At 40.7% G+C, this 72,089-nt stretch overlaps 1 pseudogene; it reads left to right on the top strand.

Moving 5' to 3' along the window:
* The first annotated feature begins 34,509 nt into the window (after positions 1-34,509).
* On the top strand, positions 34,510-43,232 carry LOC138984972 (endogenous retrovirus group K member 6 Gag polyprotein-like; annotated as a pseudogene).
* Positions 43,233-72,089: the final 28,857 nt, after the last annotated feature.

Genomic DNA, 72,089 nt, shown 5'->3' with positions numbered 1-72,089 from the left:
GACCAGGGAATATGGGTCATGAGGGTGTGTTTTCCTGAATTGGTTTGCAGTGGAAGGAAGAAGAAACTTCTGCAATACTGGACCATAGATTAGATAAAAATGGATGTTAGAACACACAGAATTATTTACTGCAGTTACTCCTTACTACACCAAATAAAGTGTTTCTCAGAAAATGTCAAGTTTCTGTGAACTCATTTTTTATGTCCTGAATTGTTGTTTAACAAGTGGGGCTGTACAATAGTCTCAAATATTTCTTTATGTTTTCTTTCCTAATTCAAGCAGATAGCACATGATGTTTTTCCCTTGCCTCAGAAAAGTTAGTTTCAGAGGATTCTGGTTCTGTTTTCAAAAGCATTAACTATCTGGAAGGACAGGATTACCAGAGAGAGGAAGGCTGTAAGGATACTTTCTGCTTTGATCACACTCATGTCATTTCTTAAGCTTTTTTTTTTAATCACTCAAAAATTATTACTTCCAGTTCTTATTGCTTTTTAGTGAACAATGTTCTCCTAATACAGTAGCTTTACATTTCTTTTCCAAAGTACTTTCTTCTGAAAGTTACTGAAAAGCCTATAAAAGGAGTATAACCAAAAGACAAAAGGATATCCTCTATTAACAGGCAATCTTAACTAACATATGGAATGCTTGTTGTTGTTGTTGTTGTTCAGTCGCTAAGTTGTATCTGACACTTTGTCCTGAGACCACAGGGACTCCCAGCACTGGGGAGGCCTCCTGCCACTGGACATCCCTCCTCAGGGTGATTTCTAAATTACCCTGCCCTACCTGTGTGGTCCAACCAGGTTCCCTGTTCTGCTGCTTCCAGGCCACCTAAGGACAGGAAGGGCTTGGACACAGCTTCTGGGGTGCCCCACAAGGCACACTCCCTTTGTCCTGCTGAATCTTGAGTCTGATCAAAGCAGAAAGTATTCCTTCGCCTTCCTCTCTCTGGCAGTCCTGTTCCACACAATAGTTTATGCTTTTGAAAAAGAGAACCAGAATCCTCTGAAACAAAGTGTACTATCTATCAGCTTGAATTAGGAAAGAAAAGATAAAGAAATATTTGAGAATATTGTACAGCCCCACTTGAATCCAAGTCACTAAATAAATAACAGTTCCGGGCATCAAAAAGAGAGAAAGTTTGGTCCCATTAGAAAGAAAGAAAAACTCAGGTTAGCTAGACTGACACTGGTAACAAGATACCGAGACAAGCCTGGCTTCTTTCATGCTGATGTGGAGCAGTCAGGGCTAAGCAAGAGGAAGCAAGGTTCTCTGTGGACATTCTGCCCAAGATCATCAGGAGCAGACCAGGACTTAAACATGAAGAAGGGAAAACCACACTGCCCATGTGTCCTTGGTGAGCCATCTCAGAGTAGTCCCTGCCTCCTTGACAGTAAACACACCACCTCCACCCCTGTGCTCCAGAGTAGGCTGGTCTGCATCCTGGCAAGGATGGAAGAAGAGTTGGTCCATATTAGATGATAAAAAGACCCATGGCTGGAAAAGAAGTAAAGCTCTTGCTGTTGGCAGATGACATGATACTATATATAGAAAACCCTAAAGATACTATCAGAAAATCACTAGAGCTAATCAGTGAATTTAGCAAAGTTGCAGGATACAAAATCAATATACAGAAATCTCTTACATTTCTATATAATAACAAGGAGAAATCTGAAAGATAAATTAAAGAATCAATCCCATTTACCATAGCAACAAAAAGAATAAAGTATCCCCACCAACAATGTAAGAGAGTTCCCTTTTCTCCACACCCTCTCCAGCATTTATTGCTTGTAGACTTCTGTTTTTTTTTTTTTTTTTTAATTTCATTTTATTTTTAAACTCTACATAATTGTATTAGTTTTGCCAAATATCAAAATGAATCCATCACAGGTATACATGTGCTCCCCATCCTGAACCCTCCTCCCTCCTCCCTCCCCATACCATCCCTCTGGGTCGTCCCAGTGCACCAGCCCCAAGCATCCAGTATCGTGCATCGAACCTGGACTGGCATCTCGTTTCATACATGATATTTTACATGTTTCAATGTCATTCTCCCAAATCTCCCCACCCTCTCCCTCTCCCACAGAGTCTTGATAACTGTGGCTTTGTAGTAGAGCCTGAAGTCAGGTAGGTTGATTCCTCCAGCTCCATTCTTCTTTCTCAAGATTGCTTTGGCTATTTGAGGTTTTTTGTATTTCCATTCAAATTGTGATATTATTTGTTCTAGCTCTGTGAAGAATATTGTTGGTAGCTTGATAGGGATTGCATTGAATCTATAAATTGCTTTGGGTAGTATACTCATTTTCACTATATTGATTCTTCCAATCCATGAACATGGTATATTTCTCCATCTATTAGTTTCCTCTTTGATTTCTTTCACCAGTGTTTTATAGTTTTCTATATATTGGTCTTTAGTTTCTTTAGGTAGATATATTTCTAAGTATTTTATTCTTTCTGTTGCAATGGTGAATGGAATTGTTTCCTTAATTTCTATTTCTGTTTTCTCATTATTAGTGTATAGGAATGCAAGGGATTTCTGTGTGTTGATTTTATATCCTGCAACTTTACTATAGTCATTGATTAGTTCTAGTAATTTTCTGGTGGAGTCTTTAGGGTTTTCTATGTAGAGGATCATGTCATCTGCAAACAGTGAGAGTTTTACTTCTTCTTTTCCAATTTGGATTCCTTTTATTTCTTTTTCTGCTCTGATTGCTGTGGCCAAAACTTCCAAAACTATGTTGAATAGTAATAGTGAAAGTGGGCACCCTTGTCTTGTTCCTGACTTTAGAGGAAATACTTTCAATTTTTCACCATTGAAGATAATGTTTGCTGTGGGTTTGTCATATATAGCTTTTATTATGTTAAGTTATGTTCCTTCTATTCCTGCTTTCTGGAGAGTTTTTTATCATAAATGGGTTTTGAATTTTGTCGAAGGCTTTCTCTGCATCTATTGAGATAATCATATGGTTTTTATTTTTCAATTTGTTAATGTGGTGTATTACATTGATTGATTTGCGGATATTGAAGAATCCTTGCATCCCTGGGATAAAGCCCACTTGGTCGTGGTGTATGATCTTTTTAATGTGTTGTTGGATTCTGATTGCTAGAATTTTGTTAAGGATTTTTGCATCTATGTTCATCAGTGATATTGGCCTGTAGTTTTCTTTTTTTGTGGGATCTTTGTCAGGTTTTGGTATTAGGGTGATGGTGGCCTCATAGAATGAGTTTGGAAGTTTACCTTCCTCTGCAATTTTCTGGAAGAGTTTGAGCAGGATAGGTGTTAGCTCTTCGCTAAATTTTTGGTAGAATTCAGCTGTGAAGCCATCTGGACCTGGGCTTTTGTTTGCTGGAAGATTTTTTATTACAGTTTCAATTTCCATGCTTGTGATGAGTCTGTTAAGATTTTCTATTTCTTCCTGGTCCAGTTTTGGAAAGTTGGACTTTTCTAAGAATTTGTCCATTTCTTCCACGTTGTCCATTTTATTGGCATATAATTGTTGATAGTAGTCTCTTATGATCCTTTGTATTTCTGTGTTGTCTGTTGTGATCTCTCCATTAAATATTAAAAGCAGCAAGGGAAAAACAACAAATAACACACAAGGGAATTCCCATAAGGATAACAGCTGATCTTTCAATAGAAACTCTTCAAGCCAGGAGGGAATGGCAAGACATACTTAAAATGATGAAAGAAAATAACCTACAGCCCAGATTATTGTACCCAGCAAGGATTTCATTCAAGTATGAAGGAGAAATCAAAAGCTTTTCAGACAAGCAAAAGCTGAGAGAATTCTGCACCACCAAACCAGCTCTCCAACAAATACTAAAGGATATTCTCTAGACAGGAAACACAAAAACGGTGTACAAGTTCAAACCCAAAACAATAAAGTAAATGGCAATGGGATCATACTTATCAGTAATTACCTTAAACGTAAATGGGTTGAATGCCCCAACCAAAAGACAAAGACTGGCTGAATGGATACAAAAACAAGACCCCTACATATGTTGTCTACAAGAGACCCACCTCAAAACAGGGGACACATACAGACTGAAAGTGAAGGGCTGGAAAAAGATTTTCCATGCAAATAGGGACCAAAAGAAAGCAGGAGTAGCAATACTCATATCAGATAAAATAGACTTTAAAACAAAGGCTGTGAAAAGAGACAAAGAAGGTCACTATATAATGATCAAAGGATCAATCCAAGAAGAAGATATAACAATTATAAATATATATGCACCCAACACGGGAGCACCGCAATATGTAAGACAAATGCTAACAAGTATGAAAGGAGAAATTAACAATAACACAATAATAGTGGGAGACTTTAATACCCCACTCACACCTATGGATAGATCAACTAAACAGAAAATTAACAAGAAAACACAAACTTTAAATGATACAATAGACCAGTTAGACCTAATTGATATCTATAGGACATTTCATCCCAAAACAATGAATTTCACCTTTTTCTCAAGCGCACATGGAACCTTCTCCAGGATAGATCACATCCTGGGCCATAAAGCTAGCCTTGGTAAATTCAAAAAAATAGAAATCATTCCAAGCATCTTTTCTGACCACAATGCAGTAAGATTAGATCTCAATTACAGGAGAAAAACTATTAAAAATTCCAACATATGGAGGCTGAACAACACGCTGCTGAATAACCAACAAATCACAGAAGAAATCAAAAAAGAAATCAAAATTTGCATAGAAACGAATGAAAATGAAAACACAACAACCCAAAACCTGTGGGACACGGTAAAAGCAGTCCTAAGGGGAAAGTTCATAGCAATACAGGCACACCTCAAGAAACAAGAAAAAAGTCAAATAAATAACCTAACTCTACACCTAAAGCAACTAGAAAAGGAAGAAATGAAGAACCCCAGGGTTAGTAGAAGGAAAGAAATCTTTAAAATTAGAGCAGAAATAAATGCAAAAGAAACAAAAGAGACCATAGCAAAAATCAACAAAACCAAAAGCTGGTTCTTTGAAAGGATAAATAAAATTGACAAACCATTAGCCAGACTCATCAAGAAACAAAGGGAGAAAAATCAAATAAATAAAATTAGAAATGCTTGTAGACTTTTGGATCGCAGCCATTCTGACTGGCGTGAAATGGTACCTCATAGTGGTTTTGATTTGCATTTCTCTGATAATGAGTGATGTTGAGCATCTTTTCATGTGTTTCTTAGCCATCTGTATGTCTTCTTTGGAGAAATAAGTGCAGCCACTATGCAGAACAGTGTGGAGATTCCTTAAAAAACTGGAAATAGAACTGCCTTATGATCCAGCAATCCCACTGCTGGGCATACACACTGAGGAAACCAGAAGGGAAAGAGACACGTGCACCCCAATGTTCATCGCAGCACTGTTTATAATAGCCAGGACATGGAAGCAACCTAGATGCCCATCAGCAGATGAATGGATAAGAAAGCTGTGGTACATATACACAATGGAGTATTACTCAGCCATTAAAAAGAATACATTTGAATCAGTTCTAATGAGATGGATGAAACTGGAACCTATTATACAGAGTGAAGTAAGCCAGAAAGAAAAACACCAATACAGTATACTAATGCATATATATGGAATTTAGAAAGATGATAACAATAACCCCTGTCGTGAGACAGCAAAAAGAGACACTGATGTATAGATCAGTCTTATGGACTCTGTGGGAGAGGGAGAGGGTGGGAGATTTGGGAGAATGGCATTGAAACATGTATAATATCATGTATGAAACGAGTCACCAGTCCAGGTTCGATGCGATACTGGATGCTTGGGGCTGGTGCACTGGGACGACCCAGAGGGAGGGTATGGGAGGAGGAGGGAGGGAGGGTTCAGGATGGGGAACACAGGTATACCTGTGGCAGATTCATTTCAATATTTGGCAAAACTAATACAATATTGTAAAGTTTAAAAATAAAATAAAATTTAAAAAAAGAATAAAGTATCTAGGAATAAACTTATTTAAGAATACAAAAGAACTGTACACAGAAAATTATAAGACACTGATAAAAGAAATCAAAGATGACATAAACAGATGGACTTTATTTCATGTTCCTGGGTAAGAAGAATCAATATTGTGAAAATGACTATACTACCAAATGCAATCTACAGATTCAATGCAATCCCTATCAAATTACCAATGCCATTTTTCACAGAACTAGAACAAAAAATTTCACAATTCATAGGGAAATACAAAAGACCCCGAATAGCCAAAGCAGTTTTGAGAAAGAAGGATGGAGCTGGAGGAATCAACTTTCGTGACTTCAGATTATACTACAAAGCTACAGTCATCAAGATAGTATGGTACTGGCATAAAAACAGAAATATAGACCAAGGGGAAACGACAGAAAGTCCAGAAATAAATTCATGCACCTATGGGTACCTTATTTTTGACAAAAGAGGCAATAAAATATAAGTGGTGCTGGAAAAACTGGAAAGCTACATGTAAAAAAATGAAACTAGAACACTTCCTAACACCATCAGTTCAGTTCAGTTCAGTCACTCAGTTGTGTCTGACTCTTTGCAACCTCATGGACTGCAGCATGTCAGGCCTCCCTATCCATCACCAACAGCCAGAGTTGACTCAAACTCATGTCCATCAAGTTGGTGATGCCATCCAACATCTCATCCTCTGTCGTCCCCTTCTCCTCCTGCTTTCAATTTTTCCCAGCATCAGGTTCTTTTCAAATGAGTCAACTCTTCATGTCAGGTGGCCAAAGTACTGGATTTTCAGCTTTAGCATCATTCCTTCCAATGAATATTCAGGACTGATTTCCTTTAGGATGGACTGGTTGGATCTCCTTGCAATCCAAAGGACTCTCAGCCTTCTCCAACACCACAGTTCAAAAGCATCAATTCTTCGGTGCTCAGCTTTCTTTATAGTCCAACTCTCACATCCATACAAGACTACTGGAAAAACCATAGCCTTGAAGACCGACCTTTGTTGGCAAAGTAATGTCTCTGCTTTTTAATGTGCTATCTAGGTTGGTCATAACATTCCTGCCAAGGAGTAAGCGTCTTTTAATTTCATGGCTGCAGTCACCATCTGCAGTGATTTCGGAGCCCCCCAAAATAAAATCTGTCACTGTTTCCACTGTTTTCCCATCTACTTGCCATGAAGTGATGGGACCAGATGCCATGATCTGAGTTTTCTGAATGTTGAGCTTTAAGCCAACTTTTTCACTCTCCTCTTTCACTTTCATCAAGAGGCTCTTTACTTCTTCTTTAATTTCTCCCATAAGGGTGGTGTCATCTGCATATCTGAGGTTACTGATAGCTCTCCCAACAATCTTGATTCCATCTTGTGCTTCATTCAGACCAGGATTTCTCATGATGTACTTTGCATGTAAGTTAATTAAGCATGCTGACAATATGCAGCCTTGATGTACTCCTTTTCCTATTTGGAACAAGTCTGTTGCTTTATGTCCAGTTCTAACTGTTGTTTCTTGACCTGCATACAGAGTTCTCAAGAGGTAGGTCAGGTGGTCTGGTATTCCCATCTCTTTCAGAATTTTCCACAGTTTATTGTGATCCATGCAGTCAAAGGCTTTGGCATAGTCAATAAAGCAGAAATAGATGTTTTTCTGGAACTCTCTTGCTTTTTTGATGATCCAATGGATGTTGACAGTTTGATCTCTGGTTCCTCAGCTTTTCTAAAACCAGCTTGAACATCTGGAAGTTCACGGTTTACATATTGTTGAATCCTGGCTTGGAGAACACCATACACAAAAATAAACTCTAAATGGATAATGTAGGCCAGAATCCAGAAAACTCATAGAGAAAAACATAGGCAGAAGACTAGATGACATAAATCAAAGCAAGATCCTCTCTGATCCACCTCCTAGAGTAATGTAAATAAAAACAAAAGTAAACAAATGGGACCTGTTTAAATTTAAAAGCTTTTACACAGCAAAGGAAACTATAAACAAAGTGAAAAGACAACCCTCAGAATGGGAGAAAATAATATCAAATGAAACAACTGACAAAGGATTAATTTCCAAAATTTATAAGCAGCTCATACAACTCAATACCAGAAACATAAACAATCTAATCAAAAAGTGAGTAAAAGACCTAAACATACATTTCTCCAAAGAAGATATGTGGATGGCTAACAAACACATGAAAAGATGCTCAACATTGCTCATTATTAGAGAAATGCAAATCAAAACTACAATGAGATATCACCTCACACCCGTCAGACTGGCCAACATCAAAAAGTCTACAAACAGTAAAAGCTGGAGAGGGTGTGGAGAAAAAGGAACACTCTTGCACTGTTGGTGGGAATGTAAATTGATATAGCCACTATGGAAGACAGTATGGATATTCCTTTAAAAAGTAGGAATAAAAGCATCATATGACCCAGCAATCCTACTCCTAGGCATATACCCTGAGGAAACCGAAATTAAAAAGATACATGTATCCCATTGTTCACTGAAGCACTGTTTGCAGTAGCTTCCCTCATAGCTCAGTTGCTAAAGAATCCGTCTCCAATGCAGGAGACCCCAGTTCGATTCCTGGGTCAGGAAGATCCACTGGAGAAGGGATAAGCTACCCACTCCAGTATTCTTGGGCTTCTCTCATGTCTCACCTGGTAAAGAATCTGCCTGCAATGCAGGAGACCTGGGTTTGATCCCTGGGTTGGGAAGATCCCCTGGAGAAGGGAAAGGCTACCCACTCCAGTATTCTGGCCTGGAGAATTACATGGACTGTATAGTCCATGGGGTTGCGAAGAGTCGGACACAACTGAGCGACTTTCACTTCTTCTTCACTTCACTTTGCAATAGCTAGAACATGGAAGCAACCTAGATGCCCATCGACAAATGAATGGATAAAGAAGCTATGGTACATAAACTTAATGGAATATAACTCAGCCATAAAAACAAATGCATTTGAATCAGTTCTAATGATGTGGATGAACCTGGAGCCTATTATACAGAATGAAATAAGTCAGAAAGGGAAAATAAATGTTGTATACTAGCGCATATACACAGAATCTAGAAAAATGGTACTGAAGAATTTATCTGCAGGGCAGCAGAGGAGAAGCAGACATAGAGAACAGACTTATAGACACAAGGAGAGAGGAAAAGAGGGTAAGATGTATGAAAAGAATAACATGGAAACTTATTACCATAGGTAAAATAGATAGGCAACGGGAATTTGCTGTATGGCTCAGGAAACTCAAACACAGGCTCTGTATCAACCTAGAGGGGTAGGATGGGGAGGGAGATGGGATAGGGGTTCAAAAGGGAGGGGATATGTATATATGTATACCTATGGCTGATTCATGTTGAGGTTTGACAGTAAACAACAACATTCTGTAAAGTAATAATCCTTCAAGTTAAAAAATAAATAAATTTAAAATGAAATGAAAAAGACCTATGGCCTATCATTCAAGCTTCCTCTTAACCTATGATGACAAAATTTCTGACCATAAAACATAAAAAAGAGCTACTTTTACTTGTCTTCACAAACATTAAAAGCTAAAGAAATTATCTGTGTTAACTGTAAGTCTCACCACTAAATTCACCCTAAAACCAAAAAGATCTTGAGATTGAAATAACAACCAGAAACATGACTGTTCTAGCAGTCCCTCTTTGCTCTCCTTTCTGAAACAAGAGAAATCATTTCAAATACAACCCACTTCAGCTGCTTAATCTACTGATGAACCCCAAGTACCTGGACAGTGCCTGCTCCACAGTGCATAACAGAAAAATATCTGTGGTCTGAATAAATGAGTGAAGAAGCCAGATAAGGTGCTGGGACTCTGGCCTGCACCTGGGTGTGGACAGGCATAGAAGGACTCTTCCAGACTCTACAGTGCTAAAGTCTGGTCCTTGCATTGGGCTGTCAAGTCTCAGAGGAAAACAGGAGTCAGAACCCGTATTTGCCAGGGCTTGGAAAGAAGATAAGGACATTCTTGTTCCTTCCATGTCATACAGAACTGTATCACCTACAATTCAGTTTTGGCTGCAAATAAAGCCTCCTATGATGGTGGCTTGAGCAAAGCAGAAGTTTGTTTCTCCCTGATTTAAAAACTGGGAGGGAGAAAGATCAGAGTCACGTGATGGCTCTGCTCTACAGAGCAAGTCTCTGACTCCAAAGGCCTTGGGAACCCAGGCTCTGCCCTGTAGCTATGCCTCACAGGATCTCCATGCCCAGTCACATCATAGTTACAGAGGGCAGCTCTGGGTCCAGTCAGCATTCCAGCTAGAAAGGGAAATAGTAAAAAAGGGTGGGGGTATACACCAGCTGTCTCTTGAAGAATGTCCTCAGAACTGCCACAGACATTACCCCACTGAACAGAAATTAGTCAAACAGACACATCAGATGCAACAGATACTAGTAAGCACGGACTTTATTCTGGGCTGTGTGGGTCCTTAAAATTTTTTATTACAATAGAGGAGAGGATGAATATTGGACAACAGCAATGGTCTCTGTTCCCAGGGAAAATCCTCCTGCATGGAAGTGGAGTACAGAATACTAAGAAGGACACTTGGGCTTTCTAAAGGCTTTCTCCCCCAAGGGACACTTCATTCACATATGACTCACTGACAGCAGTAAAGACCAGAGCTGCTACTTAAGTGTGTAGACAGAAGCTCTGCTAAATGGTCATGATGTATTGCTATCATTTTGACTAGCACTTACTGTTTACCACATTCCAGTCGCTATGCTGAGTGGTTTGTGTCAATGTTCCATTTATTCCTTATAATAGCCTGTTGATATTGGTGCCAAAACTGAAGAATTCAGAGGATGAATAATTTGCTAATAATTAGAGGAGATGGATTGGCTTCATAGATACATGCATTTTAAGATCCGGAGCTCTCAGACACCATCAGCATATATGGCCAACCCAGACTGAATAAGTAAGTGCAGACCCACTCCATAGGACCCAGTCCATTTGTTCAAATGATGCATTTTTTAAATGTCATTTTATGTTCTTGTTACCCATGATGTATACTGGCCTCTGCAGCTAAAAAAGGATGAGCAAAAATCTTCCTTACAAAACAGAAACAAACTCATAGATGTAGAAAACAAACTTATGTTACCAAAGGGGGAAGGATGGGGAAGGGATAAATTAGCAGTCTGGTATTAACAAATACACACTATTATATATAAAGTACATCTACTATGATGAAAAGCTATGACAAACCTACACAGCATATTAAAAAACAGAGACATCACTTGTTGCCGACAAAAGTCCATATAGTCAAAGCTATGCTTTCTCCAGTATTTCCAGTAGTCAAGTAAGGATGTGAGAGATGGACCATAAAGAACGCTGAGCACCAAAGAATTAATGCTTTTGAACTGTGTTGCTGGAGAACTCTTGACAGTCCCTTGAATAGCAAGATCAAACCAGTCAATCCTAAAGGAAATTTAGTCCTGAATATTCATTGGAAGGACTGGTGCTGAAGCTGAAGCTCCAATACTTCAAACACCCAATGCAAAGAGTTGACTCATTGGAAAAGACCCTGATATGGGGAAAAACTGAGGGCAAAAGGAGAAGTGGGCAGCAGAGGATGAGATAGTTGGATGGCCTCACTGACTCAGTGAACATGAGTTTGAGCAAACTCAGGGAGACAGAGAAGGACAGGGAGGCCTGGCATGCTGCAGTTAGTGGGGTCACAAAGTGTCAGACACAACTTAATGACTGAACAACTATATGTGTATATTACGATATATATATTAATGTAAAATATATCTACTACAGTGGCTCAGGTGGTAAAGAGTCTGCCTGCATTGTGGGAGACCTGAGTTCAAACCTTGGGTCAGGAATATCCCCTAGAGAAAGAAATGGCAACCCACTCCAGTATTCTTGCCTGGAAAATCCCATGGATGGAGGAGCCTTGCGGGCTACAGTCCATAGGGTCGAAAAGAGTTGGACACGACTGAGAGATTTCACTTTCACTTTCACTGTACAAAATAGATAACCAACAAGGATCTACTGTATAGCACAGGGAACTCTACTCAAACTTCTGGAATGACCTCTATGGAATACATATATATACATACACATATATACGTGTGTGTGTGTGTATAAAGTGAGTCACTTTGCCATACACCTGAAACTAATACAACATTGTAAATCAACTCTTCTTCAATTTTTTAAAAATTCATGGAGCTTAAAGACTTGTGGAGGTCAAGTCGTTAATTAATCCTAAGAATAACTGTGATGACTACCACAACAGTTCTTATGTTACTATGAAAGCATAGAATTCAAGGATGCAGCCTAGTCTGGTGGACCCAGAAAGTCTTCCGTTTCGAAGGCTGAATGTATTCTGGACAAGAAGGGCAACACGTGCAAAGGCCCGAGAATTGCAAGTGGTTGGCATAATTAAGGAACAGCAACAGGCAGAGAGGTTAGAATGAAGTGAATGTTGATAAAAGTGAGGCTGAAGGGATGGGGACATGATTTTGAATTCCCCTGGAAAGATATTGGGTTTTCACCTGAGAACACCTAGAAATCTATGGAAGTGTTTCAAGACATGTTTCAAGGTGTGATGATGGGGGTAGGGGAGGACCAGTTGGGAATCTAACACAATTCCTTGTGCATTTTAATGAGGGAAGAGCTTTATTTTACTCCCCACTGTATTCCTTACACACAGTAGGCACTAAACATATATTTATGAGTTGTGCCAATGCATTCATAACTTGAGAACATCACTCTGGCCATGGTGTAGAGAATATTGATGAGAAGGAGCACCAAGAGGGTGCCAGGGAGGCTGCTGAGGGTTATTTCAGGACTAAAGGAAAGGACATGGTTATGGGTTGAGTACAGCCAAAGGGGCAGAAGGCCTAGGATGGCTCCTAGGTTCTGGCATGAATGGCTAGGAAGATGACAGCCCCATTCATTGAGATTGGGGAAAGGGTCAGCTCTGAGGAGGAAGGTCACATCCTGTCACCAGAAGTAGTTCCCATTTATATAACTGCAGGCTGTGAATTCTGTCTGCAACGGGAGCAGGAAATAATGGAAATTCATTCAAATGAGCACAAACTGCAAATCTGGAACAAGAAGTAGCCCTGGGTCTCCTGACCCGTCGAGTCCCCTCAGCTTTTAGAGTCATCACTAGACATTAAAATAAAACCTCACCGTGGACACTGTCCCTCAACATTTGTGACGTAGGACACAAATGAAACTGAAAATAAATCATCAACTAGAAGATTCACCACCCCACTAAACTAGTGTCCTTTCTAAGAAACTACTGGATGACCAGCCAGGTTCTGGCTCATCCTACCCCTGTTCACCACTGCCCACTCTCTGCCACAACCACAATGACCAAAGCCAGACACTCACAGAGTGACCAAAGAGCTGATTTGAGCAATTTATTTATCCCAGAGACACTGTGGTTTTATTTGGCCTGCGAACCTTGACTGTCAGACTTGATAAGACAGTGTCCTAGGAAGGAGGACATTCGAGCCAGTGATCCGTTAGGCATAAAATAAACTGCTTTCAGAGGCTGGGAGATTATTCACGTACTTTAAAATTCTAAGTTTACGATCCATATATCTAGGAAAGTAAGACATGTTATTAAAATATCTTTACCACTGACATTCTGCTTTATCCTTCTGCAGGACAGTAATTTTCCTAAACTGAAATTGCACTGTGTCCCTAAGGTAAGAATGATTGACATCTCACATTACAGATGGCTGAGCAGATGCACAGCCAGGTATGAGACCTCACTGCAAACTGGCTGGCCAGTCAAAGAGGAGCTGAGGGCTGCATTCTGAAGCCATAATGAGTTCTATCCTGAGAGATTAGAGATCTAACTTGCATAGAATGGGCCCCCTGTAGACCATGCTGGAATGCAGAATTACACTATGGTGGCTCAGACAGTAAAGAATCTGCCTGCAGTGCAGGAGACTTGAGTTCCATCCCTGGGTTGGAAAGAGCTCCTGGAGGAGAAAATGGCAGCTCACTCCAGTATTCTTGCTTGGAGAATTCCATGAACAGAGGAGCCTGGCAAGATCCATGGCGTCGCAAAGAGAAGGACACAACTGAGCAACTAATTCTTTCACTGAGCTAATCAAGTATTGCCCACATCTAAAACTAACATTTCCACCCCGATGCATCTTACAAGGAGCTCCAGTTCAAGAATTCTTTTGCTTAAGCAATATTAGGGATTAGGAGCAGAGTCCTTGGAAACAAACAGACCTAACGCTGGATCCCTGCTCTGTCTGTGAAAATGTAGGCAAATTGCTTAGCCTGAGACTCAGGGGCTTCACCTAAAATAGGATATAATGTTGTCTACTTTGTAGGAAGGTAGTAAATACAAGTGAGGAAGAATGATAAGCATCGTGTTTGGCATGTACTGACAACCAAAACTGTATTAGTAATTTCAGAATTGTGCAATGGGTGCCCTGCAAAGCATGCATGGCACAGTGCATTTCACTTTTTCTCCTGGATCAGAAATATCTTTAAAACTCCTACCAAAGCAGAAGAGGTAAATTGATAATTTTGGAGTTATAGTCCAAAATAAGAAGCTGCAAGGATGATATTTCTTTGAAATCTCTGGTTTTGTCTTTTTAAAAGATGGTAAGTTGTTTGTTATACTCCATAATATATCATGTATAGTTTAATATTTAAAATACTCAAATAAAATGTCCTCCAGGAAGATATGACATATTAATCCTACTCTCTTTGCCATAGTGAGGAAGGACCAGAACATTGGAGCCAGATACGGCCTGGGGGCTTCATTTGTGGGTCTGCTTTTACACGAGCAAGTAATTTACCCTCTCTGGGTCTTTGTTTTCCCAGTGTTGAATTATGATAGAAATATTTCCTTCACAAAGTTTTCTCCCACTCCCATCCCCAACCCATAACTTCCAACTTTGTCAAGTCCCTAGAGGTAGAACAAGTTACTATTTTAAAAATTATTTTAAATATATTTAGAATCTGGTTCCAGGCACCAGGGTAAAGGCTGAATCACAAAAGATAATATAATGTAAGAGAATATAATGAATGCAAGAGAATATCCTTAATGAGATCTGGCTTTCTCAGAAATAGCCTGAAAAGCCACATAGCATCAGCTGCTGCACTCCATTCTCATAACCAAGTCACTAAGACCAACCAAAATTCAAGAGAAGGGGGCTTGAAACTACTTCTGATGGAAGGAGTGCTAAAAACAGGTGGACATATTTTAAAACGAGTATGTAGGCAATCTAGTCTTAAAGAGTTCAAACAAAAAAAGAAAGAGAGAAGAGGGAGGGAAGGAAAGAGGGAGAGGAAGAAATATGTGCCAGACCTCTACACAGAAAACTGCAAAACATTGTCAAGTTTCATAAATTTCCTAACTCATTATTGGAAAGATATCAGCCCTTCTTTTTAATATTTAATAAAATACCAATCAAAATCCCAGCAGGCAAAAATCAATCAGTGTAACTGACCATATCAACACACTAAATAAGAATATGATTATTTCAATGGACACAGCAAAAACATTTGACAAAATTCAACATCCATTCCTGATTTTTAAAAAATTCTCAGAAAATTAGGAAGAAAGGAGAATCTATAAATACTTATTGATAACATCATACTTAATGGTGAAAGACTAGATACTTTTCTTCTAACACTGTGAATAAGAAAGGATATTTCATTCTCACTACTTCTATTCAAAGCTGTAGTAGAGAATCCAGCCAGTGCAATACGGCAAGGAAAAGTCATCTAGACTGTAAAAGAAGTAAAACTCTTTGTATTTGCAGACTACTTACATGAGTATCTATGTAGGTAATTCCAAGGAAACTATAGAAAAGTAATAAAAACTAATAAATGTTTAGCACTGTTATAGGAAAAAAATAGCAAATAAAAAATCAATTATATTTATATTATACTAGCGACAAACAAATTTAAATTGTAATTAACAAAAAATACCGTTTAGAGTTCATTGGAAGGACTGATATTGAAGCTGAAACTCCAGTACTTTGGCCACCTGATGTGAAGAGCTGACTCGTTTGAAAAGACCCTGATGCTGGGAAAGATTGAAGGCGGGAGGAGAAGGGGACAGCAGAGGATGAGATAGTTGGATAGCATCACCAACTCAACAGACATGAGCTTGGGTAAACCCCAGGAGCTGGTGTTGGACAGGGAGGCCTGGCATGCTGCAGTCCATGACGTCGCAAAGAGTTGGACATGACTGAGCAACTGAACTGAACTGAACTGAACCATTTAGAGTAACATCAAAATATGAAATAATTGGAGATAAACCAGTCAAAATGTAAATAAAACTTGTACTCTGAAAATGAAAAAAATATTGCTAAAATACATTAAAAGATAAATAAATGGGGAGATAAACCATGTTTATAAATCAAAAGTTTCAATTTTTTCAGATGCCAGTTCTTCCAAAATTGATCTTTAGGTTCAATGTAATCACAATTAAAATTCCAACAAGCTTTTTTTGCTGAAAATTCACCAGTTTATTCTAAAATCTATGTGAGAACGTAAAAGAATAGCCAAAATGAATTTGAGAAAGAACAAAGTCAGAAGACTAACATAACTTCAGAATTTTTTTAAATCCACAGTAATCAAGGGAGCCTGATATTGGTGTCCAGGTAGATGAATTGGATAAGCATCTTCACAGAAAACCAAAATACCAATGGGAAGGTAATCACAACTACAGAGGTTCTCCCCAAAGAGCAAGGAATCCAAGCCCCACTTTGACTCCCAGGCTGGGGCTCTTGCCTAGGAAACTGAGTCCCCAGAACATCTGGCTTTGAAGGCCAGTGAAATCTATGCATGAGAGAGCCAGAGGCACTGGGAAACAGAAACTCTGCTCTCAAAGGCACACACAGAATTTCACAAGTTCCAAGTCCCAGCACAGAAGCAGTAATGTAAAAAGAGTCTGGGTCAGACACATTTGCTGCTCTTGGAGAGCCTCCCAAGCGTCAGGAGGCAGCTCAGACTCTCCCTGGGAAAGAAGGCATTTCTGAGAGCTCAATATGCCCTGAGACCCTCTGGTGCTGGGGAACTCCACTTCAGAGTCCTCCCTCTAGCTATTCATGCCAGGGGCTTACCCATCCACCATCAGGCTGGCATCCCCAGGATGTGCACCCACTCATCTGGGCATGCAGCCCAGCCCATCAGGAGGCCCACACCAGCCTGAGGATACTCCACACTCCACAGGCAGGAGCCCCAGGACCCAGACCCAGATACCAGCAGGCCAGCATCAGCTCTAGGGCCTCCAGAGCCACACAGGAAGTTGTGTCATGAATCGGCCCTACCCACTGGCAGACTGGCAGCTACCACAGGAGGCAGACCTGTAAGGCAACTGCTCGGGGGCCAGCCCTGATCACAGCACATCCACAGTAATCAGGCTGGCAATAACAGAAAGGCACAAGCAGCCCACACTGGGGGTACCCCTAACAAACTCAGTTCTGCTGACCGCAGTGTGCTGAAGGGTCCCATTGGATGCCTCCTACAGAAGTCTTCTTCTCCAAGATCAGGAAACATAATCAACACATCCAAAACATAAATAAACCAAAATGATGAAGAAAATGGGTACACAGAGAAATATACTCCAAGTGAAGAAACAAGACAAAACTCCAGAAGAAAAGCTAGCAAAGTAGAGACAGGTAAATACCCAATAAAGAACTCAAAGTAAGGACAATGAATATGCTCGACGAACTCCAGAGAAAAACAGATGAAAACAGGGAGTTTAACAAAGAGTTAGAAAATATAAAGAACCAAACAGACCTGGAGAACACAAAATCTGAAATTAAAAACACACTTGAAGGAATCAACAGTAAATTTGATTACAGAGGAATGGATAACTGATCCAGAAGAGAGAGTAGTGGAAATTACCCAGTTCAGTTCAGTCACTCAGTTGTTTTCAACACTGAGACCCCATGGACTGCAGCACGCCAGGCTTCCCTGTCCATCAACAACACCTGGAGCTTCCTCAAACTCATGTCCATCGAGTCAGTGATGCCATCCAACCATCGCATCATCTGTCATCCCCTTCTCATCCTGCCTTCAATCTTTCCCAGCATCAGGGTTTTTCCAATAAGTCAGTTCTTTGCATCAGGTGGCCAAAATGTTGGAGTTTCAGCTTCAGCATCAGTCCTTCCAATGAACATTCAGGACTGATCTCCTTTAGGATTGCCTTGATCTCCTTGCAGTCCAAGGGACTCTCAAGAGTCTTCTCCAACACCACAGTTCAAAAGAATCAATTTCTCGGCGCTCAGCTTTCTTTACAGTCCAACTGTCACATCCATACATGACTACTAGAAAAACCATAGCCTTGACTAGCCGGACCTTTGTTGGTAAAGCAATGTCTCTGTTTTTTAATGTGCTGTCTAGGTTTGTCATAGCTTTTCTTCCAAGGAGCAAGCATCTTTAATTTCAAGGCTACAGTCACCACCTGCAGTGATTTTGGAGCCAAAAAAATAAAGTCTCTCACTGTCCCATTGTTTCCCTCTCTTTGCTATGGAGTGATGGGACTGGATGCCAGGATCTTAGTTTTCAGAATGTTGAGTCTTGGGCCAACTTCTTCACTATTTCAATTTTATCAAGAGGCTCTTTAGTTCTTCCTCGCTTTCTGCCATAAGGGTAGTGTCATCTGCATATCCGAGGTTATTGATATTTCTCCTAGCAATCTTGATTCCAACTTGTGCTTCATCCAGCTCAGCATTTCTCATGATGTACTCTGCATATAAATTAAATAAGCAGGGTGACAGTATACAGCCTTCATGTACTCCTTTCCCGATTTGGAACCAGTCCTTGTTCCATGTCTGGCTTCTTGATGTGCATACAGATTTCTCAGGAGGCAGGTAAGGTGGTCTGGTAGTCCCATCTCTTGAAGAATTTTCCACAGCTTGTTATGATCTACATAGTTAAAGGCTTTGGTGTAGTCAATAAAGCAGAAATAAATGTTTTTCTGGAACTCTCTTGCTTTTTCGATAATCCAACAGATGTTGGTAAAGTGATCTGTGGTTCCTCTGCCTTTTCTAAACCCAGCTTGAACATTGAGACGTTCATAGTTCACATACTATTGAAGCCTGTTTTGAAGAATTTTGAGCATTACTTTGATAGTATGAGTGCAACTGTGTGGTAGTTTGAACATTCTTTGTCATTGCCTTTCTTTGGGATTGGAATGAAAACTGACCTTTTCCAGTCAAGTAGTCACAGCTGAGTTTTCCAAATTTACTGGCATATTGAGTGCAGAACTTTAACAGAATCATTTTTTAGTACTTGAAATAGCTCAACTGGAATTCCATCACCTCCACTACCTTTGTTCGTAGTAATGCTTCCTAAGGTGGACTTGACTTCGCATTCCAGGATGTCTGGCTCCAGGTGAGTGACCACACCATCATGATTGTCTGGGTCATGAATATCTTTTTTGTATAGTTCTTCTGTGTAAAAAAAAAAAAAAAAAGTAACCTGTGGCTCAGACGGTAAAGCATTTGCCTGCAATGCGGGAGACCCGGGTTCAGTCCCTGGGTCAGGAAGATCCCCTGGAGAAGGAAATGGCAACCCACTCCAGTATTCTTGCCTGGAAAATTCCATGGATGGAGGAGCCTGGTGGAACTCACAGAGTCGGACACGACTGAGTGACTTCACTTTCACTTTCACTTTCTGGGTATTCTTGACACCTCTTCTTAATATCTTCTGCTTCTGTTAGGTCATACCATTTCTGTCCTTTATTGAGCCCGTCTTTGCATAAAATATTCCCTTGGTATATCCAATTTTCTTGAAGAGATCTCTAGTCTGTCCCATTCTATTGTTTCCTCTATTTCTTTGCATTGATCACTGAGGAAGGCTTTCATATCACTCCTTGCCATTCTTTGGAACTCTGCATTCAAATGGGTATATCTTTCCTTTTCTCCTTTGCCTTTATGCCAGGGTCCAGCCCCGGCTGATCCAGGGTATTCAAAAGAGAGAAGGCCTAGGCGACTATTTATTTATTTATTCATCAAAGATATAAAGAATAATAGAATGAGGATAGCTCAGTAGGAAAATTCAGTGGATAAAAGAAGCTGAGAAGCTTGGTTTACGCGGAAAATCAATATAACCCATGACACCAGGTTAGCTCTGACCACGGAGGCCGCAGGCGCCCTCTCGAATAGCGGAAGGTGCCCCACCTTCGACACCTTCTCGAGTGGGTCTTGAAGCCCAGGCGAATAAATGGTTGCAGAGGATATCCACGCTCCAGATGGAGACTCAGCTGGAAGTTGAAGGGAAGAATGACATGGGGAGACCAAGCGTTGGTGAGCAAGGCCCGTAGCTTTATTTTCAACAGGGGTTTATATACCCTAAGTTACACATAGAGGATAATAGGGGATGCAAAGTCAGCAGTCTTTGACCCTCATCAAAAACCAGGGTTTCTTTCCTGCAAATTTATCGTATACAAATGGTTTAGGTGATTTACATCATCTTCTGGCCAGAAGGCCTATTAACATTTTATGACTCTTGACAAAGACTTATCAACCGTAAGACTTATTTTCTCTAAGAGTAATTATTTTAAGGTTTGGCGCCATCTTCCGAAGATAAAATTGCATTCCTATAGGGCGGATGTGTAATGGGTTTACAACAAAGGAAAGAATTTATTATCTTAAGGGTCTAAAGTTACTAACACCAAGGACACTACTTATTTTTTCTACATACCAACTATATTAATTAATACACATTCAAGGATACAATACAGGGGATGTGGAAACTTGGCAACAAACATTGGCTCATCAATGAAATCCTTTACTAGTTTATTCTGACAGTTTCTAACTCTCTGAGAGGTTCTAAGCTATTTGAATATCTTAAGCTTCCCGTGCCTCTCGAGGCTGGGAGACTGTAAACAATCGTATGCATAGCTGTAGGAGTCCGGGGAGTTAGAGAGCCATCTGAGGGGTTTGGATTTAAACACTCGTAATTGCCCAGGAACTTTATTAATTGGAGCTGTAAGTTAACTCTTTGACAGAGCGAGATGGTGGCTGGGGACAGCCCCCAGTAAAGTCAGAGGTGAGAGCACAAAGCAATAAAGTAGGCAGACTCTGGTTTTTTGGGGGGTAGATGCTCGAGAATATCCAGGGGGACTCCTGAGGCTCGATCCCGCCTTTGCGTATGCCGAGCCTCCTTCCTCATGACCTCTGTCACGAGTGGAATGCCTCACCGGCTCCTGGCATCCTTAGCCTCTCTTCTTTTCACAGTCATTTGCAAGGCCTCCTCAGACAACCATTTTGCCTTTTTGTATTCCTTTTTCTTGGGGATGGTCTTGATCACTTCCTTCTGTACAATGTCATGAACCTCTGTCCATAGTTCTTCAGGCACTCTGTCTATCAGATCTAATCTCTTAAATGTATTTGTCACTTCCACTATTTAATCCTAAGGGATTTGATTTAGGTCATACCTGAATGGTCTAGTGGTTTTCCCCACTTTCTTAAATTTAAGTCTGAATTTTCCAATAAGGAGTTCATGATCTGAGCCACAATCAGCTCCCAGTCTTGTTTTTGCTAACTGTATAGAGCTTCTCCATATTTGGTGGCAAAGAATATAATCAATCTGATTTCGATATCAATAGTCTGGTGATGTTCATGTGTAGAGTCTCTTGTGTTTTTGAAAAGGGTGTTTGCTATGACCAAGTGTTCTCTTGGGAAAATGTTAGCCTTTGCCCTGCTTCATTTTGCACTCCAAGGCAAAACTTGCCTGTCACTCCAAGTATCTCTTTACTTCCTACTTTGGCATTCCAGTCCCCTATGATGAAAAGATCTTTTTTGGGTGTTAGTTCTAGAACATCTAGTAGATCTTCATAGAAACGTTCAATTTCAGCTTCTTCAGCATTAGTGGTTGGGGCATAGATTTGGATTACTGTGACATTGAATAGTTTGCCTTGGAATCAAACAGAGATCGTTCTGTCGTTTTTGAGATTGCATCCAAGTACTGCATTTCGGACTCTTTTGTTTACTATTAGGGCTACTCCATTTCTTCTAAGGGATTCTTGCCCACAGTAGTAGAAATAATGGTCACCTGAATTAAGTTTGCCCATTCCCATCCATTTTAGTTCACTGATTCCTAAAATGTTGACATTCACTCTTGCCGTCTCCTGTTTACCACTTCCAATTTACCTTGATTCATGTACCTAACATTCCAGGTTCATCCAAGGAAATTCCAGGTTCATTCCAGGAAATTATCCAAGATAAAGAGAAAAAAGAATTTTTTTTAACACTGAAAATAGTTTGAGACTTCTGACAACATGAAGTGTTACAGGGATCCCAGAGGAAAAGAGAGAGAGAAAGAGGCACAAAACTTATTTGAAGAAATAATAGCAGAAAAATTCCCTAACCCAGGAAAGGAAAAAGACATCCAGATCCAGGAATCACATAGTTTCTAAAGAATGTTAAGTCTATATGTACTGGACAGATATCCTAGACAAACTGCTAAATAAAAAATTTGCAGAGCAATACACATAGCATAATTGTTTGCTAACATAATATACAATTTTAGTGCAAAATTTTTAAAGTATCCATGTTAACAAATGCAAAGGAAGATTCAGAAAGATGGACACAAATGCTGAACAGTAGTTCCCTTAGAGAATAGAATAGGATGAGAGGGAGACTTGTTGCTACATTATTTAAACAACAAAAAAAAATTTCAGAATTGCTGGCATATGTTTTGTAAAGACTAGCTTTGTTCTCACAGGGAGAGCCTCAGAGGAAGGATCAGTGAACTGAAAGCTACGAGTTGCAGAAGGAGATCAGCAGTGGCATGAGCCCTGAGCTCACCTCGGAGAAAACACAGTAGGAACGGTGGACCCACCTACCACCCAGGGGAAAAAGCCCTTCCTGAGGAACCAGGAACAAGTCCAGCCCTTGCGGCATCTGAACTGAAGTAACTCTTTTTTAAGAAAAATTATACAAAGTATAGTAACAAAATTAGAACTGAATCTTAGAAGAGATAGTACAGGTGGAAGTCCTAGAGCTTAAATTTTATTAACCTCATGGCAAACTTACTGGTATGTGGAACATAATTAACCTCACAGAGATTTCTTGCAATAATGCAAGAATTCCCAGATGGAGAAGACAGAGAGACAGAACCAATAAATAATCAAGTGTCATCTGTCAGAGTATTTTATCATCTTCCAGAGACTATATTTTAACTTATAGTGGTAAAGAATCACCTGCCAGTTTCTTGCAGGAGATGCAAGAAGTGCAGGTTTGATCCCTGGGTCAGGAAGATGCCCTGGAGGAGGAAATGGCACACACTTCAGTATTCTCCCCTGGAAAATCCCATGGACAGAGGAGCCTGTCCTGTGGGCTTTAGCCTGTGGGCTATAGTCCATGGAGCCACAAAGAGTTGGACACAACTGAGCATGTACACAACTAAAAATTTATATATATATATATATATATATATATATATATATATTCAAACCATAAACTTAAAGCTCAACATTTAGAAAACTAAGATCATGGCATCTGGTCCCATCACTTCATGGCAAATAGATGGGGAAACAGTCGAAACAATGACAGATTCTATTTTGGCAGGCTCCAAAATCACTGCAGATGGTGACTGCAGCCATGAAATTAAAAGATGCTTACTCCTTGGAATGAAAGTTATGATCCACCTAGACAGCATGTTAAAAAGCAGAGACATTACTTTCCCAATAAAGGTCTGTCTAGTCAAGGCTATGGTAGTTATCTATGGATGTAAGAGTTGGACCATAAAGAAAGCTGAGCACCAAAGTATTGATGCTTTTGAACTGTGGTGTTGGAGAAGACTCTTGAGAGTCCCTTGGACTGCAAGGAGATCCAAACAGTCCATCCTAAAGGAAATCAGTCCTGAATGTTCATAGAAAGAACTGATGTTGAAGCTGAAACGCCAATACTTTGGCCACCTGATGCAAAGAACTGACTCGTTTGAAAAGACCCTGATGTTGGGAAAGATTGAAGGCAGGAGGAGAAGGGGACGACAGAGGATGAGATGGTTGGATGGCATCACTGACTCAATGGACAAGAGTTTGAGTAAACTCCAGGAGTTGGTGATGGACAGGGAGGCCGGGCAAGCTGCAGTCCATGGGGTCACAAAGAGTCGGACACAACTGAGCGACTGAACTGAACTGAACTGAACTGAAACGACAAACTATTTAAAGTTTACATCCATGTGTTATTAACTTCAAGAACAACAAAAATCACAGCTAATATTTTTTAACTGATATTTTTTCAATTGAAAATTCCCTCCTACTTTTAATAAAAGTGCTTATGATAGACTTGTTCTTACTTAAGCCTTTAAAAATAACTTGTCATTCTTGGGAGACACTATGGTAAGAGTATAAGAATATGTTCACTGAGAAATGAGTGGATGAGGGCCCAGCTGGCAGCCACATGGGACCAGGGACTCAGGGTCAAGCTGGAAGCCAAGGGCATGATGAGATCAGGAAGCCAGCTTGTTTACCACAAGTGAGTGACACTGAGTCCCAGTGTCAGGACACGACGAGCCTGGGGACCACCATGCACGGAGCCAGAGTCATGATAACTGCTTCACAGAGAGCATTCCTCTCAACAGTCCTCTTGGAAAGCTGCTCTTATTCTCTTTCTTAATGAGGTTTAGTTGACAGAGCTTGACTCCTGTTTCCCCGGCAGACCTCAACACATACTTGTTTGGGGCTTACTTCATTAAAGGGAAGGAGGAAAGGACAGGAGGGGAAATTGGGAGGAGATGGACAGGAGCAGATGAGGCCCATGCATTCACTTTGAGGAGGAGGGCCATTTCCCTGAGGGGTGATGGATACCAAGCTAGCAATCTATTTCAAGAAGCCTGTGTGCTGAGCAGATCAGCAGGGCAGGCCTGTGGACAGAGAGGTTCTCTGTCCATGTACTTTGCCTCACCCTCCACCATGCTCTCCCTTGACCACAGGGGCCCTTCTCCAGGGCTGTTTCCAGCAATCTTCCTCCTGGTTCAACAGCCTGCATCTGCACAGTTACCACGGCTCTGTACGTGATGCTCGTCTTCGTCATCTATTGGCCTCTGAACTGAAGTCGTTCAGTCATGTCCGACTTTGTGACCCCATAGACTGTAGCCTACCAGGCTCCTCTGTCCATGGGATTTTCCAGGCAATCGTGCTGGAGTGGATTGCCATTTCCTTCTCCAGGGGATCTTCCCAACCCAGGGCTCAAACCCGGGTCTCCCGCATTGTAGACAGACGCTTTACCGTCTGAGCCATACTACTCCCAGGTCACAGAAACCTCTGGTGGGGCTAAATCCAGCTTCTCGGGGACAAGAACTCTTTCCCCTGAGGGATACCACCTCCTGGGGACACAGCTTGCAAGTGCCACTCAGGTACCCTGTACAGATCCTCACAGGATTCTCCCCTCCCTTCCTCTCTGCTGGTCCTCAAAACCTTTCCCCTCCTCAGCTCCTCCCTCTGCAACTGGCTGAAGCCTTTCCAAAGGCCAGCCTTGGACCTCAGACACTGCTTCAGCCCAGCCGGGATCCCTGAGGCTGGGAGTCACCCTGAGACACTCTCACTACATGAAGAAGTCACACCTTTTTTAAGTGATCTGGAAAGGAGAAGCATGAGGAGAAAAGGTACAATTCAACCATTCAATACATTATTCTGCCACTTGCCACTGGGTGAAGGGTTGCACCACTCACCATGTGAGGAATGTAATAAGATGAGACAGGAGACCCCAAGTCTGGTTTCTGGTTGCCTTTGAGACATCCAACAGGAGACACTGAAAAGACAATTAAATGTACAAGTCTTGTGCTCTCTAGTTAATTTTCTGCAGAGCTCAGTGCAAAAGTGCATCATTTTCCCTCTCAGCCATTTCCATATGAACAAACAGCTTACAGGACAAAGATGGTTTATTTCCAGAATTCTATTTGGTCTTTTAGCTTCACCAATATTCTGAAAACCACTTACAAGTTCATGGTGGAAGAAAAAGACAAGAATAGAAGTTCAACAAAATATTTTCTCCTAGGAGTAGTTAAGGTGAACTGATTTAAAAGCTCTCTGACTTTAAAACAAGTTATTACAGGTGAAGAAAATTATGTCCTTGGAGATCATTGTCTCATTTTCTATCAACTACAGTCTGTCTCACCTGATTCCTATAATACATTGCTGGACAAAAATCGTGGCTTATAAAATATTTAAGAAATTCTAAGAAACTTTCACTCGAAAAACTGCTGAGTTAATCCCTAGATACTGCCAGCTGGTAAATCTAGTCCCCAGATTCCATGGCTAATACCTACTGCGGAAGGGATAGTGTTCCAAAGCAGAGGGAGGGACCCAAAATATAGATTATTGTGTAAAAAATGTTTACATTTTAAACATTTGAGATATTACAGAACCATGCCATGGATATTCTGTACATGCATTTTTTTCTGTGATATTAATGGATTTTCATCCATGTCATTTATATCACAGCAGGATAAGTTATAAAACCAGGTCACAGCTCTAGCAAAAGGAAATAAAAGTAAGTCATCTAGAAATGCCACAGTAAGCCTGCAGCTGCCAGTTGCAAAACTGGACACAGCAGTTCAGCTCTAGGACTCTGCCTATTGCCTCATCTGGGAAAGCAAGCCCACCCTGGTAAACCCATCTTCTCTCCTCATTATGACACAAGAAGTGCCACCATGAAAAGCCCACACCATCTGGATCTCCTTTCACTGTACGAATCTACAAATCTGTCCCAAACCTGCCGTGAGTGTCCAGAGCTTGCAAACAGAACTTCATACCATTCATATTATGAAACTGGGTGATTTTTTTCATGATGTTCTAAAATCCAAAATAAACAGAACACAGTGCTGCCTGTGAAACCAACAGAATGTGGTCAACTTCCTGTTGTAGTTCTCCTCCGTGATGTTTAGGTTAGAGATGAGATTTTGACAAAATTCTGATGACGTCATGGACAGAGACCCAGAAATTACCAGCTCCTGGCTTGTTCTTTTGTTGACCATGATGGCTACTTCATTTCTTCTAAGGGATTCCTGCACACAGTAGTAGATACAATGGTCACCTGACTTAAAGTCACCTATTCCAGTCCATTTTAGTTCTCTGATTCCTAGAATGTCAATGTTCACTCTTGCCATCTCCTGTTTGACCACTTCCAATGTGCCTTGATACATGGACCTGACATTCCAGGTTCCTATGCAATATTGCTCTTTACAGCATCAGACCTTGCTTCTATCACCAGTCACATCCACACTGGGTATTGTTCCTACTTTGGCTCCAGCCCTTCATTCTTTATATATATATATATATATATATATATATATATATAATTTTATTTTTAAACTTTACAATATTGTATTGGTTTTGCCAAATATCGAAATGAATCCACCACAGGTATACATGTGTTCCCCATCCTGAACCCTCCTCCCTCCTCCCTCCCCATACCCTCCCTCTGGGTCATCCCAGTGCACCAGCCCCAAGCCCTTCATTCTTTCTGGAGTTATTTCTCCACTGATCTCCTGTAGCATATTGGGCACCTACCAACCTGGGGAGCTCCTCTTTCAGTATCCTATCATTTTACCTTTTCATACTGTTCATGGGGTCCTCAAGGCAAGAATACTGAAGTGGTTTGCCATTCCCTTCTCCAGTGAACCACATTCTGTCAGACCTCTCCACCATGACCTGCCCGTCCTGGGTGGTCCCACAGGGCATGGCTTAATTTCATTGAGTTAGACAAGGCTGTGGTCTGTGTGACCAGATTGGCTAGTTTTCTGTGATTATGGTTTCAGTGTGTCTGCCCTCTGATCCCCTCTCACAACACCTACCATCTTACTTGGGTTTCTCTTAGCTTGGATGTGGCTTATCTCTTCACGGCTGCTCCAGCAAAGCACAGTCACTGCTCCTTACCTTGGACGAGGTTGCCCCCCTTGAACTTGAACATGGAGTAGCTCCTCTCAGCCCTCCTGCACCCGTGCAGCTACCGCTCCTTGGATGTGCAGTTGCTCCTCTCGGCCGCAGCCCCTGACCAAAATGCAGTACTTGGATGCAATCTCAAAAATGACAGAATGATCTCTGTTCATTTCCAAGGAAAACTGTTCAATATCACGGTGATCCAAGCCTATGCCCCAACCAGTAACACTGAAGAAGTTGAAGTTGAATGATTCTGTGAAGACCTACAAGACCTTTTAGAACTAACACCCGAAAAGATGTTCTTTTCATTATAGGGGACTGGAATGCAAAAGTAGGAAGTCAAGAAACACCTGGGGTAACAGGCAAATTTGGCCTTGGAATATGGAATGAAGCAAGACAAAGTTTAATAGAGTTTTGCCAAGAGAATGCAAACACCCTCTTCCAACAACACAAGAGAAGACTCTACACATGGGCATCACCAGATGGTCAACACTGAAATCAGATTGATTATATTCTTTGCAGCCAAAGATGGAAAGGCTCTATACAGTCAGCAAAAGCAAGATCTGGAGCTGACTGTGGCTCAGATCATGAACTCCTAATTGCCAAATTCAGACTGAAATTGAAGAAAGTGGTGAAAACCACTAGACCATTCAGTTATGACCTAAATCAAATCCCTTATGACTATACAGTGGAAGTGAGAAATAGATAAGGGACTAGATCTGATAGATAGAGTGCCTGATGAACTATGGACAGAGGTTCATGACATTGTACAGGAGACAGGGATCAAGACCATCCCCATGGAGAAGAAATGCAAAAAAGCAAAATGGCTGCCTGGGGAGGCCTTACAAATAGCTATGAAAAGAAGAGAAGCAAAAAGCAAAGGAGAAAAAGAAAGATATTCCCATTTGAATGCAGAGTTCCAAAGAATAGCAAGGAGAGATAAAAAGGCCTTCCTCAGTGATCAATGTAAAGAAATAGAGTAAAACAACAGAATGGGAAAGACTAGAAATCTCTTCAAGAAAATCAGAGATACCAAAGGAACATTTCATGCAAAGATGGGCTCGATAAAGGACAGAAATGGTATGGACCTAACAGAAGCAGAAGATATTAAGAAGAGATGGCAAGAATACACAGAAGAACTGTACAAAAAAGATCTTCATGACCCAGATAATCACGATGGTGTGACCACTCACCTAGAGCCAGACATCCTGGAATGTGAAATCATGTGGGCCTTAGAAAGCATCACTACGAACAAAGCTAGTGGAGGTGATGGAATTCCAGTTGAGCTATTTCAAATCCTGGAAGATTATGCTGTGAAAGTCCTGCACTCAATATCCCAGCAAGTTTGGAAAACTCAGCAGTGGCCATAGGACTGGAAAAGGTCAGTTTTCATTCCAATCCCAAAGAAATGCAATGCCAAAGAATGCTCAAACTACTGCACAATTGCACTCATCTCACATGCTAGTAAAGTAATGCTCAAAATTCTCCAAGCCAGGCTTCAGTAATACGTGAACTGTGAACTTCCAGATGTTCAAGCTGGTTTTAGAAAAGGCAGAGGAACCAGAGATCAAATTGCCAACATCCGTTGGATCATCAAAAAAGCAAGAGAGTTCCAGAAAAACATCTATTTCTGCTTTATTGACTATGCCAAAGCCTTTGACTGTGTGGATCACAATAAACTGTGGAAAATTCTGAAAGAGATGGAAATACCAGACCACCTGACCTGCCTCTTGAGAAACCCATATGCAGGTCAGGAAGCAACAGTTAGAACTGGACATGGAACAACAGACTGGTTCCAAATAGGAAAAGTAGTACGTCAAGGCTGTATATTGTCACCCTGCTTATTTAACTTATATGCAGAGTACATCATGAGAAATGCTGGGCTGGAAGAAGCACAAGCTGGAATCAAGATTGCCAGGAGAAATATCAATAAGCTCAGATATGCAGATGACACAAGCCTTACGGCAGAAAGTGAAAAGGAACTAAAAAGCCTCTTGATGAAAGTGAAAGAGGAGAGTGAAAACGTTGGCTTAGAGCTCAACATTCAGAAAATGAAGATCATGGCATCTGGTCCCATCACTTCATGGGAAATAGATGGGGAAACAGTGGAAACAGTGTCAGACTTTATTTCTGGGGGGCTCCAAAATCACTGCAGATGGTGACTGCAGCCATGAAATTAAAAGACGCTTACTCCTTGGAAAGAAAGTTATGACCAACCTAGATAGCATATTAAAAAGCAAAGATATTACTTTGCCAACAAAGGTCTGTCTAGTCATTGCTATGGCTTTTCCAGTGATCATGTATGGATGCAAGGGTTGAACTGTGAAGAAAGCTAAGCGCCGAAGAATTGATGCTTTTGAACTGCGGTGCTGGAGAAGACTCTTGCGAATCCCTTGGATGGCAAGGAAATCCAACCAGTCCATCCTAAAGGAGATCAGTCCTGGGTGTTCATTGGAAGGACTGATGCTGAGGCTGAAACTCCAGTACTTTGGCCACCTCATGCAAATAGTTGAGTCATTGGAAAAGACCGATTCTGAGAGGGGTTGGGGGCAGGAGGAGAGACTACAGAGGATGAGATGGCTGGATGGCATCACTGACTCAATGCACATGAGTTTGGGTGAACTCCAGGAGCTGGTGATGGACAGGGAGGCCTGGTGTGCTGCGACTCATGGGGTCGCAAAGAGTCGGACACGACTGAGCGACTGAACTGAACTGAACTGCCTTGTTCACCCGACCTCCTTGAGAAAATCTGGCCTAAGGGAGTTTTTTTTTTTTTGCAAAATAGACTACAGGAAATCAAAGTAAAACCTAATAATAGTTGGGAAGACATCCAATAGCCCCCATACAATGACTTTTTGGTAGAAGTTAGATGGGAAGCACAGTTTAGGCTCAAAGAGCCAAGAGGGCTCCTACTTTCTTCTCTATCCCCAGTACATCCCCACCACAGACTAGGATGGTTGGTGTCCCCAGAGTAGGGATGGATGACAGCCTCACCTGTATACAGGGAGGAGATGCCTTCCTTCTTAACATGTACCCTAGCAAATAGCCTGACCAATTTAATTAACAAAGAATTCTTTGGTTGTATCAAGTCAGGAGGTCTATGCTTAGGCCAATCTGATGCAGAAAAGTGGGTAGAAATGCCCTCTCCCCAGAAATAACTTATTACAGTGAAGAGTGGATTTTTCAAGAAAATTTTATATTGATTCAACCAAAATGTTATCAATCATTATTTTTAGTCAAAATGTTGCCACAAATGTTTTTTCTTATGTGCTTACCATGTGGCATATTAAATAATTAACTAATGAGAATATAATAAAATAGGATGCTATGTGCAAGATACCAGGCTGGGTACTGGGGAGAATACATCAATAAATACACACCTAAACACTCTCTTCAAAGGCCTTATGATCTGGAAGAAGAGACAAGAGAAGCCATCTATTCACCACAGAATGTGATGACAACAGTGGAGGCCTGAGAACCCAGGTTGAGAGTCCTCTGCATCTTAAATACCAAGGGAGGCACCAAGGAGGTAGTTGGATCTGAACGTGGCTTGGAAAGATTGGTAATAGTCTAAAGTAAATATTACATATATTCCCATAAGTTTAGTGTACACTCACAACATAAACAGTAGCCATTCTTGGGGTCGGGGGGGCAGATATTTTAACCAAGTGAAAGAATAAAGCAAATGACTCACTCTGACAGAGCATGATGGGAGGGATCTCCTTTAAAGGCAAGGATACAGCAAGGCACAGAAGTGGGAAGGCACAAGGAAATGTCCATACAGCCAGATTTGCTGGGATACAGGGATTGCAAAGGGAGGATGGAATGGCCTCTGTCCACCCTGCCCTGAGTTAAGCACCAGGAGGCCCAGGAATCCTCCGAGGGGGCAAGGCTGGGTTAAGAAGCTACCCAAGAGAGAAGAAGTTGTACAGCCCTTCTCCCCTATTCATTCCAAGCCCATCTGTCCTTGAGGGTTGGGTTCTTCTTAGCTCGTCAGCCAAGTAGCACCCCTTTCTAGGTACTAATTAGTATCTTCTGGTTTCCTAAGAGGCTAAAAATTCTGCTTGAACCAGGGGGCCAGAAACACTGATCCCTGCAAGGGCCAAAGATACCACAGCATGTTAAATGGACCACAGGGACCTTGACCAAGACCAAACCACAGAAATGGCCAGGGGAACTCTGCTCAGAGCTCACACATTAACCAGGGATCCATGAACCCCAGATCTGTGAACTTGGTTAGAAAAAATAATTCATATTGATTTTCACTAATCTTTAACTGCAACAAAGCATTTTCTTCTATTACAAACCAGAGCAACGTTATAGCTCCTGCCTTGGCAGGTGGGTTCTTTACCACTAGCATCACCTGGAAAGCCCCAAACAGAGCAATGTTAACAGTACCCATGACTTTGTCACCAAGAGAAAACACAGATGTTTTCACATCATATTAAAATTATTGCTAATTCAAAATATCATTTTATCACCATTTCAAAATTGTTTATTAGACTCATCACTGGATCCTGTTATTAAGTGTTTAAAAAAAGAAGCAAGAAATTTTTAAAAATACTTTGTTAACTGTATTTCATTACATTTAGGCTCTTTTATACTCTCATGTATTTCACGTTATGCATTTAATACGGTAATCCATAAGAAAGGCCCTCAGGCTTCCAAAGAGGTCGATGGCACTAAAAATTCAGAACCATTGGCCATAAAGGAGTAAAGAATTTGGTTCAAAAAATCAGACTCAGAGTACCAAATCTGATAAATAGAAGGGGTACTGTTCTGAATACAATGAAGTAGTCCAGAAGGTAACTGGCATGTGGGCCTTGGGTAAGAAAGGGCAACAGTTTTCTTCTAAGCATTTTCTCCAAGAGCAACACTGTTTTTCAAGGTAACATGATGTAATTCTTTCTAAGACTGTGATGAAGGAATCAATAGAAACACAGGATCTTGAGATACCAAGAGAAGGCAAAGTGAGCATCTTAAACACAGAGCCCTTCCCTCCCCTACCCCTACCTCCTTGGCAGTCCCAAGTCTGCTCTCTGTGTCTGTGATTCTGTTTCCTAGATATTTATTTCCTGCTGATTTGTACTGTATTTGAGATTCCACATACAAGTGACACCATACGATGTTTGTCTTTTTCTGGCTTACTTTTCTTAGTATGATAATCTCTAGGTCTATCCATGTTACTGTAAATAGGATTATCTCATTCTTTTTGACAGCTAAGTAATATTCCATTGAATATATGTACCACATCTTTATCCATTCATCTGTCAAGTTTGGGATTAGCAAAGGCAAACTATTATATTGTTGTTATTGTATAGTTACTAAGTCATATCTGACTCTTTGAGACCCCATGGGCTGTAGCCTGCCAGGCTCCTCTACCCATGGGATTTCCCAGGCAAGAATACTGGATTGGGTTGCCATTTCCTCCTCCAGGGAATCTTCTGGACCCAGGAATTGAACCCACATCTCCTTCTTGGAAGGCAGATTCTTTACTACTTAGCCAACTAGGAAGCCCTGAACTATTGTATACAGGATGGATAAACAACAAGCTCCTATTGTATTGTGCTATTGCTGTGTTCAGTCGCTCAGTCATGTCCAACTCTTTGCAGCCCCATGGACTGCAGCTGCCAGGATCCTCTGAATTTTCTGGGCAAGAATACTGGAGTGGGTTGCCATTTCCTCCTTGAAAGAATCTTCCCAACCCAGGGTTCAAGCCTATGTCTCTTGCACCTCCTGCATTGGCAGGTGGATTCTTTACCACTAGTACCACCTGAGAAGCCCTGCTTTATATAGCACAGGGAACTATATTCAATATCCTGTGACAAACAATAATGGCAAATAACATGAGAAAGAAAATATGTTTGTGTGTATAACTTTGCTGTACAGAAGAAATTAACACTACATTGTCAATCAACTATACTTCAATAAAAAAAATTTTTTAAGCATTTGCTTCCCTCTGAGTCAGAGGTCCTAGCCCTGGTTCTTGGCCCACACCAGCCCCAGGCTTCACCTGGGTATACATCTGATGTAACTAACTTTTCTACTTGCTTCTGCCCAGCTTCTCTGGATATGTGTGAATCCCCTGAATGGGGAGGAGCACTGGGAATGCGAAAGTGGGTAATGTCAGTGCGGGAGCTGCCCGTGAGAACGGGGTCCTTTGTCCGAAGGACACAGCTCTGGGAGCTGCCTCAGTCCTTGAGGGTTTGCTTGCAAACATAGCTCTCTGTCCCGCCACCCAAGAGATTAGGCGCTTATTTACTGCAGGCACCTGGAGTTCTGTGCAAACTTCTCAACAGAGAAATGTTATCTGTGTAAGAAATAATAACAGGAGCCATTCCCATGCTCTCAAGATTTCTTGTGACTGTTTGTAAGATGTATAGGCTAACCAAGAAAAAATGTCAACTGTTTTGTCTCTCTCACGCTTTTCTGTATAAATATGAGATGTTGAATAAAGTTGGTGTCAGACTCGTCGTCCCTTCGTGGTGACGTGTCTGAACCTCTCGACCCCATCTTTGTAGTCTCTTGCTTTAGTTTCTTTCTTAGCCCCCGCCGTGCATTCTCGGGACCTGATCGACTTTGCCGGCTGGCTCCGCAGGTGGCGCCCGAACAGGGACCCGAGAATCGAGTGCGGACGACGGCCGCTGCCCGCCAAGATTGAGGTAAGTAAAAGGAATTCCTAAGTAATTAAAAGTAAAGGGCAGGGAGGGTGATTGTGAGTAATAAATCATGGGACAAGGCAATAGCCGCCAGTTATTTGTACATATGTTGAAAACTATGTTAAAAGGTAGGGAATTCATGTAAATAAGTTACAGCTAGAAAAGTTTTACTTTTTATTGAGGAGGTTTGTCCTTGGTTTCCAGAGGAAGGAACAGTTAGTCTGGAAACTTGGAAAAAAAGTAAGAAAACAATTGCAGACATATTATTCCTTACATGGTCCCAATCGTGTTCCTGTGGATGCTTTTTCTTTGTGGACTCTCATAAGAGACTGCCTGGATCCTGAACATGAGGACATAAAATTCAAACGGCTCTCAGAGATTCCACAGGACCCGAAGTTACAGAGCCTTCTGCCCCATCACCTGAGCCGCTTTATGCTGTGCCTGAGGGAACAGCTTATAAGGCTGGAGGAGTGATGATGTGTTAAGCTCTGATGAACAGAAAGAGTTAAATGAACAAGCGGCTCAGAACCATAGAGAGGATATGCCTTGGGAGATGATGGTTAACATGGAATCCCCCCCTCAGAAAAGGGGAATTAAAGCATTCAGGGCTTACTGAAGAACAGCTGGAGAATTTAATTCAGAAGATTGTTATAGCAGTAAAAAAGGATGCACAGGGAGACTCCCACTCCAGCCAGCCTGCGCCTCCAGCATATCCTCCCTTGCTTCTTGCTGGACTCGATCCACCTCCGCGTTTCGTAGAACCGCGAGAGCTTATATCTATCCCTGCTTCTTTGCCCGGTGAAAACATAAAAATTAAAAGTGAGATATTATTATCTCCTCTTCAACAAGCAATTAAGCGAGCTAATGAAGAAGGAGAACATATTCCCGGGTTTTCAGGAATCTATCCAGTGTTTGAAAATGCTCAACATTAGAGGTATTATGAGCCGCTGCCCTTTAAGCAACTGAAAGAGTTAAAAATGGCTTGTGCACAATATGGCCCGACTGCGCCGTTTACTCAGGCTATTATAGAGGCTTTAGAAATCAAAATCTGCCACCTAATGATTTGAAACAGGTTGCTCGAGCTTGTTTATCTGGATGAGATTATTTCCTATGGAAATCTGAGTTTGCTGAGCAATGTGGGATCACAGCCGATATCAATCGGCGACAGGGACTGAACACCACTTATGAAATGATGGTGGGAGAGGGAGAATATCGAGACACTAATAGTCAACAATTATTTACCTGGAGCCTACCCTCAGATTAGTGCTGCGGCTCTACAAGCATGGAAAAAGCTTCCAAATTCTGATAAAAAGACTGAAGATTTATCTAAAATTCGCCAGGGGCCAGATGAGCCATATCAAGATTTTGTTGCCCGCCTGCTTGAGACAATTGGTAAAATGATAAAAAATGAGCAGGCGGAGATGGTGTTGACTAAACAGCTTGCTTATGAAAATGCCAATTCGGCTTGTCAAGCTGCCCTGAGACCTTACAAGAAAAAGGGAGGCTTATCCGATTATGTACAAATTTGTGCCGATATCAGCCCTTCGTACATTTCAAGGCATAACTTTGGCCACGACATTACAAGGGTTATTGCCTTAGCTGGTTTTAGTGGACGGCTTGATAATCATTATCCCTCAGATAAAATTTTGCAATTTGCTCATTATCACCAATTTCTCTTCCCAAAAATCGTTGTTTCTCAGCCCCTTGCCGCCCCTAACTGTATTTACTGATGGCTCTTCTAATGGAATAGCTAGTATGATTATACAGGACAATACTACCACCTGGCATACTAATTATAAGTCTGCTCAAAAAGTAAAACTATTTGCCGTTTTTCAGGCTTTGTTACAAATTTCTGCTCCATTTAATTTATATTCTGACAGTCAATATATCATAAGAGCCTTAAACACTATTGAGACTGTTCCATTTATTGGTACCCTGAATTCTACTATCCAAACTCTTTTTCGTGATATATAACATTTAATTTGCTCCAGAGTTAATAAATGCTATTTTGGTCATATTCGTGCTCACTCTGGACTTCTGGACCTTTAGCACGAGGCAATGCTTTGGCTGATGAAGCTACACGTATGATATTTCCTTCACTGGAACAAATGGCAAAAACTTCCCACAGCTTACACCATCAAAACAGCAATAGCTTAAGACTTCAATTTAGGGAGAAGCTGCCAGACAGATTGTTAAGCAATGTCAAACGTGTCCTCAGTTTTTTAGCGTCCCCACTATGGAGTTAATCCTCGAGGATTGTTGCCAAACGATATATGGCAAATGGATGTTACCCATATTCCTGAATTTGGTAAACAAAAAATTTGTTCATGTTACTATTGACACCTTCTCCGGCTTTTTACATGCCTCTCTACAATCCGGAGAAGCTAGCAAACATTGTATAGCTCATTGCATTAAATGTTTTGCTGTTATGGGAACCCCTAAAACCATAAAACAGACAATGGTCCAAGATACACTGAAAAAATTTTCAATTATTTTATGCGCAATTGTCTATCTCACATAAAACAGGTATCCCTTATAATCCTCAAGGTCAAAAAATTATTAAATGGGCACATCAAACTCTCAAACATCAATTGCAAAAAAACTAAAGAAGGGGGAATTGTATCCCAATACCCCTCCAACTCTCTAAACCATGCTTTATTTGTTCTAAATTTTTACAATTGGATATAAGTGGCGTTCAGCAGCACAGCGATTTTGGAACTTTGATGCACAAACAATAAGACCTAAAGTCTTTTGGAAAGACCCACTTGTAGGAAAATGGTATGGACCAGATCCAGTACTAATCTGGGGACGAGGCATGTTTGTGTTTTCCCACAGGATGCGGCGCTGGCGCTGGCTGGGGGAGACAGTCTCTAGCAAATCAGATGAGGAGATTGACAATTCAAGAGCATGATGAATTACCATCTCGGCAACAACTTCAGGCATTGATGCAGAGAGGCACAGAATCGTGTTGCGGTGCAGGGCAATCCGATATCGCTTTAAGCTTCCTGATAACCTTATTAATTATCTTAAATCAGATTAACACTGCACACTCTGAAGAATATTCAAATGCTTACTGGGCTTATTTTCCCGATCCTCCCCTTCTCCAACCCGTGGACTGGGAGGGTCGGTCTATTCCCATATACACTAATAAAACTGTTTTATTTCTTGCACCTTGTTTAATTAAAAAACTGATTGATGATCTATGGATCATAAAGGCTTCCATCTATGGAAATGGTCTGCGGTTAAAGGAACATAAGCGTGTGCCTATATAAAAAGAAAGGGGGAGTTGCTGGGAGCTGCCCGTGAGAACGGGGTCCTTTGTCCGAAGGACACAGCTCTGGGAGCTGCCTCAGTCCTTGAGGGTTTGCTTGCAAACATAGCTCTCTGTCCCGCCACCCCAGAGATTAGGCGCTTATTTACTGCAGGCACCTGAGTTCTGTGCAAACTTCTCACGCACAGAGAAATGTTATCTGTGTAAGAAATAATAACAGGGAGCCATTCCCATGCTCTCAAGATTTCTTGTGACTGTTTGTAAGATGTATAGGCTAACCAAGAAAAAATGTCAACTGTTTTGTCTCTCTCACGCTTTTCTGTATAAATATGAGATGTTGAATAAAGTTGGTGTCAGACTGCGTCCCTTCGTGGTGGCGTGTCTGAACCTCTCGACCCCATCTTTGTAGTCTCTTGCTTTAGTTTCTTTCTTAGCCCCGCCGCACATTCTCGGGACCTGATCGACTTTGCCGGCTGGCTCCGCATATCAGCCCATGGATGGAAAAAGATAAACCATTAAGAAATCTAACACTTCTCAGAAAGAGAAAAACAAATATTGTATATTAATGCATATATTTATGGAATCTAGAAAGATGGTACTGATTAAATTATTTGCAGGGCGGCAACAGACGTAGAGAACAGACTTACGGACACGGGTGAGGGGGAAGGAGAGGGTGGGATGTGTGGAGAGACTAACATGGAAACCTATATTACAATATGTAAAATAGATAACCAATGGGAATTTGCTGTATAACTCAGGGAACTCAAACCAGGGCCCTGTAACAACTAAGAGGGATGGGATAGGGAGGAAAGTGGGAGGGAGGCTCAAGAGGAAGGGGACATATGCATACTTATGGCTCATGTTGATGTTTGGCAGAAACTAACACAATTCTGTACAGCAATTATCCTTCAATTTAAAAAAACTTTTTTCTTCTTTTTTTTTTTTTTTTAGTTTTTAAATTTTTTTAAATTTTATTTTATTTTTAAACTTTACACAATTGTATTAGTTTTTCCAAATATCAAAATGAATCCATCACAGGTATACATGTGCTCCCCATCCTGAACCCTCCTCCCTCCAAAAAGCATCCAGTATCATGCATTGAACCTGGACTGGCATCTCGTTTCATACATGATATTTTACATGTTTCAATGCCATTCTCCCAAATCTTCCCACCCTCTCCCTCTCCCACAGAGTCCATAAGACTGTTCCATACATCAGTGTCTTTTTGCTGTCTCGTACACAGGGTTATTGTTATCATCTTTCTAAATTCCATATATATGCGTTAGTATACTGTATTGGTGTTTTTCCTTCTGGCTTACTTCACTCTGTATAATAGGCTCAAGTTTCATCCACCTCATTAGAACTGATTCAAATGCATTCTTTTTAATGGCTGAGTAATACTCCATTGTGTATATGTACCACAGCTTTCTTATCCATTCATCTGCTGATGGACATCTAGGTTGCTTCCATGTCCTGGCTATTATAAAACAGATGATGAAAAAAAAAAGAAATCTACTATTTCTAGTCTCCAACCAAACATCATTCAGCGAGAAAAAATGTTCTCTCAATTCAAAACATCATGATTTTGTGGACAAACAGGTTGAAATCTTCTACAAAGCCAGAAAGATCTTAATTAGGGTTCACCTAAAAGCAAATTGTTGGGTCAAGTAGGTTGGGAGGATGGTAATACTGGGAGGGGCACTGGTACAGGTGTACAGCATAAGAGAAACCTGTCCTTTTCTTTTCACTGTTTGTCCACTTAGAGCACGGCAGTTCCCCCAGTCCTACAGCTGAGTGGCAAATGGCACTGGGCTCTTTGCAGTCTGACTTCAGCAGTGATTATCTGACCAGCAGAACCCGTGTTGCAAAGAGAAGGGAGCCTCTGAGTGACTGGGCTGTGGGGCTACCCCCCCAGCAGAACCCCGTGAGTTCTGCAGGGGAGATGCTGTGGTACCCTTCTTCTGTCAAGAGGAGCTGGGACAACAGACAGAACTGAGACGTACAGCCACTGGGGAGTCTCAAAAATCACAAGGAGGAACGATGGGGGCAAAAAAATCAACTAAATTATCTTTGGTCTAGGAGTAGGAACCTTAAGAGGTAGAAATTTATATATTACCATAACTTCCCTCATTTTAGTAATAGATGTGCAAAACCTAGACTTTTTTATTACACACCTCTTAGGGAATCAAATGTTCAGGTGTTGGCTATGGGGACCCACATCAAAGACGGAGAAGAGGACACTAGATTTTGTGCTCCACTTAGCATCACTTGTTCCCCCTCTCCCCGTTTTGAGGTAAAGTGTCCAGCCTGCTTTCTGGAACCATGGTGTCATAAGAAGTTTTATATATTCCAGACTTAGAAAACAATACAGCAAACCACTCTTGTCTCCCTCAACAGATATAACTGAGGAAGATGGTTCGGAAGATGGTTTAGAATATGATAACGTCAGGTGATGGGAGTCCTGTAAAGTGATGGGTGACCCGGTCTGCACCCACCTCCATGTTACTCAGACACCTCTCCAGGGTTTGTCCATGGGGAAAGATAGGATATGAGATCAGAGCTAAAGGAATGTGCTCCTGAAGACAAAGAAACAGCCATTCCCTTAACTCTATAAATAAGTGTTTTAAAAATAATTAAACCTAGCATTTGAGTTCTAAAATATTCTGACTGAAGTCATAGCTTTGCAAAGAAATCAAAGCCGGAAGGATTTGAAATGAACTTTAAGAAAGAGAATTCTCCTACATAGTAGTAAAAAGAGAGAGAATAAGCTTAGGTTAACAGAAAGTAAAGCCCTTTATCTCTCTTACTGTAAGACCCTCAATTACGGGAATATCTAGTTAGTAAATATTCTTTTACGATAACTGGCACTTAAACCCCCAAACAATGTAGTGGTAAACAGCAGAAGACAAAGAAAAACTTGGAGTCTAGAATCAGTCTTTCCATTTGAAGTCTCCACAGTAAGACTGTGAGATATTAAGGACATAAGAAAGAAAAATATGTAAAATCATTTAACGTTTTTTAAAATAATTATGCCTTTTCAAACAGAAGAAAGCTGAGGCCTTGATACTGAGAAAAGTAAATGTGAGGTCATTCCTTTTCAGTAGAAATCCTCCCTGTATCCATCACCAAACAGGACTGCTTGAAAATTTAATTGAATGTTTTCTATGTCTAGGGAGCTGTGAATAATGGCAACAAGGACAGTAAATAATAATTCAAGGTCCTTTGGAAATCTTAACTTTCAAGCAAACAATAACATTCACAACACTGTCAAGTTGAAATTGATGAGTCTAAATTGTGCAGTACTTTGAGGAAGCTAAGCTAACATCATCCTGGCACTGCATGTTGGGGAGAGGCCTTTGCACAAGAGGAGAAGAGGCTCATTCTTCACATTTTTTCTCTCTTTTTATTGCTGTAAGGCAAAAGAGAACTATTACTGCCATGGTCTCATCCATAATAGAGAGAAAGGCAAACAGACAGGAGAGCTGCATCCCCTGAGTCCCTGCTGGCCCCCCATCCTAAGGGCCCGGCCCCGGGCCATCTCCACAATAGGACTTCCGTCTTGCCCCATCTCACAGCACAGACTCCACATTGAATCCAGAGAAGTTTCTAATTATGTAATGCAATGAAAACAACACAAGTCTAGGAGTCTGGAGGTCTGTGATCTAATCCACATCCCCTACTAATAGCTGTGTGGCCGTGGATGGTGACCAGTTTCCTCATCTGTCAAATGAAGAGGGTGGACTAGATCAAGGATAGGAAACTTATTTTGCAAAGAGTCAAAATAATAAATATTTGGGGCTTAGAAGACTATGTGGTCCTTGTCCAACTACTCAACTGTGCCGTTGCAGCATCAAAGCAGCCACAGATACACATGATCAAAGAAGTGTAGCTATAACACTTTATTCACAGAATAAGTAGCAGGTGAAATTTGGCCCGAGGGCTGTAGAATAGTAGCTTGCCAATGCCTGTACAAGGTAATTTCTTAAAGCCCTTCCAGCTCTGAAATCGCATGAACCTTTGATTCTAAATATGAGGTAGGCAGTTAGTCCTACCTGTCACAGATGGGCTTGCGATACCCAGGAAGAACCTGCAGATAGCTCCAGAAGACTGGAGAGTGACTTGGTGGACTCTGAGCCTAAAAATCCACCTACATCGGCAGTACAACAAGGCAAAGAAAATAAATAGATATTCAAAGGATTGAAAAGCAGGTAATAAAACTGCCATTATTTGTGAAAGATATGATTGTGTGTATTCAAGGAGAGAGAGAAATTATCAGAGTATGTAACACATAATCTGGTCAGTTACCTATCCATCCCCCATCCATTCCATTTCTCCCCTGTCCTGTACTGTATTGAAGGGAACAAAATTTTGCAATTTGTTTTGGCCTGTGGCTTCTATTTACACTCATTCAGACAATGGAAGAGCCTGGCTGAATAATAGTGGGGATGGGAGTGGATCCAGGGTGTTTTTCTCTCTCTGCTCCCTGTGGCATCTCAGGAAACTACTGATTTCTTTCTAGCTCCTGCCGCATGTGCTGTCTCTGCTCCATTTAGGCTGAGTGATGCTGGTCTCTGGGCTTCAGTAATGCTACCTTCTTTTTTTATTCCTGCAGTCTAGAGGTAGAAACAGCTCACTGGTTTTTATAATTTGAGTTGCCCCATTACCTCTCCTCTTTCAATTTTCAATTCCTCTATCACCTGTTACAAATCTCTTATATTAAGTTCTCTTTGTATAAACTACTTAGAATAATTCCTGTTTTCCTGAGTGGAAAATAAGCTTCTATGTAATACAAAATTAATATACAAAAATTAGTATTGCTTCTCTGTAACAGAAACAAACAATTAGAAAGTGGGGCTTAAAGAAGATAACTATTTGCAATAGTGTTAAAAATATAAAATACCTAGGAATATTAATGAAAGATATACAAGTCCTCTTCATATAAAACTATAAAACACTATTAAGAGAAATTGGGAAAAAATCTAAATAAGGAGGGAATTATTTTTTACATAGAACATATAAGCAGTAATACAAAGGAAGTATTAATATTAGGGTATAATAATTTTAAAGCTTAGAACCATAAAAATACATAAGACCATAAGACAGGCAAAAAGCAAACTATAAGTAGGAAGACATATATATAATTTTTGTAATAAGGAATATTATATCTTTATTTAATAAGGAAAAGGCAGACAATGCACAACACTGTAGGAAATGAACAAGATGAAAAATTCAAGAAGTAATAGTAAAAATATCATAAAATATTTTAAAAGCAAATAGGCTCCTAGACTGCTAAAGCTTAAGGAAAAGAGACTGCAGTATTCTCAGAGGAAAATGAATATCCAAACAAAATTTTTAACATATGTATAGAAATTATGCTGAGTGGAGTTCCATTATTAGTAGGTAAAAATATGCAGATTAGAAAACTTTCAGGAAGGAATGTTTTTGATTAATCATCAAAGAGAAAGAGAATTACAGAAATATTATTTGAAAAAAAAAAAAGGAAAAAATGGACCAGAAACTAGAACATGAAAGTTATCCAAAAAGCCAATGAATGTATACAGTGAGTGACCTCATTACTGATGAAAGAAATCCAAATGAAATAACACTGCTTTTAGTATGGCTAAAATTTAAAAGATTGGCAGTACCTAAGACTGGCAACTCTATTTCACAAACTGCTACATAAATCAGGGAGTGATTTCAGGGCAAGCATAAATCAGGGCAAGTTTAGAAAATACTTTCATTATTTCCTGAAGTTGAATGTACATAAGCCAGATTTCCCAGCAATTCTGCTACTGGATATATTCTATGAATTCTAACAATAGAAAATATACATTTGTGCCTCAATAGATATCAGTTATTATGGCCAAAGGCAAGTGAAGTCGCTCAGTCATGTCCTCCTCTTTGTGACCCCATGGACTGCAGCCCACCAGGCTCCTCCGTCCATGGGGTTTTCCAGGGAAGAGTACTGGAGTGGGTCATCATTTCCTTCTTTTGGTCAACCACCACGCCCAGGCAGAAGGAGCCCAGGAATGGATGCCCTCCCCTCTGTCCCCTCGCCCTCTCACCTGCTTCTTGTCAGCAGGCGGCCCATTTGGAGAAATCTGTGCTGGTCAGGCTCCCAGCACAGACACAGGCCGAGAGGGCTGAAAGCTGGACCTGGGGGCAAATGGAGCGTGTCCAGATGGCTCTGTACAGAAACAGCACAAGATCCCTGCAGCTGCCTGCCTCACAGGCCTCGGGTCAGGAAGGCTCCCCACTTCCCCACTACTAGTATTAGTGCTGCTTTTGTTTTGCACACAATTTGCACACAGTCTTTTTAGCAAACTCTCTTAAATTCTCATTTTGATTATGTTACTTGTTTCCTGCCAGAAACCTGACCCATACAAAGCCAGACCCAAACATTTACAAAATACATTGATATAAAAAGAGGAGACAAAACTGAATTACCACTGGAGGGAATGCACACATATAGGTGGTAAAATTATAGAGAAAAGGAAGGAATAAATTGGCAGGAAAGTCAAGAGCATGGAAACCTGTGGTCAGGGAGGAAGAACACACAAGGGCATCCTGGGGTGCTGGCCATGTCCTATTTGTTTACCTGGCTGACGAGTAAGTACTCTTTGCTTTATAAAAATTTATTAAGCTGTTCGTTTACACTTTATGTATTGCTGCAGTGTCCTTGCCATTGTTCAAAATTAAAACAGCTCAGAGGAAAACAAAACAAGGGGAAATTTTTATTTGATTGCTGCAGTCCATTAGATGAACTTCTGCTTGAAGAACATAGATGTCAGGTGCATAATTTAATCAACCTCACAGTTTGGAGAGAAAAGCAGAAATCCAGACTGTTGAAAACTGTCCCTCTAATTATACTGAGATTAAACCAGGAATATCAGTTTACAAGCCTGCAGATGATCTTGTTGGCCCAGAGGAGAATAGATGAAAGGCAAGAACACAGAGAAAGAGATGCAAAGCTTGAGCAGGAGGAGACTGTGACAGGGCAAGGGGGTCTAGAAGATTTCAGAAACACTCAAAACCAAATTCGGTATTGCAAAGGCATGTGGGTGGAGAAGGGTGCACAGCAAATGTATGTTTACATCTGGCCTGGAGTTACTAACATGGAAATAATTTCACTTGGCATTTTCTTTCAGTTATTATCTTCTGGATAACCCTCATGATAGGTGAATAATTGACAGGTAGGTAGAAAATTCAAAACATGTGCTTGTCCAGGACTATAAATGAAATTTCTAAACAAAGGAAAGCTATCAGAGTACAGTCTATTTTAAGTGTGTTTTCTACAGGTAAGCTCATTCCTTGCCCAAATTAAAAGTAAAATGCAATATATTTGGAAAATAAATATAGGTCACAGGATGAATACAGGCTATTTCAGTGCAGTCACGTTAATGTCTTAAGTCATGGTGTAATATACCGTGCAAAAAAACTGCAGGCTCTAATCTAGTACCATTAGCAGCACGTATTCAAATCATGTGGAGAGATTACATAAATGACCTACTAGTGTTGTAAGTCAGAGAAGACAATGGCACCCCACTCCAGGACTCTTGCCTGGAAAATCCCATGGACGCAGGAGCCTGGTAGGCTGCAGTCCATAGGGTCGCTAAGAGTCGGACATGACTGAGCGACTTCACTTTCACTTTTCACTTTCATGCATTGGAGGAGGAAATGGCAACTCACTCCAGTGTTCTTGCCTAGAGAATCCCAGAGACAGGGGAGCCTGGTGGGCTGCCATCTATGGGGTCGCACAGAGTCGGACATGACTGAAGCAATTTAGCAGCAGCAGCAGCAGCAGTGTAGTAAATGAAGTTCCAAATGCTACTGTGCATAACTTAATGAACCAAGAGACAAACACCATCTCTCAGAGAGTCTCAAAAATGGTCCATTGACCTAAAAATAATTCACTATAAAAGTTTAAAAGTAAGGAAACATGATCAGGATTATTCAAGTTTCTCTGTTGTGGAGACTACAATACAGAACATGTTTCACTCAGTGGAGGAAGGCTTAATTCACAGCTGAGTTGGGCGCTATCCTTCAATATTCCTCAGTGGGTTTAGTTACGGTGGTTTGAGTCCTGTGGCCATAGCACCAAATTGGAGTACAGTCTGCTCTAAAAGGAACATCTCTAGGTTTTTTTCATTAATCCAGGATATTGTAGGAAGTAGAATATTCTACAAGTGAATATTTTATCATATTCCTTTGATCCTTCCAAGAGAATTAAATTGCATTCAGGATTTTTAAATGCTGTATAGCAATCCAAACTCCACCTGAAATCCTGGATTTTTTCACTGCCATTTGTCTGTTTAGATTTTTCTAAATGTTAAATTTTATTTGTTTTTGTAATAGATAATATTTGTACATGCATGGTATAAAACTGAAATGCACAAGGTGTTCCATGTAAAATATCTCTCCCATGTCTCTTCCTAAGCAATTGGTTCCCAGTTCATGAACTGTCCATGTAATGGAGAAGCCATCTCAGAAATCCAGACCTCAGCCACCCCCTCCCCACTCTGAGATAATAATATTGGAGGGCTCCACTTGCCTCTCCATAAAGACCCTTACAAATAAACTTACCCAGAGAGGCCCTCAAGGTCCCTAGGAATGTTGGGAGATGCACAATTTCATGACAATAACAAAGTCTAGAATGAACTGGGCAACTCAGTGTGGTCACTGGGTCACCGCGGTCACCATGGCCTGGATTATGCCGTATCACATAGAGGTCAGGATCTCTCTCAGTCCTTGAACCCAACTTAGCAGGGTTTTTCCATCAGCAAAGGAGCTTGCTGCATTCATCCCTGTGTTGTCCCATTAACAAGAATTACTCTCCCCTCCAATGTTCACTGAGGACCTGTTGTATACAGTCCACAAGGTTCCGCAAGATCAGTGTTTGCTAATGTGGTTGCCCTGGGCATATGTATCCATGTGTGAATTTTTACCTACTTCCTGTGGTACAAATTCACAATTTTGTGATGTAACATGAAGTCTATCTTTTACACCATTTTAATATATCTTTTGGTATGATTGACCTTACCGTACTTCAACAAGAAAGCGAAGGGTGACATATTGAAATTGGCTGAAATTTTACTGATTATTTCATGTTCATCAATCATTGTTAAAGAATGGCCTCCAAAGGACTTCCATGGTGGGCCAGTGGTTCAGAATCTGTATTTCCACTGCAGGAGGCATGGGTTCCATCCCTGGTTGGGGAACTAAGATCCCGCATGCCACACAGCACGGCCAAAAAATAAATAAAATGAATTTAAGTAAGCATCTTTGAAAAAAAGAGTAACTCCCAAAACTTAGAATGCAAAGATAACCTGGAGATCTCAAAGGATATGCACTAGAGAGAAGTAATGATTTCTTCTTGTCTAGGAAAGGAGGCTTGCAGACGTATTTTGCATTCTTCTTACCCATCTGCGTTTTTCCCTGAATACATGTGTAATGCTTCTGTAATATGAAGAAATTTTGGGGCTTTCAAACTATATAAGAAGCTACTGTTCCCCTTTACAGGTAGCAAAATTGAAGCAGTGATGGCCTAAGTGACTTTGCATTGTACCTCAGAGATTCAGTAGGAAGGTGGAATTTCAGATGGGGTCCTCCGGGTTGTAGTTTATTTTTTAGCCCAATGACTCTGCTGTCATCTTTCATAAGAGCGCTGTATCTTGAAAGCATCTCTCCAAGACACCTCTGAGGTTAATGCCTTAGAAAAACCAATCAAACATAATGACTTTGATAGAGACCATTTCACATTACTTTTATCAATCTATTTCTCTTGGTTCACGCTCTCAGAAATGTCTAACTTTCCCCAGTGACATTGTTCACACCGATTCTAGTTTTTAACAATAGGCAAGGAGTTAAGCTAATCGTCTATGAGGCGAAAAGAAAAGGACAGTAGAATTCAGTTCTCAGGGATGGATAGAGAATATGCGATACTTCTCTATATTAGGGACCTGCAGGACTGCATACCCAGCAACCACCGGGCAGCTAATGCCAGCAGCTGATGAGAGCCTCCTCTACCCCCAACACCCCACCCCACCCCAACTCAGCCCCGTACCATTGTTTGTAGCTCTCAAGGTCATTATAAGGGGCTCCAGAACCCCAAAATGTGAATTTTGTGGTGAAGAAAAATAAGAAATATGAAATTTCTAGAGGACAGAGGATTCTGGTGATATATACTTCATCTAATCCCCTCACAGAGGACATTAAAAAGGACAAACCTTTGAATTCATTAATAAGTAGTGGGTTTTGTTTCTTAAGGATTTGTGTCTCCATGGAGAAGTAAAATGCTCCCCAGGTGGCACAGTGGTAAAGAATCTGCCTGCCAATGCAGGAAATGCAAGAGACACAGGTTTGATCCTTGGGTCTGGAAGATATCCTGGAAAAGGAAATGCCAAACCAATCCAGTATTCTTGCCTGAAAAATTCCATGGACAGAGGACCATGGGGTCACAAAGAGTTGGACACAACTGAGCAACTGAGCACAGCACAGAAGTAAAGCCATTAGTCTGGTTTACCTAATAATTCTTCCAGAAGAAAGGATTTGGAATAGGACTGGGTCCCCCTCAAGGAGACTGTAGGGAAAGCTTCTGAAAGCGATTTGCAGCTTCTCTGTCACCCCTTCTTAGAGTTCCCATTGCCCCTCAGGCGCAGTCCACCTTCTCCAGATCATAGGGCCCATGAGATATTTCTACTTCATGTGGCAACTGGACTGCCCCTGAATCCAGAGAGCTGGAGTTAAATGGGTTGAATTAGGCTGGGCATGTGCAACCTCCCACCTGCCAGGCTACCTGGATCCAGGGATTAGGTCTTACGGGCGAGGCAGCAGGCCAGTTCAGATGTGCTCAGTTAGACACGGTCATCAGGTCCCACTCTCTAAGAAGGAGTTTCAAGTTCAACATGTAGCCAGGTCCAAGAACATCCTACAGAGCTAAGAAACAGGAGCAGGAGGGAGAGAGCTAAGAGTGGGATAGAGCTAATAAACAGGACAGGGAGAGAATGGAGCAGAGCTGGTGAGAAATGAGCGTGTAAAGTGTATGTGCAACTTTGAATCAGGGAGTCCACTGCTTGTCTTTACTTTAGCAGTGAATGGAATACTCAGGGCTGTACCTGACGGGCTTAAAACAGGTGCCACTATTTGTAAGAATATCCTCTACATCCCTATCTCAAAACCCAGTAGGAACTGTCAGATCCATGTTGAATGCAAAACTAAAGTGCAATTCACTCCCAGAATTCTACATTATCTCCCTTTTGCATGTGTATCAGTCACACTCTTGGTTGACACTGGCTGCTAAGCAAAAAAGGATGTGATAATTCACAGAAGTGTTGGTTGGGAGACCTGGGGACCCAAGGAGGAGCTTGGGTATAATGTCTAAAACCATGGTGCAGTTGGCCTGTTAAAGAGCAGCCCCACTGCTATGGGCCAACTAGGACCTCCTGCTGTGGCCGCTGCCACCACTGCACTAGCCAGGGGGAGTCTACACCTGGCCTGTGAGTCCACACTGCTCTCTCTGGATCAGTGGCTCACACAGGCATATCCGGCAGCTGCATGCCAGGACACATGCTACAATTTACCTGCAGAAAGGGCTACAGACTTGAAGTTTGACTCTACACTAAGGATGTGGGACACAAAAAAATAGAAACTTCTCCAAATACAGAATGACAGTCAAAAGAAATGGGCAATTTTGACAGGGGTGCCAAAATAACTCAGTGGGAAAAAATAGTCTTTTCAGCAAATGATGCTGAACAAATAACATCCACATACAGAAGAATGAAGTTGGAATCATTCTTTACCCCACAGGCAAACATTTACCCCAAATGGAGTGTAGGTATAAATGTAAGAGCTAAAACCACAAAACTCTTTGGAGGAGAAATAGGAGCAAATCTTTGTGAATGTGGGTTAAGCAAAGCTTTCTTAGATATGGCATCAAAAACATAAGTACCAAAACAAAATGATAAATAGGATTTCATCAAATTAAAAATTTTGTCCTTCAAATCATACCATCAAGAAAGTGAAAATTAAAAGATCCTCAACATTACTCATTATTGGATAAATGCAAATCAAAACTACAGTGAGGTGCCTGCCACCGCACACGAGTCAGAATGGTCATCATTTAAAGCTCTACAAATAATAAACACAGAAGAGGATGTGGAGAAAAGGGAACCCTCCTTCTATAGGAGGAAATGTAAATTGGTGCAGCCACTAGGGAAAACAATATGGAAGTTCCTCAGAAAACTAAAAATAGACCCGCTGTAAGATCCAGTAATGCCACTCCTGGGCATATATCCAGACAAAATATAATTCAACAAGATACATGTACAGCTGCACTATTCACCATAGCCAAACCAAGGAAAAAACCTAAATGTCCATCAACAGATGAATAGATAAATAAGATGTGGTATATATGTGTATTATATATACATATAATGGAATACCACTCAGCCATAATAAAAAAAAGAATGAAAAAATTCCATTTGAAGCAATGCAGATGAACCTAGAGATTATCATACTAAGTGAAGTAAGCCAGAGAAATACCATATCGTATCACTTATATATGGAATCTAAGTTCAGCTCAGTTGCTCAGTCATGTCCGACTCTTTGTGACACCATGGACTGCAGCATACCAGGCTTCCCTGTCCATTACCAACTCCCAGAGTTTGCTCAAATTCATGCCCACCAAGTCGGTGATGGCATCCAAATATCTTATCCTCTGTCTTCCCCTTCTCCTCCTGCCTTCAATCATTCCCACCATCAGAATATTTTCCAGTGAGTCAATTCTTTGCATCAGGTGGCCAAAGTATTGGAGCTTCAACTTCAGCTTCAGTCCTTCCAATGAATATTCAGGACTGATTTCTTTTAGGAGTGACTGGTTGGATCTCCTTGCAGTCCAAGGGACTCTCAAGAGTCTTTTCCAATATCACAGTTCAAAAGCACCAATTCTTCTGCACCCCACTTGCTTTATGGTCCAACTCTCACATCCATACATAACTACTGGAAAAACCATAGCTTTGACCAAATGGACCTTTGTCGGCAAAGTAATGTCTCTGCTTTTTAATATGCTGTCTAGGTTGGTCATAGCTTTTCTTCCAAGGAGCAAGTGTCTTTTAATTTCATGGCTGCAGTCACCATATGCAGTGATTTTGGAGCCCAAAATTCCACCAGATATATGGAATCTAAAACACAACACAAACAAACATATCTGTGAGCAGAAACAGACACACAGACATAGAAAACAGATTTGTGGTTGCCAAGGGGAAGCAGGGGTCAGGGAGGGAGAGAGTGGCAGTTTTGGATTAGCAGATGCCAACTATGATGTATAGAATGGATAAACAATAAGGTCCCAGTACTCTTGCCTGGAGAATCCCACGGATAGAGGAGCCTGGTGGGCTGCAGTCCATGGGGTCGATGGAGTCGGACACGACTGAATGACTTCACTTTCACTTTTCACTTTCATGCATTGGAGAAGGAAATGGCAACCCACTCCAGTGTTCTTGCCTGGAGAATTCCAGGGATGGGAGAGCCTGGTGGGCCACCATCTATGGGGTCACACAGAGTCGGACACGACTGAACTGACTTAGCAGTAGCAGCGTACTGTATAACATAGGGAAGTATAATATATTCAATATTCTATGATAAATCATAATCAAAAAGAACATGAAAAATACTATAAATATATGTATAATTGAATTACTTTGCTATATAGCAGAAATGAACACAAAATTGTAAATCAACTATACTTGGACAAAATAAATTTTTTAGAAAAAGAAAGTGAAGATGACACACAGAAAAAGGAAAAACTGCAAATCAAATATACATCTTTATCCCTTCCTCTTTGCCTGGCTAGTGAGGGAAACATTCCCCCTAGAGTTACAAGAATGCCAGAACACGCGACACCTGACACAGAGCAGGTGAGATCAGCAGCAGCTGATGAGCCACAAACACTGAACCCAGGGAGGGCACCCACCCTGCAGGGCCACACGGGGTTGCATGGGCAGCGGATGGAACCACCATGAGCTGTGGAGTCTAACTTTGTGTCATCAAGAGGATGGATGCCTTCTGGCTTCCTGGAAAGCGTGTGATTGGTTTATCTGAATTATTCCATGAGTTGGCAGGAAATTGAAACCCACTACTCAAGAATAAGCAGGAACTACATTTGGTCCTTTTGACAAGGAGAGTTGTTTGGCCCAGGGTTCTCACATATGGAGTAGAGTGGGGAGCCAGGGTACTCAGACCCTCTAGTTTTTCCAGGTATCAAGACAGAGCATGATATTGAACTTTAACTTTACATTTTACACCTTCAGAAGATATCAAGTCTTAAGGAACTTGTATCTAGGATATATAAAGAACAGTAAAAACTACAAATAACCCAGTTCTAAAATGGGTAAAGGATTCCAATAGACATTTCTCCAAAGAAGACATTTCACGTGGTCAATAAGCACAGGAAAAGATGGTCAACATTACTAGCCATTAGGAAAATGCAGTGAGTTACCAGTTCACACCATTAGACTGACTATGATATTAAAAATCAGACAAAAACAGTTGGCAGGGAAATAAACTAAAGATCATACTTTGTTGGGGAAATGCAAAATGATATAGCTGCTTTGGAAAACAGTTTGGCAGTGTCTCAAAATGTTAAACATAGAATTACCATGTGAAACAGCAATTTCACTCCTAAGTATATATTAGACAGAAATGAAAACATATGTTCACACAAAAATTTGTACGTGAAAGTTCACAGTAGCATTACTGTTTAGTTTTGTTGAAGCATCAGATAAGATCAGATCAGTCGCTCAGTCGTGTCCGACTTTTTGCGACCCCATGAATCGCAGCACACCAGGCCTCTCTGTCCATCACCAACTCCCGGAGTTCACTCAGACTCACGTCCATTGAGTCAGTGATGCCATCCAGCCATCTCATCCTCTGTCATTCCCTTCTCCTCTTGCCCCCAATCCCTCCCAGCATCAGAGTCTTTTCCAATGAGTCAACTCTTCACATGAGGTGGCCAAAATATTGGAGTTTCAGCTTTAGCATCATTCCTTCCAAAGAAATCCCAGGGCTGATCTCCTTTAGAATGGACTGGTTGGATCTCCTTGCAGTCCAAGGGACTCTCAAGAGTCTTCTCCAACACCACAGTTCAAAAGCATCAATTTTTTGGCGCTCAGCCTTCTTCACAGTCCAACCCTCACATCCATACATGACCACAGGAAAAACCATAGCCTTGACTAGACTGATTTACAATGTTGTGTTTTGCAAAATGACTCAATTCTACATTGACATTCTTTTTCACTTCCTTTCCAATATGGTTTATCCCAGAATACTGAATGCAGTTTCCTGTGCTATACAGTAGGAACTTGTTGTTTATCCATTTTATGTATAATAGTTTGCATCTGCTAATCCCAAACTCCCAACACTTCCCTCCCCAAACCCCTCCTCTTTGGCTACCACAAGTCTGTTCTCTATGTGTGTGTCTGTTTCTATTTTATATGAGTCTGTTTAAATGTTTTATAGATATGTTCATTTTTTAGATGCCACATATGTGATGTCATATGGTATGTGTCTTTCTCTTTGTGACTTACTTCGCTTAGTATGATAATCTCTAGTTCCATCCATGTTGCTGCAAATAGGAGTATTTTCTTCTTTTCATGGCTGAGTATATTCCATTGTACACATGTGCCACATTTCCTTTATCCATTCATTTGTCAGTGCACATTTACATTGTTTTGATTTTGGTGACTGTAAATAGCAGCATTATTCATAACAACCAAAAAATTGAAACAATCCACATGTCTATCAGCTGTTAAATGGATAAATAAAATGTGTTGTAGAGAACAAGATGGCCGAGGAGTAGGTGGACGTGGAGTACATCTCTCTCCACAGATACATCAGCAATACACCTTCAGACACAGAAGAGCTTGAACACCAGCTGAGAGCAGACAGGAGGACCTGACCAACCAGAAAAGAATGTATAGAACCACGCAAAACGTAGTAGGATGAAGGAAGTAGGGGGAAAAGAGGAGAGTTAGCAGGAGTGGACCTGCCCTTGGCAGGTGGGGGAACTGAAGCAGGGGTCCAATCCCCTTATCAAGGCAATTATTTGAGACAGAGAAGAAACATTTGAGGCTGAGAGTGAAGCTGCTAATCTGCGACAGTATAAATGGAATGAGAATCATACAGACAGTCCTTGCCATAGACATACAAACCCCAGACAGGGACACAGGTCCCCTAGAAGGTGCAGCAGCTGGGAGCTGGAGCATAGGGATTGTGGAGCAATCCCAGGGTGAGGGCTGCCATTGATTGTAGAGAGACAGACCGAGTGGATGTGGGTGGGGCGGAGACTGTGGTGAGAAATACTTGTGGAGGAAAGCCAGGCAGCCATGGAAGCAAGGCAGTATTGCTGAGTCATGCATAGGGGCTGCAGCCATCACTACCATAGCCTCTCTCTTCCCACTAGCCAGAGGTTGGCCCTTCAGGCACCTGACTAACTGAACAACAGAGTAGGACACCAGCCGGCGGGTGGATGAGTGGGAGGACTTTAAGTGCCTGATGTGCCAAGCAGAGAAGGACCCCAGCCAAGGAGCACTCTAAGTTCCTGAATGGGTGGAGCAAAGGAGAAGGACTAGCCAAAGAGGCCTTCTGACCGCCAGCTGCCAGAGACTTAGAAACGGGCTCTGACAAGGCCATAGCTCCTATGGCTGAGGCAATTTGTGTCCCTGAACACTTGGCACTGCCAAGGTCCCCACAACCCAAGCAGCTTTACCACCTTCACGCTCAATCCTTATTGGGGCAGAGCTGCTGCAGGCTAGAAAAAACCTAATCAGAATCGTATCTCCTATGACAATAGCTGCCAGCACCGCTGCATAGCCAATATTGCCAGGGTCCCCATGACTGTAAAACCCGTGCCACCTCCATGCATGACCCCACTGGGACAGAGCTGACAGAGTCTAAGAAAGCCCTGCGTCTGTGCACACTGGGCCACTCCAGTCGTGTCCAACTCTGCGACCCTGGGACTGCGGCCTGCCACGCTCTTCTGTCAGTGGGGTTCTCCAGGCAAGAATACTGGAGTGGGTAGCCATACCCTTCTAGAGCACTATATTTCCTACTGCCCTAACCACTGGCTTCCCTGAGTTTCTGGTGCTGCCAGGGCCCCTGCGACCCAAGCAGCTGCACCACCTCCACACCTGGCCCTCACAGGGACAGACACAAGTCCTCCAGGGCAGCCTCAGGAGCAAACCCCAATGGATGACCCACATGCAGTGGTGGAGATAAAACCACAGTTGAAACCCAGGGGCAGTGTGGTTAAGGAAAAGGACCCAAAACCTTCCCACAAGCTGTACAAGCAGCAGATTAACTCCACACAATCAACTAGGCAGACTCTGTGTCTATGGAATAGATAAAAGGACAATGAGAGTTCTCACAAAAGAAAGCGCACTTTTTCTGACAGCTGTGGACATTGAAGGCAAGAACACACAGGAGCAGGACCAAATTAGAGCCTGAGCTGCCCCCACAGCAGGTCCCAAGATCAGCCCAGTGTTGGAGGGCATCCTAGGGAGGCAAGGCAAAGGATGCTGACAGCAGAGACTCAAGAAGAATATTTAATATTCTTATCTTTTGACTTGTTCTATAGTTGCTTCTAGGTTTTTTCTTTTTTTCTCTCTTTTTCCCCTATGTTGTTGTTATCTATTTTATTAGTACTATTAAATCTATTTAAGATGCTGAGAATTTTTTAATCACACTTTTTTTTCCTGTTACATACTTCTTCCTCTACATTGGCCTTTTTTGGTTCTATAGGGTTTTCCTTTTTTCTTTCTTTTTTTTTCCTCTATTTTTTATTTTACTTAAAAAAATTTTTTTATTTTTAAATTTTTATACATTTATTCCTTTGTTTGCTTTTCCTACTGTTGTTTTCCTGTTTCAGTTAATATTTAATATAATCTTTATATCTTATTTATCTACCTCTATTTAAGTTTGCATTTCTATTCTTTCTTTTCTTTCTTTTTCTCACCATATTTGTTAGCTGGTTTTGTTTTTGTTGCTTTACTCCCCAGTTGGCACCTTGCTTTATTTTTGTTTTCCAGTTTGTTCTTTAGTTAATTTTGTTCTTAACTGGTGGATATCATTTTTTGTTTCCTTTGTTCACTGGATCAATTTATTGTCCTTTTTTTTTTGGACTGTTTTGGTTTTGCTTCTGGGTGTACATGTATATGTGTATATTCCATTATTTTCATTATTATTTGCCTGATTTTGTAATTGTCATTTGTCTGGGGGTGAATCTTTTGTTTCTTGTTTTTGTGTATTTGTTTTATTCCCATGTGATGCCATCAGAAACCACCTGTGGAATCTCCATTCCTGGCCAGAGATCAAGTTCTGAGTCTTTGAGAGGGAGTCCTGACTCCAGGACCCTAGACTACCAGAGAACTCCTAACCCTCGGGAGTATCAAATAGTGAGAACTTCCACAAAGGCAACAGCTTGTATACAAGGCCCAACATCACCCAATTGCCAGTAGCACCCTGTGCAGGATGCCTCATCCAAACAAAAATAAGATAAAAATACAAACCCAATCATTATCAGACAGGATTAACACCTCACTCAGCCTTGCCCATCAAAGGGAAAACAAAGAAAACTCACCTGTTCTCACCAGAAGCACAAGTTGCACCCTACATGAAGCTTACACAAACCACTGGACCAACCTTATGAGAACAAAAACCAAAAGGAAGAAAGAATTCAACCTCAAAGCCTGGGAAAAGGAGACCTCAACACAATAAGTTTTTTTAAAAAATGAAAAGGCAGAGAAATACTGCACAAATAAAGGAACAACCTAGAAACACACAAGTCCAAATAAATGAGGAGGAAATAGGCAAATTACCTGAGAATTCAGAATAATGACAGTAAAAGATGATCTAAAACCTTGAAAACATAGTGGAGAAAATGCAAGAATCAATTAAAGAACTAGAAGAAATAAAGAATAAACATACAGAGACAAACAACACAATTACTGAAATTAAAAATACTCTAGAAGGAATCAATAGCAGAATATCTGAGGCAGAAGAATGGATAAGTGAGTTAGAAAATGGAGTGGTGGAAATAACTGCTGAAGAGCAGAATAAAGTAAAAAGAATGAAAATAACTGAGGATAGTCTCAGAGACTTCTGGGACAATATCAAAAGCACCAACATTTGAAATATAGGGGTCCCAGAAGAAGAAGAGAAAAAGAAAGGGTATGAGAAAATTTTTGAAGAGATTATACTTGAAAATTTCCCCAATATGAGAAAGGAAATAGTCAAGTCCAAGAAGCACAAAGAATCCCATGCAGGATAAACCTGAGGAGAAACAAAACAAGACACAAACTAATCAAACCAACAAAGATTAAACACAAAGAAAGAATATTAAAAGCAGCAAGAGAAAAGCAACAAGTATCATAGAAGGAAAACCCCATACATTTAACAGCTGATCTTTCAAAAGAAACTTTGTAGGCCAAAAGGGAATGGCAGGATATATTTAAAGTACTGAAAGGGAAAAATCTACAACCAGGATTACTCTTCCCAGAAAGGATCTAATTCAAAATTGATAGAGAAATCAAAAGGATTTTCAGACAAGTGAAAGTTAAAAGAATTTAGTACCAAACCAGCTTTACAAAAATGTTAAAGGGACTGATATAGTCAAGAAATACAAGAGAAGAAAAAGATCTACAAAAACAACCTGCAAACAATTAAGAAAATGGCAATAGGAACATCAGTTCAGTCACTCAGTCGTGTCCAACTCTTTGGGACCCCATGAACCGCAGCACGCCAGGCCTCCCTGTCCATCACCAACTCCCGGAGTTCACCCAAACCCATGTCCATTGAGTTGGTGATGCCATCCAACCATCTCATCCTCTGCCGTCCCCTTCTCCTCCTGCCCTCAATCTTTCCCAGCATCAGGGTCTTTTCAAAGGAGTCAGCTCTTCACATCAGGTGGCCAAAGTATTGGAGTTTCAGCTTCAGCATCAGTCCTTCCAATGAACATTCAGGACTGATTTCCTTTGAAATGGACTGGTTGGATCTCCTTGCAGTCCAAGGGACTCTCTTCTATCAATAATTATCTTAAATGTAAATTGATTAAATATCCAACCAAAAGACACAGACTGGCTGAATGGATACAAAAACAAGACCCATATATATGTTGTCTACAAGAAACTCACTTCAGTCCTAAAGACACTTATAAGCTGAAAGTGAATAAATGGAAAAATATATCCCATCAAATGGAAAGCAAAAGAAAGGTGGAGTAGCAATCCTCATATCAGACATAATAGACTTTAAAATAAAGAATATTACAAGAGATAAGGAAGAACACTACTTAATGATCAAGGGATCAATCCCAGAGGAAGACATAACAATTGTAAATATCTATAAACCCAACATACTGCTAAGTCACTTCAGTCGTGTCCAACTCTGTGCAATCCCATAGACGGCAGCCCACCACCTCCCCCATCCCTGGGATTCTCCAGGCAAGAACACTGGAGTGGGTTGCCATTTCCTTCTCCAATGCAGGAAAGTGAAAAGTGAAAGTGAAGTTGCTCAGTCGTATCCAACTCTTAGCGACCCCAACATAGGAGCACCTCAATACATAAGAGAAACACTAACAGACATAAAAGGAAAAATTGACAGTAAAATGAGTAGGAGACTTTAACGCCCCACTTACACCAATGAACAGATCATCAAAATAAAAAATTAATAAGGAAACGCAAGCTTTAAATGATACATTAGACCAGATGGATCTCATTGATATCTTCAGGACATTCCATCTAAATGCAGAAAAATATACTTTCTTCTCAAGTGCACATGGAACATTCTCCAGGATAGACCACATCTTGGGTCACAAATCAAACCTCAGCAAATTTAAGAAAATTGAACTTGTAGCAAGCATCATTTCTGACCACAACACTATGAGACTAGATATCTATTAAAATAAATTAACTATAAAAATAAAAACCACATGGAGATTAAACAATATATTTATAAATAATGGGCAGGTTACTGAAGAAGTCAAAAGGGAAATAAAAATATTCCTAGAAATAAATGACAATAAAAACACAACTCAAAACCTATGGATGCAGCAAAAGCAGTTCTAAGAGGGAAGTTTATAGCAATACAATCCTGCCTCAAGAAACAAGAAAAACATCAAATAGACAATCTACCTTAACAACTAAAAAAATGGGATAAGAAGAACAAAAACTCCCCAAAGTTAGAAGGGAAAAGACCATAAAGATAATAACAGAAATAAATAAAAAAGAAATGAAAGAAACAATAGTAAAGATTAATAAAACTAAAAGCTGGTTCTTTGAGAAGATCAACAAAATCAACAAACTTTGAGCCAGATTCGTCAAGAAGAAAGAGAGAAGAATCAAATCAACAAAACTAGAAGTGAAAAAGGAGAAGTTACAACAGACAATGCAGAAATACAAAGGATTATAAGACACTATTATGAGCAATAAAACGGACAACCTGGAAGAAAGGGACAGCTTAGAAAAGCTCAATCTGCCAAGACTGAGCCAGGAAGAAATAGAAATTATGAACAACCCAATTACAAGCACTGAAATCAAAACTGTGATTAAAAAATCTCCCAAAAAAACAGAAGTCCAGGGCCAGATGGCTTTACAGGTAAATTCTATCAAATATTTAGAGAAGAGCTAAATCTTATACTTTCAAAACTCTTTCAAAAATTTGCAGAGGAAGAAACACTTCCATAGTCATTCTATGGGCCCACCATCACCCTGATACCAAAACCAGGCAAAGACAACACACAAAAAGAAAATTACAGGCCAACATCACTGATGATCATAGATGTAAAAACCTCAACAAAATTCTAACAAACAGAATCAAACAACACACTGATTAGAGTGCACACACCATGATAAAATTTGGTTTATTCCAGGGATGCAAGGATTCTTCAGGCAAAAATCCAGCTGTAATACAGGAGATCCAGGTTTGATCCTTGGGTTGGGAAGATCCCCTGGAGAAGGGCATAGCAACCACTCCAGTATACTCCATGGGGTCACAAACAGTTGGGCATTACTGAGTGACCAACACACACAAGGGCTCTTCAATATATGCAAATCAATCACTATGATTGCAATTCTAGCAAACAGAATTAAATGACACATTAAAAAGCTCACATACCATAATCAAGCTGGGTTTATTCCAAGGATGCAAGGATTCTTCAGGCAAAAATGCAGCTGTAATGCAGGAGATCTGGGTTCAGTCCTTGGGTTGGGAAGATCCCCTGGAGAAGGGCATAGCAACCCACTCCAGTATTCTTGCCTGGAGAATCCCCATGGACAGAGGAGCCTGGGATGGGTATATTCCATGGAGTCACAAACAGTCAGACACAACTGAGCGACTAACACACATAAGGGTTTTTCAATATATGCAAATCAATCACTATGATTACACCCTATTAACAAATTGAAAGATAAACACCATATGATAACCCCAATAGGTACAGAAAAAGCCTTTGACAAAATGATAAAATCTCTTCAAAAACTGGACATAGAAAGAACCTACCTCAACATAGTAAAGATTATATATGATAAGCCCATAGCAAACATTATTCTCAATGGTGAAAAACTGAATGCATTTCCTCTAAAATGAGGAACAAGACATGGGTATCCACTATCACCACTATTATTTAACAAAGTTTTGGAAGTCATAGCTATGGCAACAAGAGAAAAAAAAAAGAAAAGGAATCCAGATTGAAAAGAAGTAAAACACTCACTGTTTGCAGATGATATGATGCTATACATAGAAAACCCTAAAGATACTATCAGAAAATTACTAGAGCTAATCAGTGAATTTAGCAAAGTCATGGGATACAAAATCAATACCCAGAGATCACATGCATTCCTATATGTTAAAAATGAAAACTCAGAAAGAGAAATTAAGGAATCAATCCCATTCACCATTGCAACAAAAAGAATAAAATATTTAGGAATAAACTTATGTAAGATGACAAAAGAACTGTATACAGAAAACTATAACACATTGAAGAAAGAAATCAAAGACATAAACAGAAGGAGAGATATTCCATGCTCCTGGGTTGGAAGAATCAATATTGTGAGAATGACTACACTACCAAATGCAATCTATGGATTCAATGTAATCCCTATCAAATTACCAATGGCATTTTTAACAGAACTAGAAGAAAAAATGTCACAGTTCTTATGGAAAAACCAAAGACCCTGAGTAGCCAAAGCAGACTTGAGAAAGAAGAATGGAGCTGGAGGAATCAACCTTCCTGACTTCAAACTATACTACAAAGCTACAGTCATCAAGACAGTATAGTACTGGCACAAAAAGAGAAATATAGACCAATGGAACAAGAGAGAGAGCCCAAAGATAAACCCAGGACTTACGGATAACTTATTTTTGACAAAGGAGACAAGAATATACAATGGGGCACAGATAGCCTCTTCAATAAGTGGTGCTGGGAAAACTGGAGGTCTACATGTTAAAACAAAATGAAATTAGAACACATCCTAACATGATACACAAAGATAAACTCAAAATGGATTAAAGACCTGAATGTAAGACCAGAAACTAGAAAACTCTTAGAGGAACACATAGGCAGAGCACTAGATGACATAAATCAAAGCACAATCCTCTATGATCCATCTCCTAGAATAATGGAAATAAAACAAGTGGGACCTAATTAAACTTAAAAGCTTTTGCACAGCAAAGGAAACTATAAACAAGGTGAAAAGACAACCCTCAGAATGGAAGAAAATAATAGCAAATGAAACAACTGACAAAGGATTAATCTCCAAAATATACAAGTAGCTCATACAACTCAACACCAGAAAAACAAACAACCCAGTCAAAAAGTGGGAAAAAGACCTAAACAGACATTCTCCTAAGAAGACATATGGATAGGTAGTAAGCACAGGAAAAGATGCTCAACATCACTCATTATTAGAGAAGTGCAAATCAAAACTGCAATGAGATATCACCTCACACCAGTCAGAATAGTCATCATCAGATGTCTACAAACGATAAATGCTGGAGAGGGTGTGGAGAAAAGGGAACCTCCTTACACTGTTGATGGGAACGTAAACTGATGCAGCCACTATGGAAGATGGGATGGACATTCCATAAAACACTAGGAATAAAACCACCATATGACCCAGCGATCTCACTCCTAGGCATATACCCTGAGGTAACTAAAATTGAAAAAGACACATGTACCCCAATATTCATTGCAGCACTATTTACAATACCTAGAACATAAGCAATCTGGATGTCCATCAACAGACGAATGGATAAAGAAGCTGTGATACATATATACAATGGAATATTACTCAGCCATAAAAAGGAATGCATTTGAGTGAGTTCTAATGAAGTGGATGAACCTAGAGCCTATTATACAGAGTGAAGTAAGTCAGAAACTGAAAGATAAATATCATATACTAATGCATATACATGGAATCTAGAAAGATGGTACCAAAGAATTTATTTACAGGGCAGCTTCCCTGGTGGCTCAGATGGTAAAGAATCCCCCTGCAATGTGGGAGACCTGGTTTCAATCCCTGGTTTGGGAAGATCTACTGGAGAAGGGCATAGCAACCCACTCCAGTATTCTTGCCTGGAGAATCCCATGGGCAGAGGAGCCTGGCAGGCTACAGTCCATGGGGTCGCGAAGAGTCAGATATGACTGAGAGACTTTCACTTTCAATGGAGAAACAGACATACAGAACAGACTTATTATCGACATGGGCGGGGAGGGGAGAAAGGAAAGGATGAAATGTTTGGAAAGAGTAACATGGAAACTTACATTACCATATGTAAAATAGATAGCCAACAGGAATTTGCTGTATGACTCAGGGAACTCAAACAGGGGCTCTGGAACAACCTAGAGAGGTGGGTTGGGGAGGGAGATTGGAGGAGGTTCAAGAGGAAGGGGACATATGTATACCTATGGTTCATTCATGTTGATATTTGGCAGAAAATAGCAAAATTATATAAAGCAATTATCCTTCACTTAAAAATAAAAAAATAAGCAAGAAAAAAAAAACACACACAAAAAAAAAACCCCAGAAATGTGGTATATTCATGCAATGGAATATTAATATTATTATTTAATTAAAAGGAATGAAGTATTGACACTATGACATGAATTAACATTGAAAACATGGTAACTGAAAGAAACTAGTCACAAAGCACCTATTGTATAATTCAATACATGAGAAATTTCCAGGACAGGCAAATCTGTATGGACAGAAAATAAAGTATTTGTTCCCTATGGCTGGGGATGGTGCGTGGGGTGGGGGCAGGTGTGAATGAGGAGGAACTGCTAATGGTTATGAAATTTCTTTTTGGAAGATAAAAATATTTTAAAATTGATTGTGAGGATGATTCAACTCCCTGAATGTAATAAAAACCATTAAATTGTACACTTAAAATAGGTGAATTATATGGTACATGATTTATTGAGATACAAAATTCTTATTTTAAAAAAAAAAAGGTGATGAGTAACTTTATTTCAGTGGTTTAACTGTTCTCCAGTATTTATTTAAAATTTTTGAAAACTCAGCAGTGGTCACAAGACTGGAAAAGGTCAGTTTTCATCCCAATCCCAAAGAAAGACAATACCAAAGAGCATTCAAATTACCACAAAATTGCACTCATTTCACATGCCAGGAAGATTATGCTCAAAATCCTCCAAACTATGCTTCAGCAGTATAAACGGACCAAGAAACTTCCATATGTACAAGCTGGATTTAGAAAAGTCTGAGGAACAAGAGATGAAATTGCCACCATCTGCTGGATCATAGAAAAAGCAAGGGAGTTCCAAAAAACATCTACTTCTGTTTCAATGACTATGCTAAAGCCTTTAACTATGGATCACAACAAACTGCAGAAAATTCTTAAAGAGAAAGGAATAACAGATCACCTTACCTGTCTCCTGAAACACCTGTATGCAGGACAAGAAGGAACTGTTAGAACTGGACATGGAACAATGAATTGGTTCAAAATTGAGAAAGGAGTATGGCAAGGCTGTATACTGTCACCTTGGTTATTTACCTTATATTCAGAGTACATATGCAAAATGCTGGGCTGAATGACTCACAAGCTGGAATGAAGATCGCTGGGAGAAATAACAACTTCAGATATGCAGATGATACCATTTTAATGGCAGAAAGCAAAGAGGAACTAAACAGCCTCTTGATGAAAGTGAAAGAGAAGAGTGAAAAAGCTGGCTTAAAACTCAGCATTCAAAAACTAAGATCATGGCATCTGGTCCCATCACTTCATGGCAAATAGGTGGGGGAAAAGTGGAAACAGTGACAGATTTTATTTTCTTGGGCTCCAAAATCACTGCAGACAGTGACTGCAGCCATGAAGTTAAAAGATGCTTGCTCCTTTGAAGAAAAGCTATGATAAACCAAAATAGTGTATTAAGAAGCAGAGACATCACTTTGCTGGCAAAGGTCAGTATAGTCAAAGCTCTTCTTTTTCCAGTAGTCATATATGGATGTTAGAGTTGGACCATAAAGAAGGCTGAGTGCCAAAAAATTTGTGCTTTCAAACTGTGGTGCTGGAGAAGACTCTTGAGAATCCCTTGGACAGCAAGGAGATCAAACTAGTCAATTGACTAGATCAAACTAGTCAATTTCCTAAAGGAAATTAACCTTGAATATTCATTGGAAGGACTGATGCTGAAGCTGAAGCTCCAATACTTTGGCCACCTGATGCGAAGAGCCGACTCACTGGAATAGACCCTGATGCTAGGAAAGATTGAGGGCAAGAGGAAAAGGGAGTGACAGAGGATGAAATGGTTAGATGGCATCACTGACTCAGTGGACATGTGTTTGAGCTAACTCTAGGAGATAGTAAAGGACAATGAAGCCTGGTGTGCTGTAATACATGGGATGAAAAGAGTCAGACATGACTCAGTAACTGAATGACAACAAACCAGATTTGGGGAACAGACTGGGGATTTCTTTTAGATAAAGAAGTTTAATAGAGATCATCCAAAAGAGAAAATTACACCTCAAAAATTTTGGCTGGCTTTTCCAAGGTCACACAGCCAAATGAATGTGTTGCATATTGTGGAGATCTAACACAGCACCAGTGATGTCCAGCTTCCATGGTGATACCCAAGGATCCTTGCCTCCTGGTACTTACATCCTCTCATCTCATCACTGGTTCTGGGAGAAGTTCACTGGATTTAATGATGACACTACACTGGGCCGTTCTGGTGACCACATGATGGGCTTAAGTACATACCTTTCCTCAGCTGAACTCTCAGATGAGACTGCAGCCCCAGGTGAAAGTTGGATTGAAGCCTCATTAGAGCTGTGAGTCAGAACCATCCAACCAAACCACTCTGGATTCCTACCCCACAAAAATACTGAAAATGAATGAGTGCAACCTACAGAGGTAACTATGCACTGCTTATGTTCTTTCCATTCTGAAGGTTTCTTCTTATTTGGGAACTGTTAGATATTTACAATAATTGTCCAGGCTCAGTTCAGTTCAGTCACTAAGTCGTGTCCATCTCTTTGTGACCCCATGGACTGCAGGACACAAGACTTCCCTGTCTATCACCAACTTTCAGAGCATGCTCAAACTGATGTCTATAGAGTCAGTGATGCCATCCAATCATCTCATCCTCTGTCATGCCCTTCTCCTTCTGCCTTCAATCTTTCCCAGCATCAGGGTCTTTTCCAATGAGTCAGTTATTCTCATCAGGTGGCCAAAGTATTGGAACTTCAGCTTCAGCATCACTCCTTCCAATGAATATTCAGGACTGATTTCTTTAGGATTGACTGGTTGGATCTCCTTGCAGTCCAAGGAACTCTGAAGAGTCTTCTCCAACACCACAGTTCAAAAGCATCAATCCTCATCACTCAGCTTTCTTTGTAGTCCACCTGTCACATCCATACATGACTACCGGAAAAACCATAGCTTTGACTAGATGGACCTTTGTTGACAAACTAATGTCTCTGCTTTTTAATATGTTTTCTAGGTTAGTCATAGCTTTTCTTCCAAGGAGCAAGCATCTTTTAATTTCTTGGCTGCAGTCACCATCTGTAGTGATATTGTAACCCCACCCAAAATAAATAAATAAATAAAGCCTGTCACGGTTTCCATTGTTTCCCCATCTATTTGCCATGAAGTGATGAGACCAAATGTCATGATATTTGTGTTCTGAATGTTGAGTTTTAAGCCAACATTTTCACTCTTCTCTTTCACTTTCATCAAGAGGCTCTTCAGCTCCTCTTTGCTTTCTGCCATAAGGGCAATGTTACCTGTATATCTGAGGTTATTGATATTTCTCCCAGCAATCTTGATTCCAGCTTGTGCTTCATCCAGCCCAGCATTTCTCATGGTGTACTCTGCATATAAGTTAAATAAGCAGGGTGACAATATACAGACTTGATGGGAAGTCTGTATCTTTCCCTTCCCGATTTGGAACCAGTCTGTTGTTCCATGTCCAGTGCTAACTGTTGCTTCCTGACCTGCATACAGATTTCTCAGGAGGCAGATCAGGTGGTTGGTATTCCCATCTCTTTCAGAATTTTCCACAGTTTATTGTGATCCACACAGTCGAAGGCTTTGGCATAGTCAATAAAGCAGAAATAGATGTTTTCTGGAACTCTTGCTTTTTTGATGATCCAAGGGATATTGACAATTTGATCTCTGGTTCTGAGCCTTTTCTAAATCCAGCTTAAACATCTGGAAATTCCCAGTTTACATACTGCTGAAGCCTGGCTTGGAGAATTTTGAGCATTACCTTACTAGCGTGTGAGATGAGTGCAATTGTGCGGTAGTTTGAGCATTCTTTGGCATTGCCTTTCTTTGGGATTGGAATAAAAACTGACCATTTCCAGTCCTGTGGCCACTGCTGAGTTTTTCAAATTTGCTGGCATATTGAAGCAGCACTTTCACAGCATCATCTTTCCAGATTTGAAATAGCTCAACCGGAATTCCATCACCTCCACTACCTTTGTTCATAGTGATGCTTCCTAAAGCCCATTTGACTTCACATTCCAGGATGTCTGGCTCTAGGTGTGTGATCATACCATCATGGTTTTCTAGGTCATGAAGATGTTTTTGTATATTTCTTCTGTGTATTCTTGCCACCTCTTCTTAATATCTTCTGCTTCTTTTAGCTTCATACCATTTCTGTCCTTTATTGTCCAGGCTGCATGTGTTAAAATTCATACCCAAATCACCTATTTGGATAGGAATTTGATATATATTTATCCACTTAAAGGAAGGACAAATAATTATCACAAATATTTGTGTAATTTTTTTTACTCTATCTAGGAGGTTTTTTTTGTGGTTTTTTTTGTTTGTTTGTGTGTGTTTTTTTTTTTTTTTTTTTTTTTTGCTATTCTGAGAGCAAGGCACAGCATTTTAAAGTAGGACAAGTCTTCTGATAAATTGTCTCTGCATTTGTTGCCAAGGTAATTAAATCAAATCATATCGTGTCCCTTCTGGTGCAGCTTCCAAATCTTCACTGAAACAGCCTAATGCTGTGGATACTGTGTCCCACTCTCTGTGCTGTCTGTAAGCAATTCCCCCATGTATCTAAATCTGTGCTGGCAGAATTTCCCAAGAGCCTCCAAATATTACTAACAAACCAAGAGCCAGACAGAAGGAAAAATGTGGAAACAAACCAGCATATTTTTCCCCCACATTTTTGAAAGCAACACCTCTAGGAGGAGAAATACGTTTCTTGTACAGCTCACTACTACTGACACCACTGTCCTCCTGGCCTCTCCCTTCATGTCCTGGGGACTCTTGAATTGGTTTTGTCTCCTCCCCTTCATCCACATCATCCTTCTTGGTGACTTCACTAAAACAGAAACAATCAGGCAAGGGTTTCCTCTCTCTCCTTCCACGAAATGTGGTGTCTTTGAACATCACAGTTCAAAAGCATCAATTCTTCAGCGCTCAGCTTTCTTTATAATCCAACTCTCACATCCAAACATGACTACTGGAAAAACCATAGCTTTGACTAGATGGACCTTTATTGGCAAAGTAATGTTGCTGCTGCTGCTGCCGCTAAGTCGCTTCAATCGTGTCCGACTCTGTGCGACCCCATAGATGGCAGCCCACCAGGCTCCCCCGTCCCTGGGATTCTTCAGGCAAGAACACTGGAGTGGGTTGCCATTTCCTTCTCCAATGCATGAAAGTGAAAAGTGAAAGTGAAGTCGTTCAGTCGTGTCCAACTCTTAGCGACCCCATGGACTGCAGCCCACCAGGCTCCTCCATCCATGGGATTTTCCAGGCAAGAGTACTGGAGTGGGGTGCCATTGGCCTCCCTTAATCTACTACATTTCCCAAGTTCAAGTTCTCTCCCCTTTCTACCTTTTCTGCTCTTTTTTTGCATAAACTGCATTTAGAGTTTTGATCTTTTCCAAGGCTAGTGACATGTAATTCAATGCAGCAGCTTCCTGTTAGCCATACCACTATGAGAATAAAAAACTGATACACTTACAATGATCCTGTACCCTTACAATCATTCTGTTTTTCACCTTTTCAGTACATTATTCAACAAGTTACATGAGAGTTTCAACTTCATTATAAAATAAGCTTTGTGTTGGATGATTTTTCTCATTCTTGTTGTTGTTATTCAGTCACTAAGTCATGTCCAACTCTTTGCAACCCCATAACCGCAGGCTAATGTCAGTGTTCTAGGCTGGGCTAAGCTGTGAGGTTCAGTAGGTAGATTAGATACATTTTTCACTTACAGTATTTTCAGCTTATGATGGGCTTATTGGGATGTAAACAAATCCATCTTCTTGATGAAGATCTGTAGCTGGGTTTGAACCTGTTATTCTGCTTATATTACTTTCAGAAATTAGTACTAAACACCACATCATTGTGTAGCATTTCCAGTGGACATTGTCTTATCCTCGTCTTACTCCATCTCGCACTCAATCTGGCATTCTCTCCTTATTAAAATCCGGTCCTGGTTTGGTTCCTAGGATGCCACATTGTCACCCTTCCTCCTACCATTCAGGCCACTTCCCCTCAGTCTCCTTTCCTGACTCCTTATCTTCTGCCTGCTTTCCAAATATTGTCATTTCTCAGGGCTCAGCCCAAGGGTATCTCAACTCTCTCCTGAAAATCACTCATTTAATCCTAACAGGTGAAAATACATATAAATGCAAAAGAATCCCATATTTATGGCTCCAGATTCAAATATCCAACTGTCAACTTGAGATCTCTACATGCCATGCATGCAATATTAAACCTCACATGTCTGAGGTAGAACTCAGTTTCCAGACAAACTATTCTTCCAGCTATTCCCATCTACCTAGATATTCAAGCCTAAAACTAATTGGAATGTTCTCCATAATTTCTCTCTCCCCCTTAACCTCCATCCATATTAAATTCAACAGCAGGTCCTCTAGAGCCTACCTTCAAAATATGTCTTGAATCCATGTATGTGTTGTCAAATACTACCAACCCACCCAAGCTGCCACTATATTTCATCTGTAACATTACAATAGGTCCCTTTTACAGCTTTTTCTCTCTCCAATCCATTTCCCATACAGTTACAAGAAAAAATCATCCAGGAAGATGATATTTAGCAATCTGAATAATACACCCACAACTCTCTACCTACACTTCCAACCTCGCCTATGCCACTCTCCTCACTTGTGAACTATGATCACATGAACTTTTCATTTCCTAGAGCAAATCATGGTCTCTCCTGTCTGGAAGTTCCACAGTGATCTTTATAAATCATAAACATTGAGCAAGGCCGAGAGAGGAAGCCATTTGTTGAGTGGAAAGAGCATATTGATGTATTAATTATCTACTGCTAAGTCACTTTAGTCCTGTCCGACTCTGTGCAACCCCAAAGACGGCAGCCCACCAGGCTCCCTGTCCCTGGGATTCTCCAGTTATCTACTACTACATGACAAATGTCCCCAGTGTCATTCTGTCTAAAGTGAGACATAGACTAAACTAAGATGTCTAAAGTAAGTCTCATTCTATCTAAAGGAAGATGGACACTCCCATCCAGTGACCAGGATCTTTAACTGATTAGTTTCTTATTATCTTACATATTTTAGATTGAATATCTCTAATTTCCTAACCAGACTTCAGATCTCTTACTCTTTCTTTTTAAAAGTTCTTTACAATCTTCCTTGATGGTTCAGATCGTAAAAAAAAAATCTCCCTGCAGTGAAGAAGACCCCACATTTGATCCCTGGGTCAGGAAGAGCCCCTGGAGAAGGGAATGGCTACCCACTCCAGTATTCTTGCCTGGAGAAACCCATGGACAGAGCAGCCTGGTGGGCTACAGTCCATGGGGTCACAAAGATTCAGACATGAGAGACTAACACTTCCACTTTCACTTCACTTATGGTCTGTTGCCTCTCTACCCCTTGTTGTTGTTTAGTCACTAAGTCATGTCCATCTCTCTGCAACCCCATGGACTGAAGGATGCCAGGCTTACCTGTCCTTCACTGTCTACTGAAGTTTGTTCATATTCATGTCCATTGAGTCAGTGATGCCATCCAACCATCTCATCTTCTGTCACCCACTACTCCTCCTGCCTTCAATCTTCCCCAGCATCAGGGTCTTTTCCAATGAGTTGATTTTTTGCAATAGGTGGCCAAAGAATTGAAGCTTCAACTTCAGCATCAGTCCTTTAAATGAATATTCAGGTGTTGATTTCCTTTTAGATTGACTGTTTGATCTCCTTGCAATCCAAGGGACTCCCAAGAGTCTTATCCAACACCACGATTCAAAAGCATCAGTTCTTCTATATTCAGCCTTCCTTATAGTCCAACTCTCACATCCATACTAGACTGTAAAACTCATAGCAAACCACCACGTTGCCTCTATTCTCCACTTTAAGCCCAAGTGCTTAGAACAGTGCTGTGCATGTATTAAACCTTTTTTAATATTTATTGAATTAACAATAACAATAAAGCTATAAGAAGTTCATAGAAACAAAAATATTCAGTTTAAGAACTACAAAACCAAAATACCTCTATAAGCAAACTGGTCATTCTTGGCAAAGTGTACATATGTTATCAGTATGCCTTGCATAATGACAACCCTATATGCAAAACAGCAAAAGAGACACAGATGTAAAGAACAGACTTTTGGACTCTGTGGGAGAAGGCAAGGGTGGGATGATTTGAGAGAATAACATTGAAACATGTATTTTGCTATATGTGAAATAGATGACCAGTCCAAGTTTGATGCATAAAACAGGGCACTCAAAGCCAGTGCACTGGGACAACACAGGGGATGGGGTGGGGAAGGATGTGGGAGGGGGGTTCAGGATGGGGGGACACATGTACACCCATGGCTGATTCATGTCAATATATGGCAAAACCCACAATATTGTAAAGTAATTAGCCTCTAATTAAAATAAACAAATTAATTTTTAAAAAAGAAGCTTATGAAACAAAATTATTCAAAATTACTACAGTCCCATTGCCACCAGACACAGATTCATGAATGTGTGGGTGCAAGGTTATGTTCCTTTCTTAAAATCCCTTTTCTACAATTCTAATTTCTGTTTTCAGCACCTTCTGATTTAAATTAAGTTGGATCTCTCCCTTCAAACACTCTCAATTTCTCTTAGAGAATTTGACCTTAAAAGACCACGTATCAAAAGCCTTAAAATGTCAGCATTTCCCCAGATACAGCAGCTTCCTTGTCTCATTTCTATAACCACTAAATTAAATGATAAATGAAAGATATTCTAAGGTTGCAGGGGTGGGGGAAACTATCAGAAGTCTTATTTGTAAAGCAGAATTGACGTTAAAAAAAAAAAAAAAAACAGTGGAATGAGACACATTTTGTGGGCATCAGAAGCCACAGGTGAATCCTGTCCAAAAGTCAAAAAAAGCTTCTCAAGGGTAACCACTTTCAATCTATTTTGTTTCTTTTTATTACTCTTCCCAGGTAACACAAAACTTCAACTGATATAAACCATTTTTACATATGCAGCTTGTAATACAGCCTATTTATATTCTTGTTTTATTTGATTCAATTTCTCTCCTATAATTCTCTTGGTATTAAAAGTCCTTTTGGGAGAACAAGATGGCAGAGGAGTAGGTGGACGTGGAGTGCATCTCTCCCCATGGATACGTCAGGAATACACCTTCAGACACAGAAGTACATGCAGAACACCAGCAGAGAGCACACAAGAGTACCTGACCAGTGGAAAAGAATATACAGAATCATGCAAAATTTGAGATCAAGTCCTGAGCCTTTGGAGTGGGAGCACTGACTCCAAGATGCTCTATTACCAGAGAACTAACCCTAGGGAGTATCAAATAATGAGAACTCACACAAAGGAAACCACTTGAATACAAGACTCGGCGTCACCCAACCAACAGTAGTACCCTGTGCAGGAT

This window comes from Bos mutus, chromosome 23 (assembly GCF_027580195.1).
Source record: "Bos mutus isolate GX-2022 chromosome 23, NWIPB_WYAK_1.1, whole genome shotgun sequence".
NCBI classification, from domain to species: Eukaryota; Metazoa; Chordata; class Mammalia; order Artiodactyla; family Bovidae; genus Bos; species Bos mutus.
This window is presented reverse-complemented; position numbering and strand designations above follow the sequence as displayed.